The sequence below is a fragment of the Corvus moneduloides genome, chromosome 3, assembly GCF_009650955.1.
Source record: "Corvus moneduloides isolate bCorMon1 chromosome 3, bCorMon1.pri, whole genome shotgun sequence".
NCBI lineage: Eukaryota > Metazoa > Chordata > Aves > Passeriformes > Corvidae > Corvus > Corvus moneduloides.
The window spans coordinates 9,176,798-9,248,886 of NC_045478.1; the positions used below are offsets into that span (position 1 = coordinate 9,176,798).

Consider the following 72,089-nt stretch of genomic DNA (forward strand, 5'->3'; position numbering starts at 1 on the left):
AAGTGAGAAAACTTGTGGGTTGAGATAAACACAGTTCAATGGGGAAAGTTAAAAATAAAGGCAAAAAGAAGCAAAGAAAAACAAAATGAAGAAACAAAAAGCTATGCTAAAACTCCAGTCTCTCCCCTCCAGCAGACCAATGCCCAACCAGTTCCCATGCAGTAGCAGCCCTGACAAAATCCCCCCACGCTGTTTTTACTGCTGAGCATGATGTCACATGGTGTTTGGTCAGTTGGGGTCAGTTTTCCTGACTGTGTCCCCTCCCATCTTCTTGTGCACCCTCAGCTTCCTCACTGGGGGAGCAGTCAGAAGCAGAAAATGCCTTGGTGCTGTTCACTAACAACTAAAACATCCCTGTGTTATCAGCACTGTTTTCATCAGAAATTGAAAACATAGCACCATACAAGTTACAATGAAAAAAATTAACTCAATCTCAGCCAAAATCAGTACAGTGGTACAATCTGTGGTTGGCATGGTTTTCTCTGCTTTCCCTGAAAAACTATTTCATGGTCTATTCAAACTCATTGTAAGGATGTTTTCCCTTGATGTACTTTTCCACCAGCAATTCTATTGCCTTTGCAAAAAAAAAAAAAAAAAACAAAACCATTCTTTAAATTCTGGATGTCTTTCCATCCATAAGTGTATCACCTCTACTCCCACATAACCAAGACTTTATGTAGTTGGCACTTTTCTCTTCAATCACACTTCCTGTGGCCCCACAACTATTTTGTTTCTTTTGTCAGAAACATTTTTTACTGTGATATTCCTGGTGAATATGAACTTGTCATTACACCTGACCTGGTCATGTTTTCTACAGCACTTTCAGCTACCCAGTCATTTTACACCTACCTGTTTCTATGGGTAGGCAGTCTGTGATTTATCTGAGAGAAACTGTCTCATGCCTTTCTAGCACAGGATGTTATGGCTCTGTGATATTAATGAACCAATCCACGACAATGCTCTCAATGCCCACACTAGAAATGCTCCCTTGCTCTCCAACACATTTAAACTGCCAACAAGGAATTCTCCACGGCACAAGTTCACTCCAAAGCATGCCTAGGAATATCCTGGAAGAGCACTGGTTAGCTCAGGCCAGAGTCATGCCAAGAATCCTTGTACCATACAATAGCATAGACAGCCAAATTACAATCCCTGGTCCTTTGACCTTGATTTGTTCAAGCACTTGGACAGACAAACCATAAATACCAGAGTTCAAAATTAGTTCTTCAGAGTGAAAAGGTGTCTCCTCATTTCTGCTTTCAGGGATCTCAAAAATTACAGACTTTCACAAAGAAAAAAAGTGTATCAGGAAATGTTTATTCACACAAGATGTACCTGAACAAGGAATAGTGATCATGAGAATCAGAGTTAGCAGGCATTGGTTTTCTTCACACAAAATTAGAGAAGGTCATATTTAGAATCACATTACCACACCAGGGCGTGGAAAGGAAATTTTTTAGAAAACTTTTGCAATACACAACACTAAACTCCCCAAATCCTGTGTAAAAGGAAATAATTTAAATCACCTATGTTCCTCAGACCATGGTGAACTCAAGTCTACACTTAAAAAAGGTCTGTCAAAATCATTCAGTTATGATCATAAGAGTTGCTATATTAGATGAAGGCAATGGTCCCTGTGGTTCAATAAACAGATGCCAGCAAAGATTAGCTTTAAAAATATATAAGAAAGCACAAAAGAAGACAATCATGACATACTTTCTCTTTTGAAATAGTGTAACCTCCTTGGGCTATGCTTTGAAATGCATCTTCTAGATCACTTTAATCACTGGTGTACTGAATGCTCTCATTATCCATTTCCCTGTCCAGTCTGTGTCTGAATCAAACTAAATTTTAGGATTTATTTAATACTAAATACAGATAATTACAGGTTTAAAGAAAAAAAGAAAACAAACAGTGAAATATATGTTTCTCTAGAAACATACATGAATAGTAATTTTTCAGTTAAAGTATTGCTTTTTAAACAAAACTAAAATATTTTCTTTTCTTTTGAACAGTAATATTTCATTCTGTCCTTACTATCATTTTTGAGTTTTTATTTCTCATTCATTCTTTTTGAAGTAAAACAAAGATATTAACAAAATAAGTTTTGGTGAATACTTTGGGGAAAAAAAGTTATTTATTGCTGTTTGATAAAAGGAATGGAAATTTTTCAATTCCTATCTTTTAGTGCCTTCCTTTATTGTTATATTTCTTTACAATTATTTGAGATGTGTCTTGCTCAGTAAATTTTTAAAGACTTCGTACATTATTGGCACACTGTGATTTTTTTTTTTATGGGAACAGATTGCTATTTAGGGAAAAGAAATGTTTAAGAGAGCAGGAACCTTCACAGAAGAAATATTAAAGGGAACTAAAATTTCAGTACAGTTCTAAGAAAAGTTTTGCCTGATTTTTAGCAGGAACATGGGACAGGAAGGGATCACCTGTGCTACTGAATGCAGCTTATGACATGAGTGTTGCTATCAACACCCTACAGCACCACTGTTATTTAGCATTTATTAAATAAAGATTTACTGTGACTCAGGCTCAGCCCTCTCTGTTTACCTGCCTTCGTATTAACTCATTTTGTGTAAGCTCAAATGAACCACATAAACTGAGAAAGCCGACCACATCCTACAGTGGGGAAGAGTGGGTCAAAATTAGTACCTGCCAGCCTGAGCTGTTGCAGGCTCTTGAACATATAATGGCTCCAGAAAAACTGGAGGTGGCTATTTCTTTTTTTGCACAACAATCAGGGGAAGGCAACTCTCCCCACACAGTCTCCACTAGTCCTCTTTGGATCAGCAGGGAAAAATCCACCCTCCTCCTGCAAGCAACCCCCAGCCCAGAAAGGTCATTAATATACTGAGTGATCAAGTGCCTCTCGTTGCAGAGTCAAGCGTCCCAGGACTTGTTCATCCACAACAGCCTTATACTCCCCTGTTTTAACATGCAACCCCTCTCAGTAGCTTACCAAACACCATCTTAAAATCATTCCAGTAATTGAGCCTTTTTTCTTTTTTTTTTTACCCTACACTTCATGGACCAAATTTAATTTTTTTTAATTTCAGAACTTTTTTCCTGTTTGATATTTGTCCTCCAAAAGTATGTGCAGAAAGTTATACCTTTTGACACTCGGTTAGGTTAAAAAGGCAAAATCTTTTAATCTGTCAACTAAGGTTTAACTAACACTCTTCACAATGGAAAACACCTGAAGCCAAGTAAATTCCTTTGCTGCTCATAGCCATTTTCCATCTAAGGAATGATCTTTTTTGTTTTCCAATTTAGAAATCCTCTATTTATAGAAAAAAAAAATACTATTGGTTTTTGAGTGCCTGGTATTGTAATTTGAAACTCTCAAGTTTCATCTCATGCTTTTTCATTTCAGCCAGCTGAGTCATCTGATCCACCCTGCCTTCTTTTAATGGATGATTCCCTCCCCAGCCCTTTGTTTCAGCCTTACATCCCAGCTTTATGACCAGTTCTGAATTTCAGAATGCCATATTTAGTTCCTATATTTAATTAACAAATACATTAAACAGGATCTGTCACAGATTGATCCCTTGAGGATACTAACAGTAGCCTTTCTTTGTCCCAGTATCCCCTTCTGCACATTCTCCCCTTCTAACAGCTCTTCAATCCACCCCACATTCTCCATTAAATGCCATCATCTCCACCTGCAGAACCAGCTTTCTACACAGGATTGTAGAAAGTGTTTTTTCTAAACACTGAAGGGATAAAGCCACTGTATCGCCTTACACAAAAACCTAAACTAAACTAAACGAAAGATAATAGGCTGATCCAACAAAAAGAAAATTACCTTTGATAACAGGTGACGTCATATAAAGAGTATATTCCTTCAAAATATTTCTTAATACTTTAATTAGTAGCAGGACTGGTTTCAAGCATAATCTTGGGAGGCAGCTGCCAGGGGCAGCTTTGATGCCTGCTTTCTTTGTCCCTACTTTCTCTTGTCTCTCCTTCTCTGACAACTTCCCTGACTGGGAGCAGGAGCTCAGAGAAAGGAGAAGAAAAACATGTCACTTCCAGCCCTTTCCTTCATCGTCTGACCAGCTCCTGCTCTCAAATCCCAGTTGATGGGTGGAGGTACAGGAAAGAACACAGGAGAATGGGAAGACTGGAAACTGTGAAACCTGTGAGGGATCCAGTGTGGAGACTGGTGCAGATCCTCCTCCTGACATGATGGAAAGAACAAGAAGGTGATTTCGAGGCAATGTAGGAGAGTCTGTCCTTTGCTGTTATGGACTGGAGAATGGGGAACTGAGCCAGAAGAAGGACATCCTATGGAAATAAATCTTATGAGGAAGGAAGGAAGGAAGGAAGGAAGGAATTCGGAAGGAAGGAATTTGGAAGGAAGGAAGGAATTATGTATGTAGGAAGGAAGGAATTATGGATGGAAGGAAGGTAGGAAGGAATGAAGGAAGGTAGGAAGGAAGGAAGGAAGGAAGGAAGGAAGGAATTCGGAAGGAAGGAATTCGGAAGGAAGGAAGGAAGGAAGGAAGGAAGGAAGGAAGGAATTCGGAAGGAAGGAAGGAAGGAAGGAAGGAATTCGGAAGGAAGGAATTCGGAAGGAAGGAAGGAATTCGGAAGGAAGGAAGGAAGGAATTCGGAAGGAAGGAATTCGGAAGGAAGGAAGGAAGGAATTCGGAAGGAATTCGGAAGGAATTCGGAAGGAATTCAGAAGGAAGGAAGGAATTCGGAAGGAAGGAATTCGGAAGGAAGGAAGGAAGGAAGGAAGGAATTCGGAAGGAAGGAATTCGGAAGGAAGGAATTCAGAAGGAATTCGGAAGGAATTCGGAAGGAAGGAAGGAAGGAATTCGGAAGGAAGGAATTCGGAAGGAAGGAAGGAAGGAATTCGGAAGGAAGGAAGGAAGGAAGGAAGGAAGGAAGGAAGGAAGGAAGGAAGGAAGGAGGGAAGGAATTCGGAAGGAATTCGGAAGGAAGGAAGGAAGGAAGGAAGGAAGGAAGGAAGGAAGGAGGGAGGGAGGGAGGGAGGGAGGGAGGGAGGAAATTGTAGAGACACAGAAATTAATTTTTTACGAATGGGCTCTGTGGGAAAAAAAAAGAAGAAGCCCTGGGGAGCTGAGAAGCCTGGGAACTACAGTCCTTACTTCCCATATCCAGCAAGGTAGGATCTATGTCCTGAGCACATGGCCCATCCTTTCTGTGGGGTGAAGGCTGTCTCTGGAAGAGACCAGAGATTTAGCTGGCAGGGTAGGGACAGGGGAAAGCTCCTCAGGCCAGTCTTTCTCATTTGCCTCTACTTCACTAGAACTTTAAAAATTTCTTCAAGCCCCTTATTGTCTACTCTGTCCTCGCAAAATCCTTCTTTGCTCCATGACAAAACTGAAATGTCACCTGAAACAATAAGAACTAAATAAATGTCCCTGATGCTCACCCAGCCAGAGGCAAAATTTCATTTAAGAAGCCCTGTGTCGGCCCCGGCGAGAAGCAAGATACCAGAGGCTTTGCGGGAGGGAGGCAAATTCTAAATTGTTGCTGTTTTTGATACTCTAATCATACAATCCTTTAAAGTCCTTTTCCTGCACCAGATTCCTTCAGCAGTCTAGAATGGAGATTATCTGGATTTTGTCACGCTTAGCAATCTAAGCTTTGCTTCTTAGAGCTCTGTTCTGCTGCTCCTGCATTGCTTAGAGCTACTGCGTGTAGAGCAGTTACAATGATTTATAATTGTGTCAGAGATCATGCACAATGTGCAAAACAAAGGGTTAACTCTCTAATCTTCTGGCGTTCAAACAGAAACACCCCAGTGGAGCCAGTCACTGAGATAATGAAATTATAGCTCAACAGGAAGATCCTGAGAAAGGAGTGTAATGTTTTAATAAAATAAGAATTGCTAAAGTTGGGAAGAGAGGCTTTCTGGAGGCTTAATTATTCAAAACAGCTAGCAAACACCTAAGCAACCAATAAATAATACAAATAATTGTTCTTTATGTGAATACTTTACCAAGCCAGGATATAACTTCCTAATTTAGCTGTGGAATGATATAGAGAGTGAAGAATGCAGAAAATATCCATAGGTTCATAAAATCATAGGCATGTTTTAAATAATTTTTAAAAATTATTACTCTGTTGATTGTCTGGGAAATGTGGTTAGGGAAGCAGAGCCGATCATCTGAAAAGAGATGTCTGTTGTTATCATTTTCCTGTAAGGGACTGTACAGTAAGAAATCCTATCTGGAGGTTGCATCCAAGGTACTTTATAAAAGCTGGGACAGCATCTCAGATGGCATCTTTTCTTTCAAGTTTAATAATATGTGATTGTTCTATCCTGCAGGAGGAAGGAGTCACTCAGACAAATACCTGGTTCAGAGCAGCATTTCTTACATGTACCCATGTGATCTCTATGAGAAATGCATCACTCTAACAACACTTTTTATGACATCCTGGCATCAGCAGTACCAGCTGTCGAGGCTAATGGAAGTACACAATCTTCCTGATGATTTCTGGAATAATCCAAAGGAGAAGATGATGACAATTACCTTTGAGACACCTGCCTCTAAAATAGCACATGCTCATTTTAAACAGCCTGTAATCTCACCTTGACTGACTGCCAGGCTTCATTTGGATCCTTCATGTTTAATATATTATTTAGATTGCATGGGTTTAGGCCTGAAAGGAAGCAATTTAGATTAAAATTAGCAATAGAGTGTGGAATTATACTGACAGTCAGTGGAAGTTAAGATAGTTGTTTCAAAAATATCACTCTGTGCTCTACATGTGCTTCTACGCTACTAAAAATGTTTAGATAACATTAAGACATCACAGTTAAATGTTCAAAAATTACAGTTCTTAAGTTAAGGTGTCAGGCTGTGGTTTTGCTCCTTTCTTTGTTTCCCAGTGCATGACCAAGATGAGAACATCACACCCACACCACTGGCTGTTGATCAAACTGGGAGAAATGCAGGGAAGGCTGATCAAGGAAAGGAGAATGGACTTTATCAAAGGTAAATGAAGGAGGGCTGGTTGGTTTGTCTGCTCTGGTCAAATAAAATGTGAGTGGAAGCTGATTAGAAATATATCCAAGATGATACAACAAAAAGAAAGGAATAACTATTCCTATCTGAAGAATAATGTTGGTATGAGAACAACATAGAAATCTGTCACAAATAATTAGAGGCTGAAGACTGGAAGACACATCCTGTTACAACAGGGAAAAAAAAGTAATGGAAAAAAAAACTTGCTATACTTTCTAATTGTAGTAGTCTTAACTCTGCAAAACACTGACTGGCTTCTCATTTTAGATCGCATGAAATGCAGCCCTATGTCCTTTAAGTCTTGACAAGGGAGGAGCTGTGATGATTATCTCCTTTTTATCTTTTGCCTGCAGACAAATGGGTGAGGGAACTTTCAGCCAAACTGGCAAAAGTTTCTGAAAGTGGAAGGTAATCAGGTGCACTTTGACACCCAGAAATAAATCTGCTAATGGTGTTCCCTATGTGTCATGATATATGGAATTGCCATTCATCTTAAACAGCAGGCAGTTATTCAGGGGAACTACAATTTGCAGACACTGACAAGCTCTCATGCGTGAGTTCCAGCTTCATTTCTTTTACTTGCTGGGGACCACATACCAAAACCAGACCCCTATAAATCAGTCACGTTAGTGTAATCTTGAGGTGACACTACCATGGACATGCGTGGTGAGACTTGGATGAAAAGAAGCAGGCAGACTTGTCAACACTGGGGTTAGTTGCTTTTCTTACTCTAACAATATTGTTTCATCAAAATGTAGCCAAATAGTGTTTATCATTTAACTGACCATCCATGCTTCTTAGAATGGTGTTTACATTATTATCTATGCACTAATGTTAGTTATAGCTCCCATCTGCAGCTTTATATTTCATAGTTAAGTTCTACAGATACTGGAGACAAGAATTTACTTACCAACATCTTGCAATATTTTTTCTACTTTTTTTTTTTTTTTTACATACAGCAGCTTCAACTGCTTTTTTATTTTAGACACCATATCTTTTCTTTTCAATCCAGCCAGCCTTCAGTGGCAGTGTATATTTTTAGGGAGCTGTACAGCCATCTGGAAAGGTTTTATTTTTTTGTTATGTTTACCCTTTGCACTTTTCAGATTTCTGTCAACGTCCATGGTAACAGCTGCTATAATACTTTCCATTCTTGTGTGGTTTGAGAGCTGCACAGTCCAATGTGGTTTGCAGTCTAGACTTCAATCAACCACCATTTGCGCGACCAATAGTTGGGGGGGGTGACTTTGGAGAGTATAATAAGCTGCCATAAGTGTCATTTCTCTGTCCTTTTTGCTCATGTTTTATTTCAGGAGTGGTTGATCAGAAGACTGTGCATTCATTTTTCATACTCATGTGTGCATATGTATATATTTATATATATAAAAAATCCTGAAAATCTTGACTTTTGAATTACAGGTTTTGTGTTTGGTTTGTGGTTTGGGGTTTTTTTGTTGTTGGTTTTGGTTTTGGGTTTTTAAAATTTATTTTATTATTCTCTATACTCCTATCATCCATCCTGTAAACTAAATTATTTTCCTTGCTTGGGAGAGCATAAACTCTGAAGTGTTCAGTTCATGTATGGTTCTATCTTATTTTTCATGAACAGTAGTAACTTGCATAGGTATAACATCATTCAACTCACAGAATTAAAAAAGGTGGCATCACCTGCAGGTAAAAACATAACTGTTTCAACAACAAAAAAAACGCTGTAAAAACAACTGTAAAAGCAGTAAATAAATCTTTTTTTTTAAAAAAAGTAACTAAACCTGAAAGAAATGTTTGTGAAGATGAAATCTGAGCTGAAATCTGAGTTGCCCTGAGTGTTAAAAGTAAAAAGGGAAAAAAATTACCTAATGATTGCAAAATATTTTGAAACAAGTTCCCCAAACATTTGTGGAAATTACTGGAAAGAAAAATATTCCAACAATTTCCTATCTTGAATTCAGAAACCTTATGGTATGTGATCTACATTGAATTACTTGCCAGACTTTTAGGTGCTTACAGCCCAGAGAGCATCAGCAGCTGTGCCAAGGATGTGTGCTGAGCGCAGAGCTCCCTGAACAACCAACAGCAAACAGGTGGGAGTGGTGCCTGAGAATGTGCCTTCTAGGGGCTAAGGTGTTTAGATCTAAATTAACTCATGCATCTTCAGAGCCATGCAAGGCAGGTGCCTGTTCTAATCTGGAAGCTCATGCTCGCTTTGTAGCCAGTGGAGAATACGCAGGGAGTGATTCATCCCACCCTAAGACCTGAACAACCATTCAAGTTAAAAATCTGTATATTTAGGATCACAGAATTGTTAAGGTTGGAAGAGCCTTCTAAGATCATTGAGTCCAACCATTAACACAGCACCACTGTGTTCACTACTAAACCATGTCCCCAGGTGCCACATCCACAGGCCTTTTGAACACTTCCAGGGATGGTGATTCCAACACTTCCCTGGGCAGCCTGTTGCAAGGCCTGGGGTATTAAAAATTTTAATTACTGTGTACTTGCAATTCAGCATTTCATTTGAATCTCCTAAAATTCAATTTTTGCACAAAGGTCTATGGCCTCTAGTCTCAGAGCACTATCTGTACAGCAAGGATACAAACATGTCTCCTTCTTTCACATAGCAAGTTTAGGAGAAAAGTATATTTCTGTGAGTTATTCAGATTTTGCAGCAACGGGCCATGTAGGTACCTAAGCGAGGTCTTTACATCAAAGGAAAATTGAGAGTCTCTAATTGGAACCTGCCTTCCAGCTAACAAGCTCTTCAGTTCACCAGTGTGAGCTTTACTCTTCCCTTACACAACCTAAACAGAAAAACCAAACAGCAGCCAGCAAATTCTCATGATCTTATTCTACCTCTTTATCACAAGGTCATGGTGGTGCCTCTGAAAAATCACATGGATCTATGAAGCCGAATCCTCTTTAAAACATTTAACTTTATGCAAAGTTTGACTGGTCTTAAGGAACAGCAGAGGGGAAAAAAAGCCCCATGAATTTATACCCAGTACAGTGTGTTGAACTGTAGGCCCAGAAATGGCAGCATATCAAGGAAAACAGCTCTAGGGAATTCTTCAACATCATGGAGCAGAGAAAGAATTTGTACATGATGTAAATACTGGACTGCCTGTCTTTCTATATTGTTATTGCTAAGCTCTTTACTGTTTAAGCTGTGTGGTACAGTACTTGTCAGTCTCTGTTGTACCTGAAAGTTCCTATAAACAAACAGCATTATGATAAATCTCTTGAGTTTCCCTGAGGCATTTTTGCTGCTGCTGGAAACCTGAGGTCAGTGTGCAGTCAGTCCTGCAAACATCCCCCTTGACTATCAACTAGGACAGCATGAGTCTGGATGCTGTGACACTGGAATGCTTTAATAAAAAACTCACAATACAGAGCTCTGGGAATCAGCATCTTTAGGAAGTCTGAAAAATCTTTTTGTTTCTTCTAAGGATCAGGAAAAAAATAATGTCTGTCAAACCACCAAATGTGCAGAAGAAATTGTCCCTGAGCATACTCTGTTAGTGCACAGACAGATCTGGCAGTGAAAGTCCTGCTGCTTCATCGTGATCCACTGACAATTCGCACAAAAGTTCCTGCCTCCTTCGAGGCTCTAGCTACAAGGCAACTAATTTCCAGTTTGGATTAAATAGATAAATGAATAAAATTTGACTTTTTTTTTTTCACTATAGTGGCTGAAGGTCAGAGTCAAACAACCTAAAGCAATCTAACACCTAAAAATGACATGCCAACATTTAGTGTTATGGTTCAGAACATCTGAGTTAGTCATCTTAGGCTCTTAATGCAGAGCTGCTTCTCATGGGAACCCCTCGTAGCCTGCACTCTGTGGAGCCCTATGGAGCTGGACAGCAAGTGTCTAATTGTCCTGCCTAACTCAGAGCAGTATGCCAGATATAGGATACAACCACCCTAACATTAGGCATCTAAGGAAGTTTTCTGTCTCTAAATTACCTCTGTGGTCCACACAGAAAAGCAAGATGGTTAAAGCACCTCCCAGGACATCTACTTCAGGAGAGGAAGTATTTCCCTAGATGTGTTTATTTGTCTCCACTGGCTGAGGCTTACACATAAGATAACATACAGATAACTTTTCAATGTGCTTATTTTAGGGAGGTGAAAGTCATCATAGCTGGCTTAGCCCATTTCCCATCAAGTTGTGTAAGTGTATATAGAAACAAAGTACTGTAAGAAAGATGACACTTTTTTGCACTGACTGGACCATTACAGGTATTACTAAAGTAATTTGCCTATAAACTTATCTGTGTCTGGTTATTTATTTTTTTAATGTGAACCAAAAGAAACAACCTGTGGTTTGCTCAGTTGTCAATTAAGTTCTTCTGTATTTCTCAAAGTATGTCACCCTAATTCTGGCATTCCTGAGATCACAACTCATGAGGGTTTTCTGACATGAACAGGAAACAAGTAAGTATTTTCCTGTGTGAATGACCTTATTGCAGTAGCCAGTTTTAATCAACACCTGAATGGCTATGCTGTGGCTCTGTTCCCTTTTTCCCCTCCACCACACCCAAATCAAGATCTCTTCTGGAAGTCAGAACACTGCCTTGCACCTTAGTTTTCAAAATTATCTTATGTCATAGAATGACTCACCTCACATGTGTATGACAAGTAATATTATACCACACATGATTACATGTATGAAAGCATGAGTATGTTCTACTTACAAATCTTAACCATGAAAAATGAAACCACCATTACCTCAGTTTTCATTTATGAGACTGGCAATAGAGAAAACCTTATTCCATGTGGACTACTTGGATTTGTGCATAAAGAAAATATTATTGTTTTACTTGCACAAAAACCCTGAAAAGCTTCCAAGGACTTTAAAAACAGTCTTGCTTTCAGTTACATTAGATCCTATAGGATCAGAAAGAAGAGAAGACTTTTCTTGTTCCATTGTGAGTACATCAGCAAGATCAGTGCAAAACTGTTCCCATTTCTCTGGATTACTTAGAAGACCTGGAAGATTAATTTGATAACCCAGGAAGACTCATTCAGTCCATGTTTGCAGGCTAGCCTGGCACAGAATGAAATACGGACTCTCCTCTGAAACTAAAATCTCCCAGAGTAAATCTGTGAGGATTTGTAACCCTCCACTGCCCATCCACCTCTGTGTCCTTGCCCCCATCAGTAAGGCCTCCTCAGGCAACTACCTGGGAAGCGATGTTGGAGCCTACACAGACTGGTTATACAGCCAATATTTTTATTACATCTGCTAGTAAAACCTCCCACAGACCCAAGCTCTTCTCCATGACTGCAGACCACGTCAGCCAAGGATGGTGCAGTCAAGCACCTCTCTCCAGGTGTCTTACAGCCAGTGAAGAAGAGAAGACTCATCATACACAGTACACCCTCTGCATATATAGATGCTGTTGTTTGTGTCTCCTGCCTAATAACAGGTGTATCTTGTTCTTCATGATCCAAGAAGAAAAAAAAATGCATACAAATGAAGACTATAGATGTATCTTTTTAAATATATATCAGAATATCCTTTATGTGTGAGTCAGGTTTTTTCCCGTAACATAGGAAATAAGAGCTTTCCCAGGAAATGGTGTCATGCAGATTTCTAATACTTATTATCCTGAGTGAGAGGATGAAGCTACTTTTGTTCTCCACACACAAGCGGGTGCAGTGAAAATTGTGTGTGAGTTGCCAGCACATTTGTATTTTGAAGGGTTATTGATGTGAATAGCAGGTGAAGTGTAAAGAAAAGGCTCCAGCTGTTTCTTGTTTTGAATTCTTCCTTGGTGCAAGCACCAAGAGTAAGTACTGAAATGGGAAGTTAAACTCATAAGTGTCCCAGTTACAGTCAAAAAGAAAAGAATTAAAACCCTTTTCTGTTGGTGTGCTATGCGGTTCTGCAACACTGATTTTATTCACACATAGTGCCCAGCTGTTTATTGAGTCTGACCCTTGAGGGGGAGCTGAAGAAACACTGGAAATGAAACCACTCAGAGAAAGACAGTTTTCCTTTCCTGTTTACTTGATAGATGTCTCATATCTAAAAAAAAAAAAAGCAGAAAAAGCAGGAAGCATTTTTTATACAGCAGTGACATGCAAATCATTGTTTTGAATATTAGCATAATTATTTCAATAGTTCTGATGTTTCTCCCATCTTATTCTCCAGAACATTTGCTTTCACTAAAAATGAAAATAGTAGAGAAGCTACTGTTTTTATTGTTCAGGAGACTATAAAATAAAACTAAGCAATGTTGTTCTTTATTAGAGTGATTTAGTAACCAGACCAACTCACTTTTTTAATACCGCCTTAAATGCTACTATAACCAGCCTTAAATATGTCATTCCCATTCTGTTTGATTGTTTTGTCAGAATAAGAAATATAAAATACATAATGGATTCAAATAAACAGAGACTGAAATGAGGTGAGCACATCAAATCCCTGCAGATCCAATTTCGTGGGTAGGGAGGATGACTGGAAAGTTGCCACCTGAGTACTTTTTTCTAGACTCCTGCAGAACTTTCTTTACTTAATACAATTCTTCTTGAATTGAGCAGTAGCATTATTTGAATACAAGAAAATACTTTTTAAAAGTGAGCCATTGTTTTGGAACTGAAACTTTTCTTTAAATTAACAATACTGAAGACAATAAATGTACAAAAAATTATTCCTTCAATCCCCCTTTCTCCGTAGGTGCTTCTAACCATCCAGTGGCAAGACCTGAACAGCAGAAACTTATCTCCACAGCCATCAATTCTGTATTCAGCACTGGGCAATTCATCACAACCAGGTAAAGCTAAATTCTATCCTCTTGAAACGATGTATGTCTATGCTTTGAGACTTTTAGGGGGATTCAGATTTAAGAATTCCTTTCCTTTATATTGCTATAGACTCAGCTCTAGTATATACGTCAAAAACTGAAATTCTAAATGCTCTTCTCCTGAAGGACAGCGTCATAATATCATAAACTACTGTGAGGATGCTACCAGCAAAACGAGTGTTTGAACCTCAGGAAGGTTTAAAAAGCCAGGTCAAGGGGACATGACAGAACACAGGATCCAAGATACAACCAGAGACAGAGCTGTCAAGTGCTCTGAAGACAGTTTAGACTCAGTGCTGCTTACAGAAAACAGCCAGTGGAGGATCTGAACGATGAAACAATTGATATATCAGAAAAGCAGATTTCGAGATATTTCGATGAGGAATGCTGAATAAATGCAACATTAGTACTTTCCAACAGGACGGTAGGCTGGCCATCACAGGATTGGAATGAGAAATGGAGATTTTAATTTAAAAAAAAACCCTGCACATCCAGTTCAGAGTTAGTGAGAAATATTTCCCAATGTGTTAATTTTCAGATTACTGCACCAGGACAAATGGGTACAAGTTTTTCTTCCTCCTTTTTAAGCCATCTAAGCTGGAGGTCAAATGTTTGGATAAAAGTAAGCCCGTGCAAATTTTCCTTTTGTTGTATGTAGACTATCTTTTCCTATTATATTACTTCTGAGTTTTATGTTAAAGTTATAATGCTCTTAATCTTCTCTTCTGTGATATCTACAGGAACAAGGACAATAGTGAAAACCTTCAGCGTGAATAGTTCAGAAGCTTAGGCCAGCACATGCATTGATCAAATGCAAATAATGTCCATGACAGTCTATGTTAGTCTGATTTATTTCAACAAATCTCAAAGCTGTATTAAAAAAAATCTCAATATGGGGCTTAAAATATTTATTTTGCTGCAATTAATGCTCTTCTTTGGCTTATGCACACGGGCCAATCATTAAAAAGCTCTACCAACCTCACTGCCCTTTAAAGCAGCTGCTGAAAGTCTTTTGCTCTGAAATACACAGAAGAAAATAGTATAAATTTTAAAAGAAAGGAAAGATTAAGGGACACATTTAAACCTGCAGATTATGTAAAACCTGCAGATTATGTAACAGTCCCCTTTTATAAATCAAATCTCAGTAATACAATCAAAATCTCACCTTGAAGAACTGTGGATTGCACCATCACAGAAGATCTAATGAGAATAAATCTTACAGATGTGAGCACAAGCTTTCCCTCACTTAGTACTTCACACTAACAGTGGCACCAAATAAACTGCCTTTCACAAATGAGGGACATCAAGCAGTTTTCAGATTTTAAGTGCTAGATTCTCCTCCTTCTAACCACATGTAACTGTGTGTCCACATGGAACAAATGGTCCACTCCAGGAGAACCTGCCCTCAGAGTGCCACACATCCCTCATGTATAAACAGCATCAAAGCACAGTTTTATCATTAATTACAGGGCTCTTGTGTTAGTCTTTGTGAATCATTTTTCTAACGACTGATGATGAACTTCCTAGAAAGCCAAACTGAGGAGCACCAAACACCACCAACATCTGGAAGATAAAAAAGGCAAATTTGTAATAAAACTAAAGATCCACATTTCTAATGGCAAATGGTCAATTAGACATGGTGAATGAATTCATTTGATGACTTCAAATTAAGATGAAACACCTATCCAAAATTTGTTCTCTACCTCAAGAAAACATCAGTAGATAGATGTGAAAAAAAAAAAAATAATAGCCCTTAGTCCTCTACTGAAAACTGAAAGCCCATCCAGACCAGCTGGCCTAAGGCACCCTGGATCTTTTCCACAACACACAAGGGATGAGTGTGGCCTAGAAGCACATTTAGATACAGCAGTAACCCCAGCGGAACTCACTGGGTACCCTCACAGCTTTTTAAGTAACTGCAGGTTTCATACCAAATCCAGAACAAATCAAAATCTGTAGAAAATTCCTCAACTGTCCAACTCCCATGCACTACTTGATCCTAAAAGTCCTTTGGCATCTTTGAAACTTTTTCTCTAGTGTTTATTTAACTTTCATTTTCCTCTTTTTTAAACAGTCACCATTTTTCTACCAGAGCATCTCTTTCCATTCCATGACTCCCTCTCACTGCTACAGATAAATATTGTGTTTATCCCCAGGCCCAAAGCGGATGCCACCAGCCCTGGCTTAGCCTTTAATTCCATTTGTTCTTTCTTTCAAACAAGCATTTTCCATATGTATCTGCTGATGGGATATGCCAAAAGCAGCAATAGGGTTGGCATCCCTTCTTTTGTCCAAAGGTCTTCCAGATGAAAACCAGGAAATAAACTATGCATACTAAAGTGCAGAGGAGCAGAATAGTGCTGGAATCCCTGAGACCCCTCGGCTCCTTATTCCCATCACCTGCCACCAGCCTCATTCCTCACCTGCCTGCAGCTTTCATTGCTCTGTCACTCAATACTGTCGCATGCACCCTTTTAAACCACATCTGTATGGATTTTTTTTACCTATCCAAGATCAACTCTTCCTCTTTTTTTTTTTTTTGGTCACAACCCTGAAGAAAATCATCTGATTCATGGTATCAGCCTTTTATTTCCTGTATTCACTCACAACTCAGCCCCCAGATGTACTCATGTATCCCCTTTTGCAACTAGTCTGTAGCTGAAAAATGCTATTATTGCTGATCAGAAAGAAAGAATGCTTTATGTTCCTGCCCCATTACTGAAACTCTGAAGACAGATTAGTCACAGGACAATGGGTCTTCACCTCCTTCTGAAGCCTCTTCATTGTATAAAAATGCAAAGAAATATGGTGGAGCTCCAATTTAATATTACTCTCCTCCGTATTAATAAATAGCTAGCCTGGAAAACCAATTTCCTCCATAAATTTGCAGATTGTTATAGATGACACTGTCTATTAGTATTTGCATTTAGGGACTTCCGCTTACAGAAAAGCATGCAATTATGTCTTTGCTATTAACTATCCTACACAAAGATAAATGTTATTTAAACCCGCTGCAAATTCTAAAGGCCAGAGAGTTTTTATAACTAGGTCATTTTTATTGACAATAATTTGAGATTGGTCAATTCCCTGCCACTTAAAAAGAAGAATCAAGCAGATAGAACATATTTAACTTTAGCAAATTCCATTATTTCATGGAACAATTCAGCAATATATTGCTAAGTCTTATACTCTATGCTTCTCTTTTTTTTTTCAAAGAATTAAGGCTTAACCTCCTCAGATCAGCTTGGGAAAATTTTCATTGCAAGAATTATCTACAAGAAGACCTGGAAAATAAATGGGATTATTTTATTTTTGTGCAAATGGCTTCTTAGGCTGGTATCTTCCAGCTTTGGTTTAGAAAAAGTTAATGCAAAGTCTCCACCTGGTGGCCAGACGTATTTTAATGAAATAGAAACATTTTGCTACCTGGTCAACATAATACTTTAATCTCTTTCCTACTCATTCAAGCCATTGCTTTAAATTAGTCTGCTACCATTAAACAGTAGCAAAATAGCAACGCAAAAACTGTGTTTTAGAAACAATATCCCTAATATAGTGAGTATATAACGCTATTCATCGGTACGTCCCAGGTTTGTAATTTTGCACAGATTAGCACCCCATTTTCATCAGTGTCTTGTTATGATCACACAGTTTTAATACACACAAACCCTAAGGAGCCCAAGCAAGTAGATAAAAAAGTGGAGAAGGGTTTAACAGGGTAGTGTACAATTTAAACTGAAAAATTGCGAGTATCTTCTGTCAGAAATGGAAAATTTCATAGTAGATTTTAATATAATGAATGGGACAACCTCTGAGCTAAAACAAATATTAAAAGAAAATGGTAATTAGAAGAAGAAGAGAGTTGGTCAAATAAAGCTCAGTGTGGTGGGTTGACTCTGGTGGCATACCAGGTGCCCACCAAAGCCCCTCTGTCACTGTCCTCCTCAGCTGGGCATGGGAGAGGAATTACAATGACAGACTCATGGGTTGAGATAAGAACAAGGAGATCCCTCAGCAGCGACCATCATGGGCAAAACAGACTTGACTTGGGGAAACTAATTGAATTTATTTACCAATCAAATCAGAGGACGATAATGAGCAATGAAACCAAGTTCCCTTTACTCCTCCATTAACCTCTTTCACAGGAGGATGGGGAGTGGGGGCTGGGGTCACTTCATCCCACGTTGTCTCTGCTGCTCCTTCTCCTCAGGCGGGACGACTCCTCACAGTCTTCCCCTGCTCCAGTGCGGGGTCCCTCCCACAGAATAGAGTCCTCTAGGGACTTCTCCAACATGAGTCCTTCCCATGGGCTACAGTTCTGCACAAACTGTTCCAGCATGGGTCCCCCCCTCCATGGGATGCAGTCCTTTAGGGACAGGCTGCTCCAGCATGGGTCCCCCACAGAGTCAAGGGTCCTGTCAGCAAACTTGGTCTGGTGTGGGCTCCTCTCTCCATGGGGCCACAGGTCCTGCCAGGGGCCTGCTCCAGCACGGGCTTCCCATGGGATCAGACCCTCCTTTGGGCATCCTCCTGCTGTATTGTGGGATCCTCCACAGGCTGCAAGTGGATCTCTGCTCCTCCATGGGCTGCAGGGGCACAGCTGCACCAGCGGCTGCACCAGCGGCTGCACCAGGGGCTGCAAGGGAATCTCAGCTCCAGAGCCTGGAACAGCTCCTGCCCCTCCTTCTGCACTCACTAACCTTGGGGTCTGCAGGGTTGTTGCGCTCAAACATTCCCACTCCTCTCTCCTGGCTCCTGTGCAATAACTTCTTTCCCCTTAACTCTGTCAGAGGCTCTGCCATAACCCCTGACTGGCCCAGCCTTGGCCAGCAGCGAGTCTTTCTTGGAGCTGGCTGACATTGGCTCTGCCAGACATGGGGGAATTTCTGGAAGCTTCTCACAGAAGCCACCCTTCTAGTCCACTCACTACCAAAACCTTGCCATGCAAACTCAGAAAGTTCATCTAGCAGTATCACTGGAAGTCGTGAGATTTAATCACAATTTTAAGGAAACCTGTTTGTGTGCTTGTCATGCATGATGATTGCCGTGGATGACAATATAGTCTCTAGTGATGAAGATAATTTTGTATTACAGGAACTGAACTTGCATAACTATTGGCCATAGAAAATCATTCCAAATTAAAAAAAAAAAAAAAAAAATAATCGATGAATTGTTTAAATGTACTATAAAATATGGGGTTTTTTTCTTTATGAAAGTATTGCAATTACATTGTAACATTAATGCAAATGCTACATAAATATATTTCAAATGAAAACTTAATTTCCCCTTGACACATTCTGTGCATGGTCCAGCTCTTCATAATTGATCTTGTTTTGAGCATCTCTGGTCAGCTAAGCCAATCACTAGTACAACTGTTCATTGGTTTTGACAGGGACAAAAATAATAGCATGCCATAACCACCAGGACTGCTTTGGATATAATGATCCAAAATTTAATGAATGTCTACACTCCCTTTGGCATCGGCTATCAAATCATAACTTGTTGGAGCTGCAGAGATACTGCAGATTCACACAGTAGAATTGTAGATTTATAGGCTATTGGTCCTTTAGTTATTTTGAGGGTTTCCACCATGCTTGAGTACTTGCCAAAAAATCAAATAGAATACTATAAAGACCAGTATATTCTCTTACTTAGGAAAAAATCTTTTCTAAAGCCACTCTAGAAGAAACTATCTCCTTTTGTGTAAGTAGAAAGTACAAATAAGGAAGATCAGATCGTATACAATTTATGAGTTTATAATGGAGACTAAGTTAGCAATTTAAAAAAAAAAAAAAAAGTTGAATTTCCATGTGTATAGGACAGAGAATGTCTTTGAAATTGTACACTTCTGCTCTTTCCAGATAACCACTCACTAATGCCTATGTGGCCATTCTTCCACATTCTTTCACCCTGGGGCTATTCCACTCGGTATGGAATAGCTATACAGACACAGATATAGAGAATGATAAAACAGATATATCTGGGCTTTTCCAGAGCAGCTTCACAGTAGCCTCCGTCACGTACCCATGGGAACTGTGGCTGAGCCCTGGCGACAGGCTGAGATCACCCCCAGAACACAAAACACACACTGGGCTCACCAGGGGCTGCATCCCAGTGGACAGCAGAAAGCATCACAATCACAACAACCTTCAGACCACCCACGGATATGTAGAGTCAAGGTTATAAAGACAACCACCTTAAAACCAAATTTCTAACTCTAAAACCAAAAAGAAAAATGAAGGTGTGGGTATTTCTACCTTTGTCAAGTTATTCTTGATGTTGTATTTAAAAAAATTACTGTTTTTACTCACAGTCAGTGTGATAGGTATCAATACAAAGACCTATAAACTCCTATAACAGGAAAAGAAGGTTCATTTTTAAAATCACACGGAAGTATTGTAGAAAGAGGAGTACCTACAGAACACCCCCATATAAGAATGTACAAGACTTACCAAGACCACATCACAGAATAAAATATTTCAGAAGGAAAAAATACTTCTGAGGTAATCTCCTTCAGCCTTACAAGAAACAGCCCAAGCCTGCTCCCTTCAGGCACTTCATCTAATCTAGTTTTAAATAAGCCATATAATGAGCCTTCTACAGCTTCCCCTGGGAACTTATTCTACAGTCTAATAGAACTCGTTTTCAGGAAGTTTAAATTATTTTTAATTTCCTTCCATTACTTCTAGTTATATATATCATATTATTCTTCATACCGTAAAACCTTTTTGAAATACAGTAAACAGTAATTTTTCTTTGTAAAAATCTAACCCTTACCATCATTAATAAGCTTACTAACTTCAACAAGGTTTTCTTTTTCAAATTAATTAAGTTCTCTTGAAAGGTTACAAAGTGAAAAATGACTAAAAATATTTCACTGTTTTTACATATATATATCAAGTATAATAATGTTGTAAGGTATCCTACAAACATGACCCATTCAAAAATTAGGGTTATTAGTAGTAAGGAGATACATTAGGTGAGTGTCCATTGCCCTAAATTGAAAACCTCTTTGTTGAAAAATACTTGGAGCGTAAGAGTAACAGAGAAGGGGAAAAAACCCAATGTAAATTTTTACTGTCTGGATGGAACAGTCATTGTCAACATAAGCTCCTTGTTTATTTATAAACCCTTTTAGCTCAGACTTGTTTACACTCTTAATCATATAAATCTATAGAAGGCATGTGCTGGGAAAAAGCAATTACTCTGGAAGATGTGCAAATTTGAAAGAAATAAGCTAGGAAAAGGGCTTTTTGGTACCGTAGTATATTGTCTGACATTGTTCAATCACACAATGAATGATATTGATAGTTCTGGTAAAGGATGTTTGCTCCTGGAGGTAACTGGGTATGTCTGTACTACCTGTGTACTGTATCACTGTGTATGGATGTGTTGCTGTGAAGCACCTGGCCTGAATATGACATAAAGTCTAGTACTGATGACTAATCAAGTTGCTCAAATGGGACCAAGCTTAGTTACCACAGAGAAACCATCTGTTCCCAAACGGAATCACCTAAAACTAGTTCAGGTATGTGCACAAGACACTGCGCATAAACCAAGAAAATAACAGTTATCAAAAAGTAACCAAGGCTGGACTGGACCTCTAAAGGCCATCTGAGCCTCCTGCTCAAAGTGCCAGGGTAACCTGTGACAGCAACTTGTGCTCAAAGCAGGGGCAACTTCAAAGCCAGGACAGGCTGTCCAAGGCCACATTCGGTCAAGGGTTTGCATCTCCAAGGAATGGAAAAGCTACAGCCTCTCCAGGCAAACTGTGCCACTGCTTACCTAGTCTCATTGGGAATAATGTTTTTCTTGCATCTGTCTAAAATTTCCCTTGCTCCAAATTGTCCATTGTTCTTCTACTGCACACCCCTGAGAAGAGTCTGTTTTCTCTGTACTTTCAGTTTAGGCAGCTGAAGACTGATTAAACCCAGCCCAGTCTGGGGGCAGACATTCTCACCACACAGGCACAGGCATATATTCAACCCATCATCTATCAGAAACACAAGCATCATCTTGGAAACACCTTCCTTTTTGCTGCAAAGCTGCTTTCCAGCCAGCCAGTTCCCAGCTTGGACTGTTGTATGGGGTTGGGTTGTTCTACTCCAGGTGTCCCTTCCTTGGACTCGTGTTTCTCCAGGTTGCTCAAAAGTGGTCTCTAGCTCAATCTTCCTAATCCATCCTCAGATATGAGAAAGTATCAATTTTTGTTGGAAAAAAATCCCACCACCAATAAGTTTTGTTTAAAAAATACATTAAAATATTTCTGAAAACTATCTGCATGAATTAGGTTGCATGGACTAAATGTAATAAAATCTTAGAGCAAGCATTAAGCAGAATCATATTGTCCAGGTTCAAACTTATTATTTAACTTGTTATCACAACTTGTTCAACAGCTGGTGTACCTGCAGGCACCTGCAATTACAAGCTGCCTCCCTATTGGATTTCTCAATTCCCCAAGCACTGGGAACTATACTCCCAAGCATGCCCTGAACGACTTCAGTCTCAGCACCTCAGTGCACCCACATACACTCAGCTGGAATCCAAGCATGGGCTTTTTTCAACTGAGATCCTTTAGGGGCCAGGCACCCAAAAAGCAGATGTTCTTACTTTCTGCCCCTCAGGGCTCCCCAGTTATGAAAAGGCAACTCTGAGAGACCACTTTGCATAAAACATGGGCTAGTGCTCCTAGTTTTTTTTCTTAAGAGTTGACAGAGAAGAGGGTAGCAAACACTTACTAATCAGCAGTCTTAACAGTTAAATCATTCAGCTAGAAAACAATGGATATTTTCAGCTTGACAGTGTCCAAAAACATACCTTCCATCGCCAAGCTATAAAAGCCTAAGTAACCTTTTCACTCACTCCTCTTGAAACTGTTCTACTGTAGACAAAGTAGTGAACAGGTCACAGAAGGAAGCATTTAGAGCACATACCTTATCCCTCTAATTCTGTACCCTAGCAGCTAGGCTACCAAATCCTACCCTTTCCTCTTTTGCACAGGACGCCTTCCCGCACTGCTGCACAACTTCAGAAAGGGAAACTGTTCTTTCTCAAAGGGTCAGTCTGTAGGCACTTTCCTTGGGTTGTGGCTATGGGTTTAGTAGGAACTTGTTCTTGGAACTCATAATAGATGAGGAAGTGATGTAAACAGCACGCACTGTATGAAAAATGAGCATTATCTTCTTAACTGATGGATGTGTTTAATGAACAACTGCTCACTGTGTTGCATGAGCTACTTTCAGATGTGCAGGTCAGGGAAAGACTGCACAGACATATCCCCACTTACACTCTACACAAAGCACCTTGTCCTGGAAGGGTGCAAAACTTAAAATATGTTCTCATCCTCATGTTTTTCCATGACCAATATGTAGATTGTTTTAACCCCCACATGGAGAGGTCAGACTTTTCCCCATACAGACTACAGGAAGCCTTCATATTCCCTAAAGGTTTCTGTGCCTGGGACACAAAACCCAAATGTTAGATATTGAACAAGCCCTTTGCTGGATCTAGTGCCATAAACTTTTTTAAGGCATTACATCTCATTAGGCACAAAATAAGGCCTAGTAAGTTTCACTGAACTTTTCCATCTGGCTATCAGAGCAGACTCCACAGCCCATGGCACAGGGCAGATGTTTTGGGATATGCTCTTAATGACTCATGAGCCCCAAGGGAGAAACACTTAAATCAGCCAAACAGAAACACTGCCTAGAGGCACCTGAGAGGTCACCCTTCTTTAGCCAACTTACGCTGCAGGGCAGTTCTTCTGTCCACTCATTCACAACCATATAGATCCTCATAAAACTAAAGCTTAATTTGCCTCATACTCTACTATGCTTTATCCTTTAAAACACAAAATGAGGATATACTCTAACATGAAGTAGGCTGGTGCAGTCAATCCAAGTGAAGAAAATGCAAAGTTAATTCTCTGTTTCAGACCAATATTGGTATTTCCCTTCTCTTATTTTTGTTTTTAATTTCTTTCAGGTGTGTGCTTTAATCCAAGAGCTATCAGTCATTTGATCTCTCTTGCTTAACATGTCCTACTTTGCAGAAAAGGATCCAAGATTAATTAGGGGAAATAAAGGGTGCAGAATGCAGTGAACATGACTGGATTATTAAACTCCTAATATCTGCTCCCAGAGTTGTTTCATCAATGAGTTTTTCATATAAAAATACTTAAGAATTCCTTTGAGGAGAAACTGGAGCATAGGTTTTCCCCTGCTCAAGAAATTGTCTAGTTACTAGGCTTGACTCCTGTGGTGAAAGAGACATATCACAGCTCTTTAATACTTTCTAGTACAGTACAACAGCTTCAAGGGGGTGAGTACCAAGCTTTTAGCTTGAAGGTGGGAAATGAGAGATGAAGGCTTGAACCCTTGGAGACAGAAGGGGGAATACTGGCTTAATGCAAAAGTAAGTGAAATTCCATGTTATATGGAATGTCAGATTAGAGGAGATCAATGGCTCCATGGCTTAAAAGAAAATGAACATAATTAAAGGGCTTGATCATATTATGTGTTAAGTTCAAACTCCTACAAAATCAAGGTGATTAAACACTAAAGAATTAATCAGAATCAAAGTCTGTCAAATAGTGTTTTCCCTCTTAACACCTTGGTATTCCTTTAAAGTACAAAAATAAAAAGAATATGAAACCCATTTAAACCCCACTTTTATTCCATTTCTTTATATTCGCAGGAAAATAATTTCACAGAACTAGGCCTAATTATATTTCAGGGTCACCCAGTAGGATTCCTAATGTTTACTGATCACTAAAAATTATGCCGCATTCACTGTTTTAATTCCTTCATTATGCAGATCTAGACACAGTAGCCCTAAAAATTTTCTCATTAAATCGGCAGGAATCAAGATAGCTGTCCCTAAAGTCAGTTCAGAGCTGAATAAATATTTTCATGATTTTGTTTTCACAATGTTTATTTTTATGGAAAATAATTGATTCTTGAAAAGAAATTAAAAAAAAAAGAAATTTTAAAATGGCTGTAAACAATCCAGAAATAGAAATTTAGTGGGCATTAAAGGAAATGTGCATTTTTAGGTGCTTTTGAATACCCAGTCTTAAAGTACAGCATCTATTTCTCTGCAGATACCAGGAATTTGCCACCAAACAGTTTCTTATATCAGGTGTCCCCTAAAAGAACATCGCCAACCTTTTTCTCCCACTTTGCCTAATCATCATGAGACCTTTTAAGGCTCATCTAGTCTGATCCCCATGAAGGGACATCTCCAACTAGATCAGGTTGTTCAGAGCCATGCCCAACCTGCTCTTAAATGTTTCCAGGGATGGGGCACCTACCACCTCTCTGAGCAACCTGTGCCAGTGCTCCACCACCCCCACTGCAATAAATCATCTTTTAGTTTAAAACTTGTCCTATTGTAACAGGCCCTGCTAAAATGTTTGTCCCCAACTTCCTCCCTTTTACCCTTTAGGTACTGGAAGGCTGCTATAAAGTTCCCATTTAGCCTTTCCTTATCCAAATTGAACCTCAGCTCTCTCAGCCTGTCTCCATAGGACAGGTGTTAGAGCCCTCTGAGCATCTTCATGGCCTCCTCTGGACCTGCTCCAACAGGCCCACGTCTTTCCTGTGCTGAGGAGTGGAGAGCTGGACAGCCTACTCCAGGTTTCACCTTTTCTCAGAACAAAAGCAGACAGATCTTCACTTACAGGACATTTAAGGCCGGGGTGACCCCAGCAGGTACCACCAGGAGCGATCCCTGCATGCAGAGGGCCAGAGGTGCCAGTGCAGCTTCCACGATCCATCAGAACAACCAATCGACCTCCCACATGCAGGCAGGAGCAGGAGCACATCCCTGTGTGCCTTTAAGGGGCACTGCCACCATACATACAGCTCCTGGGGCAATCAGGAGAGCAGTCAAGCTGGTATCACAAACTACTCTCATGTCAAGTGTTTCCTGCTGCCCTGCACATACCGAATGCTAAAAGTTATTCCCAGCTGTAACTGGAGCAGCTTTCCTAGTCTCTGCTATTCCCACTCTCAAATCTCAAATCCCACTCTCAAGCCAGTAAAGCTTTTTACCTTACTTGAGTTGGGTTTTTTGGGAATCCCTGTTCCCCAGGACTACCAGGAAGGGATCACAATACTCCTTCCCTGGCAGATTGTGTTGTCTCCCACTTACAGACAACTCCTGTATATATGCAGAGTGTATATGCTACATGGAGGTAAAGGAGGGCAGAAGACAGTTCTTTCTCAGAAAGTCAAGGAGTTGTCTGTAACTGGGAGGCAACACAATCTGCCAGGAAAAAAGTACCTTGATCCCTTCTGAGTAGTCAAAGCAAGGCTTTGGATTTTCCTAAGGTACGAAGAGTAGCTGCAGCAGTAACAGGGAAATTCAAGTGAAGAGGTACATCTACAGTTCTTTTAGTTAACCTCCTGCTCTGAAGTGGTCAGCTATGTGGTCAGAACTGGTTTCTCAGAACTTTATCCAGTTGGGTGTTGGAAACTACCAAGGATGGAGACTGTTATCTCTCTGGACAACCTTCTGCAACACTTGACTGTCCTCATTCTAAAAAGATCATGCTTTCCAGCCTAAACCTTTCATTTTATGGCCAGTTGTTCCTGTTACATTTCATTGTGTTTCTACTGACCTGTTTCTCCAGCCTCTCCCTCTGGATTGCTGTCTGTGGTCTTTCAAGTGTATCAGCTAGTTCTTACAACTTGGCACAATGTGCAAATACTTCACTGCCTCCTCATCACAGAGTGATGCACTTCACTCGTAATAGAGAAGCAGCAAAATGTTTAGTGATCTAAAACATTTGATAATTTGAGAGTGGTTTAACAAAATTTGATGGCAAAACAGACTTGATTATTTACTGCATAGAGGTCAGGGTCAGACAAAATTGACAGGGAAATGCTCCTGTATAGTCATGAGGCTCAGTAAGGACCTTCCCTGCTTTCCTAACTCTCTCTCAGAAAGGAGTTTACCTGCAGCTGGATCCAGCCTTAATCTCAGCCCTGATCAACGGTTTATGTCTACAGGACTGCATATGCACAATCAACCCTTTGTATCACATAGCTAAGATTTCAAAGTTTAACATGCTATTATTCACTTACCAAGAATCTGCTGCAGGAAGGAATCTCTCAGCCTCAAGGTGTAACCACGAAAGGTGTCCCTGCTCAAGGAGACATCCTGGCATACAGCCTCAGCGGGCTTTCCACCGTTTACGGAGTGAGATAATTGACTCATAGTCAGATCTGCGTAGCAATGACAGCAGTAAGTTTTTTCCAAACCTGGTTTGAGTCCAGCCTTGACCAGCACTATGGCTGGGGGGAGGTGTTGCTCAGATTAGCCCTTTGCTATTGTGTTGTTGCCTCTGTACCCTGAGTCCACTGATTCGGATGCAGCCATCATGGCCAGATGCATCCACTACTTTTGGGACGGGCTGTTTATCTGGGAGGAGTGTGGGCAAAGATAAGGCACAGGGGTAGCAAAAAAGCAAGGTCAGGAAGTACAGTTGTCTGTGACAGTGTGAAACTTGTCCCCAGACTTTGGTCTGCAGCTAACACAACACCCTCAGGCACGCACACACAATCCTCTGCAGACATTACAGGTAATTAAAAGCACTGTCAAAGGCTCTTTTCCATCCTTGAATTTGCCTTTATGAAATAGATAATTTGTTTCTAGAAGCTCTTCTTCATACTCTACCCTCCCACTTAATCTGCTATCTTTTTATTGCAAACTCTAAAAATCTTCATACACTAGTTTAGCACTGAAGCCTAATTTCTGCCTGCAAGCAAAAACTTCTATGCTGCCTGACCCATACAAACATTCAGTAACTAGTCAGCCCTTCCAAAGCATCTGAACCACCCATCTCCTACCTCCAGTGAAGCCTTTTCCTTATCTGCCTCTCTTCCTACATGAATCCTTAATGATTCTGTCTCTTTCTCTCAGGCCCACAACTTCTGGTGGCTCAAGTCTGACCACATTTCCTCTACAGTTAGTGCAAAGTTACTCCTAAATCAGCCAAAATGTTCAGCAAGATTAGCAAGAGGTACTTCCTCTTTTAAGTCCCATGCAGAACATACTGATGTAGCTTCAGATATTTTCCAATGCATTCACCAACAGCAAAGGTCACAGAAAACTTCAAAATGTCTTTGGCAAGGCAAGTTACACACAGGAGATAAGCATTTTATGTATTATTTTTAGTATTTATTTTATTCATGACAAAAAGGCAGTATACATATTAACATTCTGAATACCAAACAAACGAAACTGGTTCTCCATCACTTTCATGGACTAAAAATAAAAATAACTACAGTAATCAATGACACATTATAAATAAATACAAAAATACAAAAAAAATACAAAATTACTTTCAAATTAAATTTTAGCAAAAAAATTTACTACTACACAAAGTACTGCATTTGTTCAGCATCATGCTTGTTCTAAAACAAATAGGAAAATACACCTAAACTTCTACACACTAAATAATTGACAACTTCTTTCAACTAGATTCTGAGCATAGCTTCTCCTTCTTACAAGAAAAATGCTGTTACAGCTGAGGTTGGCAACAGCAGCGGTACACACCAGAGAAAGAGAACTGGGCATAAAATACACAGCCAGACCTCCCAGGAACTTAATCTAACAATCATAACACATCCTTGTAATGCACTTCTGAGAATCTTCATCAACAGTGGCAACAAGACATTCTTTATATTTACAGACGCAGTATAATCCTGAAATACTCTCAATTATCTAATCTTTACTTGAAGCAGTTTGAGTATCAGACCTTCAGAAAAGGAATTACTATCATGAGTTAGTCTCATTATGAGTTGAAAACAAAACACACGTTTTTGCAAATAAATCTAGCATTTGCAATTTGCAGGACATAAAAATAGTACACACAGCTGTTTTTTTTCTTATTCATACATCATTTCTAGGCTCCATTTTGTAACATTAGAGAAGCAATATTCTACAACTACATACAAGTTAAAGCACAATACACGTTAGCAAAAAACACATCTAACTTAAAACATGCAAGTATTACTGTACACAACATGTCTGCATTTAGGGTATCCAAATGATTTCTAAAAACAAGAGATGCCCAAGATCCTACTTTTCCAACTGAAAGACAGCCAGAAGTCAGAATCACTGTTAATTAACACTGAAGTGTCAGTGTCTCTACATGGCACTACAATGAACCAGCACAGCAAGTGTAAAGTCATCGCTCAACTGAGTATGTTGCACAATACAACCTTTGTGTTTTATACCAACAGCCAGCAGTATGTCTAATTATTGACAAAGAATGTGCCAGGTAAGCTTACAATTTTAAGCAGGAAAAACATGACATTTTGAAATATAAAGAAACAGTGCAATATAAAGAAAATAATTAATCACAAATGGCTACGAGCCCCCTCTTTTTAATCAATATATTAACATAACACTACTGATATTTTAAATAGTATTTATTTGAGAAATTCTATCTTACACATTTTCTGATTTGTTAGAAATGGGCATTTTTCACTTGTAGACTGAAAATATTATAAGCTCCAAGAACAATTCACCAGCAGAGTGAGCCTTGTAAAGATCAGCTGGCATTGTCTCACCCCTTATTTATTTGACTTTCTCAGACATGTCTCTCTTACTGAAAAAAAATTTAAAAATCTGTTTTCCAGATAAAGCTTTCAGGTTTTTTCATATGAATTAAATATATTGGCGGGGGGGGGGGGGGGGGAAGGGGAAGGGATGTGTGTTTTTAGGTCTTCTTTTCTTCTACAGATGCATTAGATTTGCTGTCTATCATTAGTGTTGTATTCATTTTCTCAGAAATTCAAACAATGACAGAATATACAAAGAAAACCCCTCACACTTCAGGACTCTTCATACTTTATCTTTGTCCAAACAACTCAGGAAGGAGGTGAGGGGAAAAAATAAAATAAATAAATTAGTAAATCAGAAGAACAGCTGACGAATTCATACCATTTCAAACTAGATACTGAAAAAAACCACCCTTCTAAGATACACAGTATTACCATCACTTCTCAATTCTGAAATCTCCTCCTCCCACAAAGGAGAAATAAAGAAAAGGTTCTGTATGTTTCCCTTTAAGACACAATATTTTGACTTGATAGTATATTGACAGAACACCTGGAGATAACTCCCTCTCTTCATTCTGATAGATGGGGAGGAAGACGCAGGAGAGAGATCAGTGGACCACACACACCTGGCAGAGTGAAAAACCCCAAAATGAAGCAACTGAGATACCAAGAGAACTTCAGAAGGGACAATGGCATCTGTACATCAACAGCTAATTGAAAACAACTTAATGCACGTCTCTCTCATAAATGGGGATCCAGATTTTTGGCTTAATAGTAGTAAACATTCTCCTAACAAGAAAAACTGTTCTCCCATGGAAACTCTGGAATCAGAAACAAAGAAAAGAATATGGCTGGCATCTTTGTTTTCTGAACACCCAAAACATGGATACATCAACACTGTAATCCAGATGTTACTGCACAAGAAGTTTTATATATATATATATATATAAACTTTGAAAGCATTCCAACAAAAAGGTTGTTTGGTTCATTTTGATTTGAAGTAGTGCTTTTCTAACTGCAGCCTACTGATTATTCAACTAATTCTTTTGACAGTAACTTCACACACTGTCTTTCCAGACTGTAGAACATCTAAATCACAAGTCTCAGCCAGTAGCAGATTTACTCTGTATTATGACAACTTTTACTTTTCTTGTCATCATAATGCTTAAAAAATCCCAACATCTTCACAGTATTGTCCATCTTTTGTAGGTTTTCTTTTCTTTTAGTGTTGTGTAAACTCAGATCCTTTGTTAATGATATTCCAGCAGCCACTTTACCAGACTTTCCTCTTTGAAACTTTTTTATAGCTAATAGTGTGCTTCAAACGGCTTTTTTGTTTCTCTTTTTTGCCTGACTTCTGTCAGCAAAATCAGAATTTTCATCATAATTATGTTCTGGTTCACAAACAAAAGCATAGTAACTAGAATCTGGCCACTTCACTTGCAATTCTTTTTTCTGATTAGAGTCTGTCAACCGGAATGGGACAGCACCTACTGTGAGAGCAGACTGCATGGCCTGCAGCAATTAAGGCATCAGATAGATTGCTATCCTCACACAGAATATCCACCTCTAACTTCATTTCAGAGCTATAGTGGATAAAATGAAATATGAGACCCGGTTTATGAAGAAGCTTCTGAAACAGAAGTATAGCTTCCTCACTCCAGTGTTCCCCCTTGCCAGGAACTGTATCATGCAAAGAGCAAGAGTGTGCCAAGCGTGGCAAGTATAACAGACTTTCTGGAACAACTTTAAGTTTATGGATATCAGAGTAAGGGATGCTTCTCAGAAAGCCATAATCAATAAATGTAAGAGCAACAGACTGACTTGTTACTTCACTAATTTCTGCCCTGTACCACTGTGCTTCCTGCCCAAACTCAATCAAGCAGCTAGCACCAGGCGTCACATGTTCTTCTGACAGAGCTGGCAAGTTGTCAGGAAGGTCAGAGAGCAGCGATGACAAGTTTCGCATGCAATCAAAGAAGACTTCAAACTGGACGCTGAAGTTTGAAGGATCAGTAACTGCAGCTGCACACCCAGGATATGTTCTGCCACTACGCAGCAGCATCCACATGACTGAATTTATCTTGAATGATGTATCAAACTCCTTACAGTGTGTATTACCACATTTTTCTGGTCCAACAACTGTCCAACAACGACTTAATAGTTGGTTCAAATACTCCTGAAGTGTAACTTCTCCTATTAAAATATTTACCTCCCAGACATCAAAGGATTTCAAGTATCTCAAAAACAAGATCCTTATTTCACAATCCAGGAGTGCACTTGCTATGCGGCCTAAGTGAATTTTCTTCAGGTTTTTAAAACAAATCCACCTACAAAAAACAGCTTGTTTAGGAATACTTTTAATCTCATCACTGAGCATCTTTGCATTATTTAAGGACACCATCTCATATGTGCCATAATCCATGAAAAAAACTAGCATTAACTTTTCCCTGACAAACTTCTTTATCACTTTTGATCGATACCACTTTAAGTTCCTTTCAGATTGTGTAATGCATTCCAGTCCTTGTTCAATGTCATCCACTTTAAGTAAACCACTTCTTTGTGCTTCTTTGTCAAGCATTACATTTAACTCATGTAGTATTTGCACATTTTTAAGTAACTGCACATAAAATTCTCCACTCTTCAAAATATTAACCACTTCTGCTGCTTCTACTTGTCCAGAATTTAAAACTCGATGAAGGAGACTTAAGGATTTTACAGAAATATTTTTCATCCTAGTAGCCTTAGTTTTATTTTGACCACCTAAACTATTCTTAGACTCTTGAGGACTACCATTTTGTTTAGGTTTATTTTCCAAAGCAAATACCGATCTGCTTTTCCACCTTGTGCTGTCTATTTCCTGCAAAAGGCTGTTAGACAAAGACTCTCCATCACAAATTACATCTATTTCCCATTTTTCTCCATGTTGCTGTAAGAACTTGCAAGCTACTGGCTTGTCGCTTACTGTTCTTGCAAAATAAGCAGCACTTTCCTTAGTCCAGCTTTCACCAGGAACACTTTTTACACTGCTAAGGAAACAGTGAACACTAAACCTTGGCAGAGTTAAGAACTTTTCTGGAATCCTGCAGATTTTTGATGAACTTACAACTGCAGCATTACCATAGTCAATAAATTCTACCTCATAGGAGTTTCCTGGTTTCAGAGTTTTAATAACTGCTCTATAGTAAAAACAATCAGCATCGTGCTCTGCTACAATGAGATCCCCTACCACGAGCTCATCTAAGCGGTTTTCACGACCTCTATTCTCCAAGCTTTCGTTTAAATCATCTGCTAGTTTTATTATTAAGTTTTCATCCTCTGCAAAGTGAACATAGAAACTTGATGGACTATTCATATGAGAAATATAACCTGCTACTTCGGTATTCACCTGGATATCACGTTGAGGAAGACTGATTAATGTAGGTATATTTTTATTACTCCTTTTCTGCTGACCTGTACAATTTAGTCTTTCATTATGAGATTCAGAGAGAGCATTTACAGTTATTTCCTTTGAATTTAAAGCACAGTAAGAGAGTGAGTGAGAAGCAGGTTGTTCACTCCAAGGTTCCTCTCCGTTCTCCAGAACGGCACTGAAAGTATTTCTAAAACCTTGCTCTTTTCTGTCCTGTAAAGTTTGCTGTTTTGAGAATCCACTACACAACTTTGGTGAGCTACAAGCAGTTTGCTCTTCATCTCCAAAATTCTCACCAGTATCTGCCCGGTAATACTCATCATAGACTTGGCATTTCACTTCAGTTTTCAATTTAAGTATTTCAGGATCTTTAACACTTACTTTATTAATTTCTTTGTCATCTTTCATGTGATGTATCTCTCCTTCATTACTTCTAAATTGTTCCATACGGCTTTCCTGTGCCAACTCTTCCAATACCTTTTCTTTAATTTTCTGACTTACTTTGAGCTGTCCATCATACAACTCCACAACAATCTTTCCATCTGATTCTCTGGATAAGATTACAGCCTTCAGCAGTTTACCACGGAATGTTTTCACAAACCATGTAGTAATTCTTGCTGGAAATTCTGTCCCCCTAAGATCTGATAGACAGAATTGAATAGCTTGCATGGGTGTGAATAGTAGGTCAGTGGCAGAATCTGGAATAGGCATCAAGTGGTCTCTCTCCACCATACTCTTATTTCCAAAATCCACATAGTCAACCCAGAGAAAGGATGTCGATTCCACAGGAAAAGCCAAAGCTCTGTAAAAGAGACCATCTTCCACATATCTGGCTATACACAGTCGTGTATTGCCAGTATGATAATTTGCATTATTTGACATTTTACTAAGGTCACTAACCTTCTTCATCAATGCCCCAAGAGTTTCAGTGTTTCGATTAAGATGACAATAGAATTTTGAAGGACTATTTATGTGAGTTATATAAACCTCCTCCTCGCTTCCAATTTTTATATTAAAAGATGAATAGCAAAAACTGTACAGAGAACCCAATGATGAAAGGTTTCTCAGTCCAACATAATCAGATTGGGTGAGACCACGTTCTCTGAGGAATTCCTCTACACTAGTAAGTGGAGTCTGTAAGTCAACTACATTGCATAAACAGTTGGGGCTCACAAGAACAAGAGCATAAATGGTGCAAGTCAGTGGTCCTCTACAAGAAGAAATGAAGTCTTCAAATTGTCTATGCACTTCTTCAGACCAGTTAATTGAGTTAGTCTGTAAGACTACATCTTTAAGTCCACATCGAAATGCTTGACTTTCTAGAGTTAGGAAATCTGGAAGAACACCCTGAAGATCTTTAAGTGAAACTCTTTCCCGATAACCATAGTCTACAAAAACCACATCAACTTCATTTGTGGATACCTGCTGCACAACAGCTGCTCTGTACCACTTCCCATCCTTGGGACACTTAACAACACAGGCAACCTGTCCAGTTTTGTAGGGACTGGTATGATCTTTATAGTAAGTCTGAATTTGTCCCATTAAGTTATCTAGCTCTGGCAGGTTGCTTTGCAGCTGACATGAAAAATCTGATGGGGAAAAAATGCAAGAACATACCACTTCATATACAGCTCCTGGTTTAAACACAAGCTCTTTATAAACTAATTTTTCCTCACATACTGATTTATGCATTTTAGAGACAGCACCTTCTCCAAAACAAGATGGCACAACAGATTCTCTAGGCACTGGCAGCACACTTAATGATTTTTCCTTCTGAAGTATGTCTCCATTTCCAGTTACCTTATTTTTGCAAATATTACTGGTGTTCTCTGCATTGATTTTTTCTTTTTTACATTTGAGGTGATTCCTGTTGTGCCGCTTTTTTGCTGCCCTCAGAACAGAATTTGGGGGCTTCAGCTGATACTCAGCATAACCAGCTTGAACCATACATGCGGCAACATTTCCTTGCAGGAAATCAGTATGACACTGCACATTAACAATGTACTTGTTGTTTTCCTTTCCAATGACATGAAGCAGCAGTGGTTTGTTCAACACCACATTTTTGAAGAAATCAGTTTCTTTTCTAACCCACACACCATCAACAGGAAATGTGTGAGCAAGGGAACAACACATAGCCAAAGCTGGTAAATCAGAAAACTCAGGAAGCAGTGTTTTCACATTGTGACAAGGTATTGTATCTGTATTTCCAAAATCCAAAAAATAAACCACAATGCTAACACGAAACACTTTTGTGACAACAGCCCGGTAATAACACCCATCCCTGCTATACCGGGCACAGCACAGCAACCCAGGTTCTGGCTTTTTAAGGACCATCTCATCATCTCTACATTGACTGTATGTGCAAGCAATGTTTTTCATCAAAGCCTGAAACTCATTATGGTATCTACATGTTTGAATCCAAAAGTCAGATGGACTTATGACATATACTACAAAAGCTCCATAAAAAGAGTTCATTTGCATCTCGTCACTCTTGCAGTGGCTGAAGAAAGAAACATCCCATTCAGGTAAGCAGGTTTTTGTATCTTTGTTTCCAGAGTAATTCTTAGGTGAATTGTTTCTCTCAGGACTTAGTTTGTCGTTTGGTGCAATACTTCTGGTTTTTGTTTCTAAAAGCGAGACACACAGTGCAGCTTTCTCATTCCGGTTTTCTGGACACTCAGCATTAATTCCAAGATTTTGTTTTTGCAGAGTTATGTAATACAAGTGTTCAGTGTTATTGTATAAATCAACATGGACACACACAGAAGTTTGTCCCATTAAAGCCTGTGTAAGTTCCTTGAGCTGAAATTGTATTACTGTTTCATCCTGACTACCAAAACAAGACAGCGTACACAGAAATGAAATCATTGGTAATGTCAAAAACTCAGCTTTAAGTTTCCGAATACAACTAGGTGGCACAGCTTCAATAATGCCAAAATCCATAAACCAGACCTCCATATGGTCAGAGAGAAGTTGTTTTATCACTCCTCTATGCCACTGTCCATTTCGCCTCTTGGCAGCACAGAGTAGCCCTAAACTATCACAAGATGTAGTATTTTCTCCAACGAGAGCTTCATAGTACAAATGCATAGCTCCTGTCAAATTTTCCAACTCTTTCTGCCATTTCTGTATCTGACAATAAAATTTATTTGGGCTTACTGCACCAGTTATTTTTACATCTTCCTCACTGCCAACAGGTAGACATGGGAAGAGATGATCTGGACCATGCCAAAAATCTGCTGGTTTCTCAGAATTATTTAAGGTAAGCAACTCCCTGAATGGATACTTCTGCTTCAACAGTTGCGGCATTCCCTTACCAAGCATTCCTTGTGGCAATGCTCCTAAAGTTTCTACAACAAGACAAAATGAATCTCCATCAATAAATTTACCTAGCTGCAGTTCAAGAACATCAGTAATAATCTTAGGCACTTCTAGAATAAACAGCTGATATGGTGTAACAGCCTTCACATGACCTGTGATCTGTAATCCCACCAGAGATGAAAAATAGTTAATGGCTTTTGGACCCCATCTTTCTCCAAGAGGAAGTATGCTTGCAAAAACACCCAAAACCACCTTCGGAGGCAGCTGAAACAATTCATCACAAGCAGCAGCAAGATGTGTTTCCTCAACAGCCAACACATGTCCAGTGTCTATAAGAAAAGCCTCATAGATATTCCCTTTCTTTCTCAGAACTCTTCCTCTATGCCATTCTCCATCTGTGTCTTCCACCAAGCAAGATCCACCAACACAGACATCATCTTTTACTTTGAACACACGCTGTATTTCATTTTGTAGTATGTAATAATCAAGCTCACATCCTGCATTGTATTGAGCCTGGAACACTATAACCAAGGACTCAGGATGGCATTCTACATGAGTTATCTTCAATTTCTTATCTATTGAGTCTGGTGGAGGAGTCAGAGATTCCATCCTGTCTGCAAAGAAAAGGAGTATGATCATCTTGATAATTTTCTGTATTTTTTTTTTGCAATTAATTCATTACATGACATTTGTTTTCAAAATGGTTTAACAGCACATTATTAAAATTCTGGTATAAATGTATACTAAAGATCTAAGAATGTCATGTTTTAGGCAACTAGGATATACTCCACACATTTCTCTTAGTAAAGACATGCTCAGATAACATGAAAAAAAGTACCTCTGGATTCACTCACATGGCTACAGACTAGTTTTATCATTTGAGACTAATTTTTAACCAAAATGTTGCTCCCACAGTAACACCGAGCTATTCCAGTCTGTTTCTTTTTCCTTTTAATATGTAAAAGACCAAGGACTCATCCCCTACTCACCATGCTTTTTCTGTCTAAATCACTTCTTCAAATCACTGACAATTTATAGCTCCGTGCTTTACTGTTTACTCTGGCCGTCTGTACACTACCAGTTGTACCAATAGCATATTTAAGGTTCTCATAATTGCAAGGACATACTGAACCTATCATATATGTGCAACATTTCTGCACTGCTCATCAAACAGCAACTGTGCCAGCTGTGTTTTGTACTGTCTCAACGCTCCAATTCTACAGTTTAAGTATCTTCAAAACATTCAGGTACTTTTCTGATCTATAATCCAGTCTTCAAGCTTAGCGTCCAGTTCAATTCATATGTCAGTGATTCAGTGAATCTGTGACTTCACATTGTTTAAAAAGGATGTGCATGACCATAATTTAATCAAGCAATTCCATTAAATAAACTGCTGTTCTAACAACGTAATTTGAGGAAGACAACATCAAATGCAAAGACAGTGGATAAACACTCAAGGATAGTCTGGACAAAGATAATCTTGATTTATTCATTTTTTTCTAAATCTGGAACTTAAACTTTCAGTTTCAACTACAAGTTATCAGGGCAAGATCCTCCTTAGCCTGCAAAAAATCTTCAGTGAAACTGTCATGATAGTTTTCATCACAAGCATATATGAAGTAGCTAGTGAACACACAACCTGTCTTCAGAAAAAATATTGATCTCTATCATTCTAGATCACAAAAAAAATAGAAAAATAAAAAAACCCAAACAACTCAAATACATAAATGAGCACCCCTACTGTAAAGCAGTAGGGCAGAAGGATGAAGGACGTACATCTCCTAAAACCAACCAAAAAAAACCCCAATAACTAAACAAAACCAAACCAAACCAAACAAACAAAAAACCACCAAAACCACCAGCAACCAAAAAAAAAACCCTCCCAGTAAAAGCAGTACCAAACCCAGAACTAACAAATTCCTGCTTCAGCAAGGCCCCTTTTTTCCATTTTCCCCTGTAAGAGAAAGTGAAAATCTGGGTACTTTTAATGAAAGAAAACAGCCTTAAGGAATTGGTTCTGTCTGCCTGGAAGAAACATTTCATCACTACAGAGACTTAAACTTTTGAAGGGGCCTGACTGAAGTTCTGCTCCCTTTTTTTCCCCCCCTTCACTATGCCCTATTTGCACTAACACATAACATATTAAAACAATTTGTGCATTAACATTTGCTTGCCGGTTATCACAGCCTCAGTAACAGCATCACACTGATACAGCCACATTTCTACAGTTTACAGAATTGCCTTTTGCTGTTTACTCACCTTTCCACCTCATACAGCTTATTCATTCGTAACACACCTTCTAAAGGAAACACAGCCTGGTAATTAACAACTCTGTATCTCTCTACAAGGAAAGAGAATAGAAAAATCATTAGAAAAATAGACATAAACTAAATTATTGTACTACTTCTCTTACCAAGAGCAGCCGTGCTGGTATGTCTTTGGGGTGTTTGTTGACAAGAAGCTCAACATGAGCCAGCACCGTGTGCCTGCAGCCCAGAAAGCCAAACACAACCTGGGCTGCATCAAAAGCAGTGTGGGCAGCAGGTCCAGGGAGGGGATTCTGCCATTCTGCCCTGCCCTACTGAGACCCCACCTGCAGTGCTGCATCCAGCCCTGGGGTCCCAGTACAGGAAGGACATGGACCTGCTGGAGTCCATCCAGAAGAGGCCACAAAAATGACAAGAGGGCTGGAGAACCTCTCCTATGGAGACAGGCTACAGGATCTGGGTTCTTCAGCCTGAAAAACGGATGGTTCCATAGAGATCTTACAGCACCTTCCAATATCTAAAGGGGCTGGAAAGGGACCTTTTACAACGGTACAGAGCGACAGTAAATGGAGGAATGTCTTTAAACTGAAAGGGAGTAGGTTTGGATTAGATATTACAAAGAAATATTGTACTGTAAGGGTGGTGAAGCACTGGAATAGGTTGCGCAGGGAAGCTCTGGGTGCCCTATCTCTGGAAGTGTTCAAGGCCAGGCTGGATGGGGCTCTGAGCAACCGGGTCCAGGGGAAGGTGTCCCTGCCTGTGGCAGGGGGGTTGGAACTGGATGAACTTTAAGGTCCCTTCTGACATAAACTATTCTGTGATTCTCTAAATCCTCCTCCTGCTGAACTACACTCTTAAGATTACGAAAAACAAATTACAAAACTAAATCCACCTCCCTAAAAGCATGGTCTGGCTATTCTTTCTTCACTGATGCTCAAAAAAACACACCGGTCAGAGGAACATCACACAGGCACCTACCACCTACCTTCTAAACAGGAGTGCTCACACACTTGTATTTGCTTGCAACTCTTCAGCCATCAAAATGCACACTTCTATCATGCACCACTAACTTACAGACAACTCATGACATAACAAAAGGACTTTTAAATGCAACCAAATGCAAGACACAAGACACAGGTTGAGCTGCCTGTGCTCCAAAGCAGCCGCTCTGACCGGAGCTGTCTGACGGCGCACCCACCTGAGATGAGCCGGCCACGGGCAGCCCGGCAGAGGCTGTGGCCGCCAAGGGGGATCCACGAGCAGAGCCCAGCGCCCTCCAGCAGCTGCCGCAGCAGCCTCAGCGCCGCGGGCGGCACCACCGAGCGGCACCACCGAGCGGCACCGACCGCGCCGCACCCCCAAAATGGCGGCGCGAAGCGCGGCCGGAACGTGCTGCCCGGGAACGCGCGTGCGCAGCGGCACCGGCCGAGACTCGCGCCCCTTGCGTGGGGCTTAGGAGGGTCCGGGCTGAAGCTGTGGGAGCGCTGGTTCGAGTCCCGGTCCCGCCTTCCCGCGGGGCACTGCGGTCTGGTTCGCTTTCTTTCTAGGTTGTAATTTGTTTGTTCGCGTGCTTGCTTGTTTGTTCCCCCTCCCCCCCCCCCCCCCCCCCCCCCTTCGCGTTTGCATGTTGCAGGTGTCGTATGTTTAAGATGTCACGTGAGCTTTGGAAAGAAGGGCCCGTGGGTCGCAGAAGTTCCTGGAGCTGCCTAAAGACGGCTCGAGAGCTTTTATTCTTTCCCGTTAGCACAAAGAAATTCTCTAGGCTGAGAAAAGCCTAGAACATCCTCATCCTAACAGGGTTCTAAGTGCTGCCCCACTTGTTTTTGTATGTACGTCAGGTTTTGGTTTGTTTTTTTTTTTTTTTCCTAGGGGGTTGAAGGCGGTGTTGCTTTTCTATTTTGTTAGGGGTTTTTTTACAGAGTATAAGCTGAAGTGTCAAGAAAACTTGATATCAAGTATACTCCTGTAACACGGTATGTCTGTAACTGATTGCACTCTAGATGTTGAACTGTGTATAATAATTTTTAAGGGTTTATCTTCAATTTTTGCCCTTTGTTTTCCCCAAAATGTCAGGATTGCTGCACCATAGTTACACTTTGCAAAGTTAAGAGAGAGAAAAGCTGGGTTTGCAATACTTAGAGATGTAGTAATCTTGAAATGCGGCTATCATATTAAAGTATTTATTGTATGATACTGTATAATGTATGTTTAAAGTGGTATTGTAGCTACTTGGATTAGCCCTGAAATTTACAGGAGTTCTTAATTTGATTTTGCAGGTAAACCATCATATTTATCGGGGTCAAGTATTTGTAAGAGCTTCTCAGAATAAAGGCTATACAGGTCTATCACTGATAGAACTTCAATTTCATGTTTCTGGATAAAACGTCGAGTTTATCTTTGTAGTTTTGCTTGGTGTCAGTTTTCCCAGTGTTGTGTACTATGAAAATAATACAGCTAGCTCTGAGTTTTCATCTTTTCCACTTTCTTGAACCTTACAAATTTTGTATTGTTATTACCAATGTTTCCTTCCATCACTATTGTGAGGAACTCATTAAATATTTTTTCTCTTTTATCCAGTGTGGAAGGTTAACAAACTCTAGTAAGTCATTTTTCTATTTCATTGACAAAAATAAAATACAGTTGAAAAATAATTTTATCATGTGAGGCTTTACTTTCTTAACAAATCTTGACTAATACAAAACCCCAAAGTGAACCTCAGGTTGTTCTTTGTCTATATCAAACTACTGAACAAGACCTATTCCAGAATATGTCTGTGTCCACTCGGAAATGTCTTACCAGGAAAATTCTGCTGTGACTCTTTATATGCTTTAAAATACTTAATGAAAGCCTAAAATTAAAAAAGTCTCTGTGCTTATGAGAGGATGAAGTGTACTGTAAAGAAAGTAAAAGTTTTCTTCAAAATATCATAAATGAAGCTCTGCTGCCAGCTGCCTGCCAGGAGGTAGAACACGGTGCTGTGTGAGTGAGCACCTTGATGAATTTAGATAATGTCTAATCCAGGTCTAGCTAACTTCCAACAACTAGGAAAACCAGTTTTGAGGGGGGGGGAGCATAAGGCAAAGTTATCCTTTATTGTAAAAACTGAGCGGCATACTGAAAAATAGTACCCAAAGGGTAGGTTTTGGATAATATAGAAATTCATCACCCAGTCTAAACACAAGTAGAGTGGTGCTGCAGAGTTCTTAAGTTGTTCTTGGCAGGTGGTAAATATGTATTTGCTTTGATATGAGCAGTAGAAAAATGACAGGGAAAGGTTGCAATCTCTAGGATACCATATAAAAGAAGGAGAGGAATTATCAGCATCTTCTCTTCTGTTTGAGTTTTGTTCGAAAGTGAGTCTTATTGAATTCCTTGTGGGGGGGGAAATACCCAAAATCAGATAACCATGTATCTCGTAGGAAGGCAAGAGGCACAGACTGCAAAAGGATGAGAGTATCTCCCCAGTGTAGAAATAGAGAAGGGTTTAAGTCTTAGTCTTCTCCTTAATGGTTCCTTCTGGGGTGACTAAATAGCTGAACATTCATGGAGCTGGTTCTTTGTGCTGACTGGAATGAATCCCATTTGCAGCACCTGACCTTCACAAAGAATTATGTAATGGTCATAACTGCTTTCATTCCACATGGGGAAGGATGAATTAAGCAACACATATCCTGCTTTTAAGCCCAACAGCTATTCTGGGATCTGTCCTTAGTTTTGCTAAGATTGTTTCTGAATATTAATATCATAAAACTGTTTCTAAAATAGATAACTTATTTTTCATTCTTAGGAAGGGCAGTCTGTCATAACAAAGTACTTTGAAACTGTCTCCTGTGGGATTGAGTTAGTTCATGACGTGCTGAAGTGTATGACAAGAGGAAATACTCCGTGCCTTAGTTCCATCCCTCTCAGCTTGATTCTTGTGCAAACCTACAAATACATCGGTGATTTCTGATTACCAGAAACATTTTTTATGGTATGTCATTATTTGCTTTTCTAAAAGGTACTGCAGCATTCCTTGTCATAGCATTTATGTTTGTCTTTTAAGTAAATAGCTGTGAAAGGGAAGATGTAGGTAACACGGAGGGCTGAGTGAGTGGTGACAGCGGAAATACAGGACATTTCGGGGTTCTCAAAATGAAGAGTGAAGGCACCTCTGCCTAAGATAAATCTCACAGTAAGTGAATCATTTTATCCAGATCACCCCAGGTTACTTGTTTAAACAATGGCATTTACAATTAGTAATTGGGGATTTAAAAATAATCATATCATTCTATTATGTTTTCCTGGGAAAATCAGGGTCTCTTCTGAAACATTCATATAACAAGATCCATATAATACTTTTTTTCCCCGAAGTCTGAAAGTTTCGCTGTTTTTTTGTAGTATTCAACAAACTTGATAAAAGAAGTGGACTTAAAACAGTCATCTCAAAACAAAAGTTTGTGCCCGTTTTCCTACTTTGTGTTTGAATGTGTATCCTTGATGTGTTCTTAGTTTGTGTTTCTGTTAAGCTGGGCGATTGCCACGAGGTGGCAGGAACAGCCACAAGTTCAGCGGGATGCTTGGAAATACACTTGTGTTTGTTCCACAGAAGGAAGGAGCACAGGAGTGATCAATTCAGCGTGTTCTACCATGAAGTATGAGGGTGCATGTGCTGGACAGTTTCACCAGAAGGGTCATCACATTTATCACACGGTCTGAAGCTACTTTCAGTGTTTCCAGGTAACCTCTTGAAATATTTTCAGTCTATTTACAGCACCTGTTTATTCAATACACAGTCAAAATTTCATTTCAGATAGTTTATTAAATCACAGGTCATGTTAAACCACATCTTTTAAACTATGTTAATATCATCACTTATATGGAATTGGTCAGTAATTCAGCAGCTTACATATAAGAAATCAGAGGGTAGAAACAGCTTTTACAAAATACTTTCAGTAGCAGATAACTGAATCATAGAATGGTTTGGGTTGGAAGGGAACTTAATCATCACCATCCTGTCATGGGCAGGGACACCTTCCACTAGTTATTGTTGCTTCTTAAAATACACATTGCATGTTTCAGTGACAATAGGTGTCAGAGCAGAGAGGTTTGCCCTTTGTGTCAGAAGATTTGTCCATTTTACAGATGAGAGAACACACTGAGAGTTGCTAAATAGTGGGACAAAGCAAAAGGTAGAATTTCTGTTAGTAGGTGCCTCCCAAAATAGATGAGTTTTGCCGTACAGATTACACCACACCAGTACAGCTGTAAAGATACAGACCCATATTAGTGATGAGATTGAGTTTCTCTGCTGTGCAATTTGTATGGATGGGGCTGTGGGGTAATTTCACATCACTCTGTAGCCTAAAGCATCATTTCGCCCCACAGTGCAGAGGTGTGCTTGAGAAAACCCTCCACTACAGTTTTCCCTGGTACCTGTACCTGCTGTGCAGGAAGAGAGACTCCTCTAAATCAACAATTCCTGTGGCACAATCAGAGCAGATCTGCAAAGTTAAATGAGTGGTGCTGGTGACCCAATATTGAAGTCAACAGGTTTGAAGGGAGGGAGGATTATTTAAGACTAGCTCTAGTGTAGTCACATGGCCTGGATGTCTGCTAGCATTTGAGATCATTTCATTCCAAAGAATTTGTGTGCTGCAGAATAGCAGTGCTGACCAAAGCAGGTGTCTTGGGGTGGTATGGTAGGGAGATTCACTTCGTGTTCTAAACTAAAACTAATATAAAAGCACCTCAGAGGAAAGCTTAGAGTTAGGCACTCCATGGGTAAATTCCCATTTCTTCAGCTTGGCAGTGCAGGCGTAGGGCTAATAGAGCAATAGAATGACCATACAGGAAAAGCACTACCATCTTCAGAGTAGAACTGTAGTAATTTCAGTTTTTTAAATCCATATAGTTCCATTTTGTATAGCAAATACTATATTTCTGAATATCTATAGATCCAAAAGTTTGGTTGTTTAGTAGGAGCTGAGAGATGGAAACAAAGCCTGTTAAATCATCTAGTTGTCTCTGAAGAGACAAACTGAACAATCTTACTGGTTTTTAACATGATTCCTTTCTATGGTTCATATCAGTTAAATAAGTTCTGGCCCCAACCCTACAAGCTATATATGAAGAAAAAGCCACAGCCTCTTGCAGACTTTAGTGAACTGTGGGTGTCTGTGTAGCTACACATTTTTGATTATGCAGATCTGACAGCACTTGAGAGTCTCAATTCATACTCCCTTAAAATCTTATTAAATCCATTTGTGAATTTTAGACATTCAAGTAAAAATCAAACTTCCCACCCTCTCAAGAAAAGAATATTTTTTTGCCCAGGACATTGTCTATGCATCTTTGCACTGGACACATAGTGTGTAAGGAATGTAGTCTTACCTGGAATCTCTATGCAGTTTTCATTTAAACATAAAAACATACATCAAAAAAGAAAAAGGTTCTGGTATCTAAAGTTTTTCCATCTCATAGTGCAGGTCTATAATCTGTAAAAGGCCTTTCTGTTTAGGAGTGCTGAACATCTCCATTTCCTACTGTAACGGGTCAGAATCTTTTATAAGCTGATGTCTATGGTTTAAGCTAGTCCAGTATTTGCTTTTTGTCAAAAGCCTTACAATGTTAGACTGCAATGTTAATCATTATATCCAACTTGTTAAATATTTTACATCTTGTCTCTGTTTACAAACACAATGAGTTCTCTAAAACTCTTTTCTGACTTTTTCATTGGCCGTTAGTGTGAAATCTGAAATCATAGTGCAAACAATAGTATCATGGAATGGTTTGTGTTAGAAGCGACCTTAAATATCACAGAATCATAGCAGAGTTTGGGTTGGAAGGGACCTTTAGAGGTCAACTAGTCCAACCCCCTTGCAATGAATAGGGACATCTTCAGCTAGATCAGGTTGCTCAGAGGGCTGTCCATTATGACCTTGATTGTTTACAGGGGTAGGGCATCCACAACTTATCTGGGCAACCTGTTCCAGTGCCTCACCACCCTCATAGTAATTAGTTTCTTCTTTATATCTAATCTAAACTTTCTGTCTTTCAGTTTAAAGCTGTTAACCCTTGTTCTGTCACAACAAGCCCTGCTGAAAAGTTTGTCCTCCTCATTCTCATAGGCCATGTTCAAGTACTGGAAGGCTACAATAAGGTTTCCCCAGTGCTTTCTCTTCTCCAAAGTGAATAACCTCAATTCTCCCAGCCTGTCTCCATAGCAGAGATTCTCCATCCCTGTGATCATCTTTGTGGCCTCATCTGGTCTCACTCCAACAGTTGCACATCCTTCTTATGTTGAAGGCACCAGAACTAAATGCAGGACTCCAGGTGGGGTCTGATGAGAGTGGATCAGATCCCTGAAGAGGCCAAAGTCTGCTCTCCTAAAATCCAGGGTACTGAGTTTGGTGAGCACTCTCTTCACTGCTCTAAGAGGCTTGAATTCCACCATTTCTTGGTCACTGCGGCTCTGCTGCCCTTGAGCTTCACATTCCTCACCAGTCTCTCCTTGTTGGTGAGAGTGAGGTCTAGCACAGCACTTCTCCTTGTTGGCTCCTCTGTGACATGGAGAAGAAAGTTATCATCAATGAATTTCAGGAACCTTCTGGATTGCTTAAGCCCTGCTGGTTGTCCTTGCAATAAATATTTCAGTGCCTGAAGTCCTCCATGAGGACCAAGGTTTGTGAATGTGAAGCTGCTTCTGTCTGTAGAGTACCTTATCCCCTCACTCTTCCTGGTCAGGTGGCCTGTAGCAGACCCCCACTGCAATGTCACCTGTCCCTGCCTTCCCTTTAATCCTGACCCCCGAGTTCTTGGCTGGCTCCTCATCTGAGGCTCCTGACTGAGCTCTGTGCACTCCAACTGGTCACTGGCATAGGGGGTGAGAGTCCCTCCTCACATCCCCTGCCTGTCCTTCGTAAAGAGCCTGTATCCTTCCATTCCAGCGCTCCAGTCTCAGGAGCCATCCCACCATGTCTCCATGATGCCGACGAGATCACAGGCCTGCAGTTGTGCGTATATCTCTAACTCCTCCTGTTTATTCCCAGTCCTATGTGCATTTTCATAGAAGCCTTTAAACGGAGCCCCTGGTGAAGCAGATTTACTGGCTGGAGTGGCAGGAATTCCTTTGTGCTGCTCTTCAGCTGCTCTTCTGCTGACCTGTGATCCCTCTCCAGCCTCTTGGCATCTCTTGTTGGCACTGGCATTGACTGATAGGAATGGAATGGATTGAGGTTCCCTTTTCCCAGCAGATCTCAGCAATGGTCATGACAACATACACTTGCTTTTCATACTTCCAGCACAGCCTGCTCTTTTATATTAGCACATGAGATGTTCATATATGTGTGTGTGTGGACTTTAGCACTAGTTCTCTTTTTAATGAACAATCAAATCCTACCTCCAGATAGGCAGTGTGCTGTGTACTTAGATATCTGCATACATATTTTCATCCATTTAGAGGTTAGTTTATAAGTAGATTTTAAGTTAAAATACCTTAAAACTGGTTGGTTGGTTGGTTGGTTGTTTTTTCTGGTAAATTTTAGCTATTTATACAGAATAAAGCAAAAAATGTTTCTCCACTATGGTCTTTCAGACAATATACTGGATAAATATGATATAGTACAGAAATTTTAATTACTGTGGGGTGCTGATCCATCCTTGGAAATGAAGTACAGGATTTTGTCATCACATGTATTAAAGGGAAAAAGACAGGCTGAAAATCACACCAGCCCTGGGAGAAAATTTTGTCCTTATTGAAGTCCATGGCAAAATTCCCACTGAATTCATTGGGGCAAGGATTTAACTCCATATATTTAAACAACAAGAAAAGTATTACATGTGTTACTAATACTGCATGGATAGTAAAAAGCAGACAGATTTTCCGCGTCTATCTGGCTCTTCATTGTTTGTGCTGCAGATTGGTTTTGATTCTCAAGTCCCCAGAGCAAAAAAATTTTCACTTTGGGTATCTGCTTGCACAGTTAGACTTACAGAAGGGCATCCATGTGCCTGTCAGCAATTCATTGAAATTTTCAGCTGTGAATTTGTTTGTAGGATCAACACTCCAAAGAAGTTCGTGCCACAGTTGAAAGATAGAATGTATTCAGTAGCATGATTTTTCTTTGGAAACTCACTCCCTCTTGACCCAGGGCTTGGCCACATCCAAAAGATTATGTAAGTTGCACCTCCTGATCCAGGCTTTGTGCTAAGCTCTTTTCCCAGCATTCAGTCTACTCTTAAGTTTTCCCTTCCCTGTCATGTAAAGTAGTGCTTCTGGGCAGGTGGAGATTTCTGCTTCAAATACTTTACTTTTCTTTGCATTCTAAGCCTTGTAAAACACATTCAGACCTTGTACACAAGTTTCTGTTACCAGCTCAACTGCCTCAGTGCAAAACCAAGCCCCTTTATGTTCTACATAGATATGCTGCAAGGATTGCCTAAAAAAGGCTGAACAAATATGGTTCCAAATATTACCCCATGGATTTCCATATAAATTCTTATAAAAATACTTCTTTTTATATATATATAGATATAGATATTTCTTTATACAGTAACAGGGAATGTTCTAAACTAAGAAGCCGTAAGGAATTACTGGGTGTTGTTAATGAAGTGTTCCACTTGTAGGTTAAGAACAGATTCCAAGTACTGAGGCAGCCACTCATCTTCAAAATGAGTACAGTTCCAAGTAAAGTTATGCACATGTACAACCCCTGTGTGCACAAAATTCCCACATGCTGCTGAACATATCTATCAGCTGGAAATACTTCATGTGCTGAGACCAGTATTTAATATACCCAGTATGGTCTTGAGTAGTAAACGATGATCTGCTAAGATTGCTACTGCTGTATCTATAGCATGTGGAGGTAAATATGAACTCAGTAAAAGAAACCTCATCTAAAAACTGTATCTATACTCCATACAGCTTTTTCATTCTTCCTCTATGAAGAAAATAAAGTACTGGTAATGTATGCTTCTGAAATTAAAGGCATGGCATGGAAAGGAACCTCCTGATCTATCAAATCCAGTCTGTTGCTTTCACCAGCTGTCTTACACATGACTCAGTTCTTACTTGACAGGCTTCATATGAAATTTGTTTGGTTTGATGGGGTTTTTTTTCCTTCTATTGTTTTTCTTGAAATGTTCAGATACAAATGGTTTTTTGGTTTGAAATAAAATATCTTTACTCTGCTTGATAGTTGCATGTATGGAACAATTAAATTCTATTTTGTTTAAAACACAGCAAACAAAGTCAAATTAAATTTATCATTTCAATTATTTAATAATTAAAGGGAATTCACACTTTATATTACAAAACCTACCATTACACCATTACAAAACCTACCTCCATCAGAGAGAAAATTTTCATACACCTTTTCTGTCTGGATTTTAGGTGAGGTTTGTGAGAAGGAAGTTGTCCTTTCCTGTGTTTGATTGCAATATATCATCAGCTTTATTACGAGCTTTCAGTTAATAGAAACTACATTGTATTGTCCTCTTGATCAATGTATTAGTAAATTACCACACAAATTAATAGTATTAATCTGTGTAGGAAAAGCAGGTCTGTGTTTATTACAAGTGGAGATTTTCAGGTCTAGCTACTTCAAATTATTGTTGACGCCTGCTGTGTCATTTTCTGTCCCTGCGAATGCCTAGAGTAGTGCAGTGCTCTTATGCATACTTTAAGAACACGGATTACAAATATATTAAATGAGAATCTTATATGTATATCTTAATCAGTACAATAATCCTGATAATTATAAATAATGCTATTGTGAAACTCTAAAAACCTGCCTTCACTTCCACTGGAAATGGTACATAGTGATTTTTCTACATATTTCATCGGACAGACTACATTGTTACTTCCCTAATGTAAAAGGAGGATTATTGAAAGTAGGAATTACTCATTCTCCTTGCCATTTTCTTTGTTCCATGGGATAATGGAACTTGAAAAGGTAGGAGGAGCTTGAGGGTTGCATTCATTCAAATGGTCATAGCAGTTCATGGAAGTGAATCGTTTTCTTTCATGTGGCCTGTGTCAGGGTGATCTTTCAGCTGAACAGGTCAGTGTGGTCTGAAATTGAGCATTATCTGTTGATCTGAGCCCTGCAGTGTTTGCTTTACCTAATTCTTATCATTCTCCATGTGTGTCCATCTCCGCCCTCCTCCGCTGAAAGAACTGCACAATGTGCAAAACCCCCAAAGGTGTTATCAGGAGGAATCTTCCATAAAAAAATAGTTAAGTAAGGCAGAAAAATAAGTAATTGACAAAATACAGCATTATCGAATAACTATATGCTGCTAGGAGCACATATCCAGCAAAATAAAAGTCAGAATATAAATATATATTGAATATAAGAAAGTTTATAAGCACAGTAGCTTTGAGCTGGCTGCCATGGGTAAGCAGGAAAGACGTGATTGCACAGTCTTCACTATGGATTGTGCTGCTGCATGGGACACCTTACACACATGCTTCAGTTCCTCCTCTACTCTGACATCATCTTCTAGTAATGTATTTTGTGCTTCCTTAGACCATTCTCCCCCACAGTCACACCTTCAGTTGCAGTGTCAACAGACACAGAGAAAAGCTGCTATGAATTCTCAAAAAATAGCTAAGCTGAAAGTCAAGCTATGTACCAGTTCCTTTCAGTATTCAAAAAAAATGTGAGAAAAGAAAAAAAAAATTGGAACCAGGTTGTTTCAGTGAGAAATATTCTTCTGAAGATGTATGTTTTTCTCAACAGTCTTGGCACTTTGGGGACTTCCCCACCCCCCAGAAAAAGAAACAAAACAAAACATAAATTGGAGCAATTTGGGAGCAAGTAATATATTAAATTAATTAATGTATTAAATCTGAAAATCAAACACAAGTATAAAAATAGTTTTTCTTTAAAATCTAGAAACTTTCCAGGAACTTCAAAAGTCTGGAGATATTTTGTGCTAAATAAAATAAAAATATCTGTAATAGGATTTTTGTTCCAGCTTTAATTTTCAATGAATAGTAATTAATAGCTATGAACTTCTGAGACTCTTTCAGAACTCTGTCCTGATCTGGCTTTGTCCTTGGCTTTGATGCTTAAAGTGAGACACAGAAATTTTTGGGCCGAAATAACCATAATGTAGGTAATACACTCATATGGGTTTTGAAGCCGCATAAAACTTCACATCTTAATGGGTTTTGAGGTTGCACAGACTTTCCAGATTTCACCCTTAAGCAAATAAATCCTGCCTATTTTGCACTTTACATGCCCACCTGTCTTTATGATATCTTTTTTCAGTTCTTGTTAAGCAGACTGATGTTTGGTCGCTTTACTGGTACCGCATCAAACTCAACATTTATTTATCAAATTATTTGCCTTAAAATAAGAACATTCACATAGATGTCATTGAAATCACAGAGCTGGAGACAGCCTAGTTCTGATAAATTTATTTTCAATCTCACTTAATTGCTCAGTAAGGAGTAGGTCAGCACTGTGATACCAATGGTTCTCTAAGTTCATCTCACAAGGCTTCCACCTTCGTGAACTGACTTGAAATTGTGTCTCGAAACCTTTATTTCCCCCTAAATAGAAAAAAAATCCTATAGCACTAAAAGCAAGTGATACTTAGCACCATGTAAAGCAGTGCCTGTCATTTTCTATCAAACTAAAATAATTTTGGGATGAGCAGATCCAATTTCTATGTCTTTGTTTCCAGATACTTCAGAATTGAGGAAGACTTGATAATGGGCATCTCTTAAGTATGCCTGCTCTAGGAAAGTCTTACTGTATAAGAAATTCATAGCTGCTTGTGAAGTACAAATTTATTTGATCATTTTATTCTTCCCTCATAGGAGATGGTGCTGATGTATGCCACTTAAGTGTGTTTGCCCAGATGGACTGAGGCCACATTTCAAGAGTGTTCTAAAAACCAGTAAAACAGTGGTTTGAGAAAAGGGTCCTTGCAAACAAATGAATGGTAAAGATGTATTGGTAATTTTCAAGGGGAAAAACCACAAACTTTTGCAGGCAAGCTTCACCAACAGGACTACACAAAATAGACTAAAGAGTAATAGTGCTAATCCATGTGACTTCTGACATCAAGCTTTCCTTGGAGTCAATGAAATAAGTCACAGTCATGGTAACTGCAGGAAGTAAATCACTGAAGATAAGCAGTATAACTGATCCAATGGTAAAGCAGTACAAATGAAGATAGCTCAATCTGCAAAACAGCACCTTAAAACTTGAGAGATTGTCCCTTGAATGTGGTAAACACGCTGTAACCATTTGCTAAGTCATACTAGAAATTGTGCATATCTAGAAATTTAAAATCCTGGATTTGTCTTGAAGATTGCTGTGCTGCTAATGATTGTACATTATTACCACTCAATGCTGTTAATTGCATTCATTACCTTCTGGGCCTTTTTATCCACTGACTTAACTTTTTCTTTTCTGGTCCAGGCATATAGATACTGTCTTTTATCATTACTTTAATTTGATGATAGTTTTTTGCTTTGCTTACACAGAGTGCTGGTCCATGTCTGCTAAAGAATTTCAATTAATTACAATATTTCTCTTTTGTTACAATTGGGTATTATGGAGCTAAAAACATATACGTTACCCTATAAAATTTACACATCGATATCATGACCCTGACCTTATATATGTGGGCACTCTTTGTTCACACAATTTATTCTACAAATACTAGATTTCTTGGTCTATATTAATTCCAGGAGTCAGACTAATGAAAATAACTGAATTTAATCACAACATCAGATCTAGGGAAGTTATTATTCCTTTTTATGGAGCATTCTTCAAACTAAATCTGAGATACGCTGTCCAGTCCTGAGGCTCTGAAGGAGAAGAGAGGAACTGACAAACTGAAGAGAGTCTGGAAACAGGGTTGGGACTGTGGAGTATGTGACATGTGACGTGGGACAGCTGCATTTGTCCAGCCTTAGAAAAAGAAAACTCTAGAGTGGTCTTGTTGCTGCCTCCAACTACCTTGGATCCATCTTTGAGAAAGTGGAGCTGCACATTCCCAAGGGGTGAACAGTGGAAGACCGGGAGAGATAAAGTGCAGCAAAGGAAATTCCACTTGCATGCAGAAAAGAAAGTTCATTGGGAGCATGATCATATGGAAGCCCAGGTTTCCCAGAGATTGTGAGATCTCCGTCCTTAGAGATTATTCAAAAGTCAGCTGGATGTGGCCCTAAGGAGCCTGATCTGACTTTGAATTCACCTGTGTTTTGAGACCAGATGGCATCCTGAGTTCTCTGCCAGCCTAATTTCCTGTGCAGTTCTATGATCAAACTAGTAAAGGGGATCAACCTTTCAGTGCTTACCCCCCATAATTTATGAACTTTCCTGTACAAAGTTTGGATTATTGTTACTACCACAAATGAAGACAAAAGATACATAATATAGCCATAATTGTTAAACTAATTTACTTTCTGTGTAAAAAAATAGGAAAACTAAAGATTCAGCTGCGTAAATAGCACAGAATCCCTCAAATTTTAAAGGATATGTAAGGTAATGGTACAAATTTACATAACGTTTGATCTAAGTTGATATCAAATATAAGAAAGACATGTATTTTGGGTGGTCCAGATTCAAAAGATGCAGCTTTTGAAAACATTCTTCAGCTGTGTCAATTGGATGCTTTTAAATCTCTATAATGCTGCAGAAATATCTCTGTACTCTGAAACCATTTTTAAAACATTTCCTGCCAGAACACAGGGATACAGTTCAGACTTGAAAATACCTTCTAACCTTAAATAGCAGTAACTCCAATATTGCTAACAGCATTGTCATTCATGTTGGTGCTTTTTACCAAAATATCCAGTGTAGCATATTTATAGTGTATCTACTAAAATCCTAAATCCTTAAGGGATTAAATGCTCTTAACTGCCAGATCTATGTCGTCATGATAAGTAACTGACTGCCATAGGAATGGATTCTGGAAGAGGAGATAATTTTCTTTTGGCCTTTTCCAGTTGCCTGACCTTTTGGAAGAGTGTAGCCAAGGTGTTGTTACTCTCTTTTTATTTCCTTCCCACCTGAGATGAAAGGAATGAACATGCACTGAACCTACCTGTGTGTAATGCTAAGAAATTGTCACTGAGAAAGAAACAAGACTGAAATCCAGTTAGGCCTGTCATGGTCTTACACATCAGCATGTATCTGAGCCATAAAACAGGACTGGGCAGAGCCACCACTGTGTCTCCAGCTGTCACAAGAAATTAAAGGGAACCTGTTCTTTGGAAGTAGAAAGACTTGAGCACGAGTTTATATAGAGTATGGTGGTCTTGCAGTTAATTACCAGCCATCACAGTGGCAGCTCTGACAACTGAGAAATGGGCACCATAATAATGAGATTTTAATAAATTTGTACTGTTTCCTGGTGACACTAAGACCATTATCTGGGAGTGGAACATGAGTTCTTTTCTGTACTTAGTCAGGAGTGCATTTAAACAGCTGACATATACCTGATACCTGTTGATGACTGTGTACTTGCTCACTTGTTTATCTCACTTTTCTGGCTAGAGTTTATCATTCCCACTGGGATTTCCTCCCCCACCCCCTTCTTTGTTTTATCATCCAGTGGAGAATGAGGTGAGATAAGTAGTTGTGATGTCTGTTTCATAGTAGACAATGGAACTGTCCTGGATATAATGGTTCAGATCCAGTTTTATTGAAAACACTCCCAGGGCTATCTCCTGGTACTTCCTCTCTCTTATATGGATGTGGAGGTGCTCAGGCAGGGTAGGCTCAGGTATGCTGCAAGTGCTGCATAGTAGGTTTTTAGCTGAAAATAACTTTGACAAATAGCTTTGTGGTTTTTCTCAGCTGCAAGGCCCGTGAAATATTTGTGCAGGGAGTGCGAGCCTTATCAATAGTGCTGACTCTACTGCCGTTTATCAGTATTGCGCATGTAGGTTAAAACTGGTGTCCATGAGTGAACGAACTCAAGCCTGAAACCAGTGACTGCCTGTACCTCCTGTTTACCCCAGTCCTTATCAGAGAAGTTATAAAGAAGCTGTTCTACCTGAACTCATTCAGATTATAAAGAAGCAGCAAGAAATACCACTTACCTTTAATTGCTAAGATGCCAGATACCTGGACTTTGCACATAGCAAATCTCTTTTGGCTGCAACCTTTGCACGGCTCAATAAATATGTCTGCTGCATGGCACTGAGCTCATGGAGTTAGTTACAGAAAAACAAATAAATTACTTGAAGTTAATCATGTAAAATTAGCAGAAGGAAACACTGCTCTCCAGCAAATGTATGCTCTAATTTGTTGAATAAAGAAATTACTTTAAAAAAGGAAAACAGTCTTTGTCTTTCAGTACTGTTAATTAATAGCAGCTTTATATAGCAATGTTTGAATTTTACTCAGACATGAAAATAAGATATAAATAAACAAAAAAAAGTAGCTTTTGGATAGAAAAAAAATTTAATACATGCCAATGTAATGCCAGATGCACACTGATACACTTTTTGTAAAATTAAAGCCAGATAAGTAATTCAAATTGTATTGTATTTGTTTTTCACCTGAACTTTTTTTAATTTTTTTTTTTCTGGGAAGAGCAAAGAAAATTCATGTGATATTTCAATAAATGTCACCTTTGCATTTTTCAATCAAGTAAACAGACCTATTGTTACAGTTTTAATAGTTGGAATTTTAAAGAGACTTGCTCCTGGAAGAGAATTCCTTAAGGCATCCAGGCAGCGTAGTACAAGTGACATAAATGGGATTGCTTGAAGTAGCAGCATAAGTGAAAAACATAAACTGATATTTCCATCAGGTGCCTTTATGTATCACAAGATTCTTGAATGCTTTTGTAAACTGGCTGTAGCCATTATTCTCGTTTCTTTGGGTTTAATTGTTTTAGATTAGAAAAACAATGCAAGCTATTAGCAAATCACTATTCTTAAAAAAAAAAAAAAATCCAGTTGTAAATTTCAGAAATAAAATCCAGGTGTAAATTTCATTATTAATTCCCAGTGTTCAAACTTACCTGGTTATTTTTAACATTCATGTTTTACAGGGAGATCATGTAGAATACTGTTGATGGAAGTGCTCTGGATTAGCCCAAAGCCAGAATTTCATCAATTTACTTTCAAAGGGCAAGGAAAAAAAACACCTTTGGGTGCATGATATTGAATGCAGTTAGGATTTTAAGCGACTGAGCTCATTAGAGCTTAAAAAGAGCTCTATTAGAGCTATAAATCTTATCTGGACACTTACGGTTTTGTGGGTGCTTGTTATTTTAGTGAAAAACTTAATTTAGTGCCAAAATGTTTTATGTTCCCTGAAGCATCACTGTCTTGGCTTCTCAGTGCTGCTGTCTCCCTTCAGGCTGTTTATGATTTACAAACAAGGCATTTCAGCCTCAGCTCTTCAGGGAGGTCAGTTCAACCAGTGGTCTCTCGGCACCTCTAACACACATGGACAGCATTTATTTCAGCGCAAAGTACAGCAGTCACAGACAGTTTCATCCAAGAGTACAGCTGGAGGAAGCATCAGACTTGTGTATAACAGTCTAGAGAGTTAAACTGACTGTCCAGGAAATGGAAGTTAGGATTTCCAGACTCTCCTCAGTCCATACATGTTCTATTTGACTTTCCTCAGCTTCCAGGTGACTGCTCAGCCCCTTATCTGATAGGCAAAGATGTAATGCAAACCAGTCACCACTCCTCTTACTCAATAATTTAGAAAATGAATTTGAAGAACATTTTATTTTTACTTTTATTCATATATTAGGTCTGTGTTGCATAGCCCCGCATTGCATGCTGTGTCAAGATTCCTACCTAGATAAGGAGTCCTGGGCAAGCACAGAATACAAGGCTGAGCTTTGTTTCTTACAAAGGTAGAATTGGCAAAAGAAGGCTAACACCATCTTTTCAATTCCTGGGGAGATGGCAATAATAGTGATAATATACTGATGCCTTGAATTAACCCTAGCTTAAAACATCACTTTCTGATAAGTGATTCTTAATCTAACTTGTTCTTTAGTGGAAGAGACACTGTAGCCCTTTTACTTTCCTAAGTACACAAAATAAAAGCAAAGAAATTAAAAAGAAGCAACCAAAAGAAACAGAAAAAAAAAGGAAAAACAAAATTGCCATACCACAAATAGCTAAAGATCCCCCGTGACAGCTGGCAGTGTTTCAGGGGTAAAGGGAGACACAAGACACTCCTTTTGGTTATTATTCTGCCTATCTCTATTACGAAGAAGAGACAGGGGAGTGAGAAGTGGATTGTGATGCAGGTAGGTACTTTAAAAAGAAGTAAATTACTTCAGATGATCTGAAGATGCAACTACATTCACTTTTTAATCTGGAGCAGTACGTGCTCCTAAAGAAAACCTCCCCTTTATTCTGCTTTGGTTCACATCACAGAGCTGTATTGCAGTGCACAAACTGTATTCCTTTGAAATGAGATTAAAGCAGGAGTGCACCTTAAGATCTCCAGTCCTTGCACTGTTTGTGGGACCAGATCAAAACCAGTCTGGAGTCTGCAAAACGTGCCTGCTATGGCTACTGGGTCCTCAGCATGGGGAGTTCTGCTCCACATGTTCACTCCTTTGGATATGCAGCACTTGCAGGTGAAGGAGTAGAATGATAAATACCCAGGAAGAAAGTACATCTTTCTAATGTCTATAGGTGAATCTCAAAAGATTAGCCAGATCAGTGCCCAAGAACAGGAGGCTGAATAAGAACAGTGAATCTCGCAGGGTTTTTCCTCATTTGTGTTAGGCACTGTATAAGCCTGCACCTCCTTATTGTCAATGTGTGGCAGAGCAAAGCTTTAGTTCCAAAAGAGTACCATTTGTAAGATTAATATGAAATTCTTCTTTCTTCACCATTTGTTGTTCCCTCACATCATTGTTTTTCCTGGTAGGAATGTGTTGACTATTTGTTACTGCTTATGCAGCTTTTAGGAGGAGTAGATGTAAAGTTCAGATAGATCACAAGGATTGTAGTCAAATTGTGGTCCACTTCAGAAATCCATGACCAAAATACTGTATTTATTAAAATAAACCCACTAAATATTAGTGTTCATCTTCTAGCTCAGATAAAGACTCAATATATTCTGGCTTCAGAAGTTATTTCATGTCTGCTAAGCTGATCTAGCTGTTGGCATACATATGCTTAACCCTATGGAGATGTGAACTTAGCCTGACACTGAGTTGCGTTTACTGCAAGCTGGGAGTGAGCACATGGAGAATTACTCTGGTAAGTTGGCTTTTCAACTAAACCTTCATTCTATTCCTAGTGGATAAGCATTCAGTCATATGAAAAAACCCTACAGCCATGTACCTTACATATTATTTCTTTTCTTTGAGGTAATAGGGATTTATATGCTTTATGATTCACTATAGAGCAGTGGGAATGGTTCATGACCTAAACTATATTAAGCTGCAAACTCCAAGATTTAGAACCATGAAAACTAGTTCTGCAATTTATGTTTAACAGACAATACTTCCTTACACCTCTTTGTAGATGGAATGGTGTGGCACTCACTGGCACTCAGAGAAACAAATGGTTAATGATGAGGATAGCAAAATAAGCTTTGTAGAAACAGTGGTCACCAAATAAATGTTTAACTAAAATAAATTTGCCCTAGATTTCTTTGGCAAAATAACGTGGACACTGAAAAACACACAGAAGTTTTCCCAGCACTTTTCATTCCCTTTTCATGGAAAACAGTGGTTTAAAATTAAAAAAAAAAGGCTCTGGTCTCAATACACTTTGCTTTCTAGTAGTATTTTTTCATGAGAAATTCTTCTTAAATCTGTAGAGGGTTTTCTAGGAAGAATCTTCTGTCTTTAGAAAGTATTTAAAACCTCATAAAAAAACATGGTGAATCTCAATTTAAACATTGATTTGCTTTGGGTTTTTGGGTAGGGGTTTTTTGTTTCAATTTGATTTTGCATTTTTGCTTTTATAATGCATCTTTAACTATAAATATTTGTGGCTTCTGCATAGTGTTGTAAGGGAGCAGAAATGCAAACCTACCGCTGGGAGGGTCCATGGCAACATGGCACATAACTGCTTTTATCCAGAGGATTCTAGGAGAGCTGTAATCTCAAAAGACCCTGACTGTAACTTTGGGCCAAAGACTTTGTATTTCAGTCGCTTTTACCTGCTGTCACCTGTTTGGTTTGAGAGCCTCAATCTGAGCATGTTCTGTGCCAACCCTTGTCCAAGTCAGAGATCTATGAGTGTGCTGATAACACAAAGACAGAGCAACTGGGATTTTTTGGCTTAATCTCTTCCCTTAGCAGATTTTTTTAATGGATAAGTAATGAAGTCTTACAGGCCTGAAAGGTTCTTGAAGGCCCTTCCTAAGGCGAGCTCTATTGCTCTCTGTGAACAAAAACTAAAGGATGAAATCCTGGCTCTCTTGTAGCTGATGGCAAAACTCCCATTGACTTCAATGGGGATAGGATTTCTTCCAAAGTGCACAGAGTATTCCCAAGTCAAAATGTAAGCACGCCGGCTTATTAATAAATGCACAATAACACAGCAAGCCAAAGGCAGTATAAATACTTACACAGAGTGTGACTCAGTTTAAATGCCAGTAACAGACTTACTTTTGGAATCAGTGAAGGATCCAGATGCCACAGCTAAGATCTCTCACGTTCAAACATCTGGATTCACTGATTGCTATTCAAAAGGAAATAATTAATAAAGAAAAAGTGGCAGAGTGGTGCTATATATCTAATGGCACAGGACTTTATAGTGATTATGAGCTATTTTCTAATGTTTAAGTGAGAGCTGGATTCTTTTTCTACAGTCCTTATTCTACCTTTTCCCAAGAGAAAGTGAAAAATAACAGCTGGGGTTAACAGAGTGCAAATGAAAATGTCAGGAAGTTTTAAAATTGCAGTTTAAAAATATGAGGCAATATGAGCATTTTAATTAATACGTTTTCCATTGTATAGCTATCTCTACAAATTAGTTGGCACTTATGTCTATGTTTGGGTTAGAGATGAGTATCCCACTATTTACTTCTTTCTGCAAAAAAAACCCCAAATCATACATGTTCTGGAAACAACTTTCCTGTATGGAGTTAACTGGACTTAGTGCAGTGGTCTGTTCATTTTCTCTCTGCTTCAAAGGAACACATCTGCAAATTACCTTGATGCAAATGAGAAAATTGTCTTATACAGGTGTTGAATTTTTATGTTAATTCTCAATGTCTCTTATCAAAGAGGAGTCTTGAAATCAGTCTTCCTGCCTGTAAGGGCCACAGAAAACATATTTCGTGCCTTAGAGAGAGAGAGGGAGAGGGAGAACACTTCTACATAAGGTGGTTTTTCTGGATTTTTTTAAGCATGTCTTTGGAGGACTGGTGACCCTAACCAGGGGCTGCAGCAAGAATCTTTAACAGTGGTCTGATAAGAGTGTGAAGTAATCAACTTTTGTCTAATCATTTCCACTGCCATCCTATAATGAAAGCATTTGCAAGTCAGCTACTCAATAAAACAATTTTCTTTGCACTCATTGCCACATGATTTTTAGTTTAGGAAAACTATTTTTACCAGCTTGTACAAACATATGAAATGTATCATACTTAGACTGCACTTGAAATTTCCCACGTGTTCTTGTGAGACAGAGCTTCAAGCAGTGCTCATTTTTATACTGCACATATCAAACATGAGAAAATGCTGACTTCCTCTCATTTGTAATTAATGTTGAGTGGGGAGCATCACACATGAACTCTATAGTTGTTTACAGTGAATTTTATATTTAGTTTCTTCTTTTTAAATGCCTTTGTTATCTGTTAGGTTAACAAGTTTATGCTGAGTGTCTTTACTTTGATCTTTTTTCATTTTATCCCGTGTACTTTGCTCCTTGACCCCTTCCTCAGACTGAGCTCAGCTTGGCATGTATCTGTGTAGCAATGGCTGCAGAGCATGGAGGTGATCTTGAACTCAGTAATTGTGGTTCTGTTCTCAGGCAGAGCCAGCACGGGTCAGAGCTCAGAGCACCTTTGGTGCCAGTCAGTCACCCAACTTCTAAGGTGGGCTTTGCTGCTTTGTTGTCGTGACTGATAACAATCTAAAATTGCCCCTCCCTCTATTTTACTGTTAAAAGCCAGAATTGATACTTGGATTGTAGCAAGACACAAGGAAATTAATATCTTATCAGATTTACTGATGCAGAAATAATTGATGCTGTGTATTTCTTTAATGTCTGTAATTGCAGAAATACATTGAGCTAAATTGAATGCAGATTCAAAACCAAAGTATTTTTGATGACACTGCTTGCTTTCTCAGAGATATTCCATGGAAGCAGCTGCTGCTCTGGCCAAGAAGCAATTGTTCTAAGCCTGTGCCTCTCTCCAGGGTTTCACATGAATTCCCAGTCAATACTCAACACACATTTCAGATGCAATGAGTATGTCAGGAGTAAGCAAATAACATTTAAGCAATTTTAGATACTTGAGAAATTTTCACTGTTATGGCTAAGAACTCTGAAAACTATCTTATTCCACAGTTTTTCAAATACATTAGTGAACAAAAAACATCTCACTAGTGCCTTTTAAAACGCACCCCAAAAATGAATGAAAGGTACCACTGGACATCAGTAAGTCATTTTTAAAAATCTTTTTGTTTGTTGTTTTTTTTAATTTTTAAAATACTTTCAAAAATTAGGCTCCCAAGTCTGTATTTAGTAGTGGAAACTGATTTTCAGTCAACTTTTTAACCAATTTTTAAAATGTAATGGAGTCTACTTGAGTTTGAAAAAAGTCTCTCTGGTGCTTATTTTAATTGGTTAACGATGCACTCATATTTAGTGCACTTAGCAGCCTCATTTTAGTTATTGTCATTTTTCAAAATCCTTTCCATCATTAACTTTTATGAGTTTATCTATATCTATAGCAAATATATAACTTAAGAATGTCTGTCTTTCCGCTATTTTCACAACATAATGAGTTTTTCACAGTTGAATTTATTCCTCTGCTAGTGAAGCACAATATACAAGTTTTCCCCCCACATCACCTGACTATCATTCCTTGTTTGATATAAGCAGCCAGCTATATGCCAATGGAAAATAAATCTTTACAATATTAATAGGAATTATCATGAGTAATGACAGCATAATAGAGTAATAAACACACACACACACAACCCTAAAAATGTGAGAGTAGTCACTACTTTCTACCAGTAAAGTGCCAACATTCATTTACAACATTTAGTGCTTTATTAAGTTGTTTGCAGGGCCATCACATTTCCCAAATTATACCAGAAAGACAAATTAAAGTTTAGAGATTTTTTTGAATTCTGCCGTCATTGAATAGTTCATTGAAGTGCCTTCTATTCCTTACAATTCTTTTCTTGCCACAAAACGGTATAAATTGTCACATATATTCTAATAAGCAGCAATCTAGAAAGTTGGTTTTCTCAATAAAATTTCTTAATAAAAATAACCACTGAAGGGGAAAAAAAATTATGAGCATTCTGGGAGAAAAGCCAGGAAAGGGCAAAATGGAATGTAGCAAGGTGACTGACAGTAGAGGTGGTTAACCCTCCTGCTGAAGGGAGCTGGGATAATCCATGGGAATGAATCTCCTTGAATCTTGTCCACCACTTGCTCCAGATCTTATTAAATAGTTCAGAAGATATTTTTAACATTATTCTGCTACATTAATTAATAATATGAAATGTTTAATAAATGCAGTGTCTTATGCAGGCAGAGTTTTTGGGAGCAGGCTGACTGACTTGGATTTATCAGATAGTTTAGAAGAAGAAGATCATCACATTAAACTAGATACCTCATTGAAAACTGCTGTTTTCTACCAATTCCAGTCATTGTAGCATAACAGGTCTGTTATAATATTGTTTTGCATTATGAAAGCATTTCTTTTTGCTGGAGGTGCAATGAAGCCAGTTTCTGTAGTCAAGGCAAAATTTGACTAAAGATTTTAAGGGAAAGAATTTCTCAGAGAAAAAAAAGATATCCAGTTGTAGAGCAGTTGCTCTGACAGAAGTCCCAGATTTATTGCTATGATTGCATGGATTTTTTCTATATAAATGGTAGCCCTATGTACGTCATTAATTGCAGAAATTATGAAATCTATATGCAAAAGGGGAATAGCATTTAGTCACCCCTTCCATTGATTACTGGTTCTTGGTGCATTTGAAAATCTTTCTTCTTGTCTTCCTCTGTCTTTAGGAATGCCTCTGCATTCCCTGACATAATTATGCATCTAATAATGAAACATAAAAAGTGCAATGGACCAGAATATTTTAATGTCATGGGACTTTAATACTGTGTGTTTTTCTGCATAGTTGTCAGCTATAGACATAGTTTTTATTTTAGAAACATTCATTAAATCTTTGATATAGGTGGTTAGTAGGATTTTTTTCTTTTTGTTTTTCTAAAAACCCATTAGCGTTTGAGGAAAAATACCATCTGATGTTGCAATGAGTGGCTTCACCTTTCAGGGTAATGTTTAACCTTAGGTGTAAATGTATGCAAACAAAAAGTTTTTCTGTAAGAACTCTGTATCTTTGGTCTAAGAAGCAGAGAATGCATATTTTCATCATTCTCTTAATTATTTCTGCTTAGCTAAGTTCTGCAGCATTTCTGAAGCAAAAAAAATGGAAAGGACTATCAAAATCCTTAGGATCATAGGAATACCTCCTATCATGAGCAACTGTTTTCTGATGCTGGTCATAAATGTATTAAACTAGGCTCTAAAAATATTTAGGTTTGGTTCCTTAAATGCCACTGTTTTTCTGCAAAGGCTCATAGACTAATGCATAATTTCCAGTCTTCAGCCTTAATGTACCATTGTCTGCTTTATTTTGTGCCTGTAACAACACCATCCTTAAGCTTATATGGCTCTTCTGTCTTTCCGTGGATTTGCAGGGATCAGTAATCACCCTCTCAGACTTTTCTAGATAGAAGTGTCAGGCTGCTTTCTCTCTTCTTGAAAAGACTTTTTGCTTCCATATTGATTTGGATAGTCCTTCCATTCCCATCTAGTCTGAATTCATGTTTGCTGAATATAAAGAACAAGAAGTGCTTGAATTGTTCTACATGAAATCCCAGCAGTACCAGTGAAAATAAACAGTAATTACTGTTATATTCTAGTGCATAGTAGTACCACCAGTACAATACTTTCAGTTCCTCCTATCTGTTCCTAAATGAATGAACTTTCCCTTTGTACTACAGAAATTTATGTTGTTCCTAATATTTGAATTCTTAAGATAATTTAATCCCTTTCTGGGTCACTTTCTGATCTTTTCCATGTTGACTATAGCCTAGATCCACATAGAGGTATGATAGGATCCAGTCTAATTTTTAGGTTTGCTGTTTGTGCTGGGTTGCTCCGCATCTCTGATGGCAGTGTCATTGTGAAGTACCTCTCTTTATCACTAGAAAGCATCACAGCAATTCTGCTACTGTGTGCCCCAAGCTTTGATAGAGAATTGAGTTTGATGCCAATTTAATTTTCAAACCAAGCTTAACAGTATCTTTCTGTCTACTACTTTCTTCTTACACTTCCTTTGCTTTGTTTTTTTTCTTGCAGCATTCATACGTTCCCTCTGGAGTTTTGACAGGTCTCCCTCAACCTTCCAAGATATAAATTTTTCCTGCTTCTTTTCTTAGTCATTGTTAATATTCTGTTTATTTTAGTAGTATTTTCTGACATGCTGATTTATTCAGTTAGGCTGGGAGTTCTTCATTTCAAGTTTTGTCCACTTGTTTAATATGGAAATTTTGAAGCAGTATTGCTCTAAAGAAGTTACATTCTTCTTCCATGTGCTGCAGATCAGTCTCTTAATCTTTTTTCCCCTGAAAATGTTCTCTTTTCATAAATGCTTATTTTTGGCTGAACATTTCTCTGATTTATTAATCAGTAATCTACCTGTTTTCCTTCTCTTGTGAAGTCTTCATTCTTCTCCTTTGAAATTAAAAGTCTCTTTAATTGCACTAGGAGAATCAATGGAAATAACACTCTCTTGACTGTTTTCCCTAAACTAAACTAAATAGACCTACTTTAGTATGAAACCAGCAGAATCATTTCTTTCCACTTCCTCACCTAAAAATTAATAGAAAGTTTTCCAGGTTTTCTCAGATTTGTATCTCATATCCTTACTGTTGTCTCGCATTGCATACTTCTGTTCACTGCCCACACTTTGGGGACAAAATATGGTGACTTTGATGGCTAATTGAATAATTCTAGGTAAGGTGCTTCCCAGGTTTTTAGGTCTGACCTCTCTTGGATTTGAGAGGAATCCCAGCATTTTTCCTCCTTGCTTTTCTTTGGTCCTGAGGTCATGGCATTCCACTGCAGGTCTCTGTGTATTATCTTCATGTCTCCTTGGACTCTACTCTCCCAGGCTACACCTGCTCTAGGAAACTAAACAGAACTATGGCAATTGAGCCTTACTTTTTCTCACAGTTAAATAGCAGAGTCAATAGCAGGGTTTAGTGCCCAGCCACCATTTCAGACTTCTCTCCAGTCAGGAATCATTCCCAGTACACATTTTGCATGTGAGCACCTCATGTCAATAAGAGGGTTTAACTTGATGGACATGGACTATGCTATGACACTTCGACTCTGACCCGGAAAATTATCCTTGGCCCGTTTTATGTGTGAGCCCATTTTTAAGTACAAACAAACCCAATTGTTCTCATCACCCTTTTCCCCTGGAAAAAGTTTAATTTCTGTTCTTTGCCAGACATTTTCTGTTTGTGTCTTTCATATTCTCCACTGCAGCAAATCTGTTTGTCAGAGCAGTCTTTCTGTAGCAAGGGGTGTCTGAATTTCTCTTCATGAAAGTTCCTAACTATCTGCATTTCTGGGCATCTTTAGGAGTGTGAATATTTGAGCATCACATTCACTCTCCTAAATTCTCTGTTCCATCCCTATCTGAACACCATCTTTCCACTCCCCAGACATTTTTTCCCCTTATATTCTACTTTTTCAAATACATAGTTTCATCCAGGTAGTCATCCAAAGATAATACACATTCTAGCTTTCTGGACCTTCTCTCTCCTAACCATCATCACCTTCTCTCTGTGGACCCTAACTTTAACGAAAGAGGGGGGAAATCCAATCCAAAGTGACCTGTTTGTAGACTATTTGACTGCTGACCATTTGGTCTTTCAATCTAATCCTACTTCTGTGCTTTGACTGAGTTGGATGTCTATCAGCAGTGATTAAAGGCTGAAAATTTCCAGCACCAGTTGGGCTAAGAACTGGTAAGCCCATGTGTAACTTCGCTTCAGAATAATTTTTTACCGAAGTGTAAAGTCATGGGAAAATTTCAAACACTTTCCCAACATAAATCTCAAGTAGCTGAAATTCAACATTAGGCTTTATATGAATCCCATGAAACTGAATAATAAAAATGCTAACTGGAAATTCTAAGCAGAACTTCCATTTCAAAGACTTGGAGATGTTTTACATTCTCATATATACCTCTTTAAAACTCTACTATCTGTCAACAAGTAACTTCATTCTACCCTCCACATCCTCTCTCAATCTACATTCTACACTTTTGGGTGCATCAAGAATTATTCCACATAAGGTAGAAAAAAGAGATGTCTATCTATGTAAGCCTGTTGAGAGAAAATTCTCTGTGAGAACATACTTGAGTCTTTTAAATTTATTTTCCAGCCCCACTAGAATCAGGCCTTATGAATTAGTATATAGACTGAAAGATGAATTTTTATAGAATATAAATTGAGTTACAGAAACAGCTACACTCTTTCCCTACCAATGTCAGGTGATTCAGAGAGATATGCTGGTAACTATCAAGAGGAGCTATAGAATTATCTTGCTCTGAAGGGAAATTCTTAGTTCACATGCTTAAGCATGACAATTTGGACCATTTCAAAACTATTATCGGTAATGTAGGTGTCTGCAGGTAAACTAAATGTCTATATTTGCATTATACTCTGTGGAGATGGAAATATTTAATCAGATGAGTGCCTAGTGCTATCTGAATTTCCTTGTGTTCCTCAGGTAATGGCAGCTATCTTATCAACAAGTGGTTGTTAACCTTTTGATGTGGCAGCTGGAAACAAGACAAGATCCTCTAGGATATGAAATTACTTAAGATGTTCAAGTTTGCAAATACATAAATTGTATCCTTTCTGTATTCTTGTATTGTTGTATCTGACTGCTTCAGTATCTTTAGGTTGTGTTCAGATCACCAGCTCAGTCAAGGAAAGAAGTCTTTTTTTATGTCTTTATAAAACACTACTTCACAGTCCAACCAGAATAGGACTTCCAGGAGATAAACAAAACCAGAAGGTACATAAATAAATAGATTTAAACCAGAGATCTAAAAATCTACCTGTGAGTCATATTTATTCTTTGGTTTTGTTCAGTTAGATTAGGTTTTACATTCAGATATATTGCCAACTCTCAAGTTCACTGAATGCAAGATTAACTAGGCCTGTGCATCTAGTATAATTTCATCCATGGTGGATTGTCTTATTTGAGCATCAATTGCTAGCTGAGATGGCTGCAAATCTCCTGTAAAATCCATATATTATTTCCAGCCACAATACAAGTGTCCTAGATATCCAAGAAATTAAAAATACATTTGGCTGGCACTGTATCAGGAATGGATTTCACACACAGGCACCTTCCGAATGTCTTCTAGTAGTGCAAGAAGAGCAGACTCTCAGTGCTTTTCAGCCATTTCTAGTTGGTTTGTGTGCCTTTATCTTAGCTCTTCTTATCTCCTCTTCAAAGCACACAATTAGAGCCTCTTCAGTCTCTCTCAGATAAGAGATGGTGTAGCTCTGACCTGCGTTTCTCTGATCCTTCTTAGCTTCCACTACAGGTTCATTGAACTGGAGCAACAGGAACTGAATAATAGCCCTGTTTGCTTCTATTATTTTTATTGTTGCTTTTGAGAACATATCATTGATAGCATTACTACAGTACTGATAAAATATTTTAACACTGTTCTCCATTCTCTTCCTTCATTATGTTACTTCTTTGCTTTTTTGCCCACCTCTCCACATTGACCACAATCCTGATTTGCTCACAACTATGTGCAGGTTCTCTGCCCACCAAATCCTTACTGTTACAGTGGAATTCATCTTACCTGAATTTAATATCCAAACCCTGTAGGCCTGAAGTCTACACTAGACTAGGAAACAAGGCAAAAATGTTGCATCATGAGCTTAGGAAATGGGCAGAGGGATATTTCAGGAAGCCCCACAGCAAAACACTCTGAGGTTATGTGCATGGTTTAATGCCACAAAAGTGGGCAATTTAAGGAGCTGAAGTAGTGTATGATAAGAATCTGCTAGGTTGCCCTAGCAGAGGAATTCCAGAGAGGATAATGGATTACAAGGGCTTAGTGAACAGGAAAATGAGGAGATTTCAGCAGTATAGCACTAAAGCAAGACTTAGCAAAATGCTAACCATGAGGAAGAAGTAAAGATAACAGTGAGATAGTGTGGGATATGGGTGATGTGCTGAGGAAGAAGAAATGAAAGAACAACATTAGAAAATAAAATGCTTTAGGTGCAATTGTAGCAAAGAAAAATTAAACAGAGATACTGCATACAAGGGAAAAGAGGGCATAAGGTCAAGGAATAGAAAGCAAAATGTGGCGCACTCAACAGAGAAATAGCTGCTGAGAACATCAAATGAAAACAAAACGGCAGCTTCAGAATAGAGCCAAGTCCTCATATCAGGACAGGATAGATTAACATAACTTCATCACGGTCAACCAATTCATCCTAGTGTTACATGTCTCTAAGAAACCCTTCCTTTTTCATTAAAATATGCCATAATAGGCATCCTGATATGTTGGAAGTGTATGTCAATTCAGAAATCTTCATTCTTGCCAACTAAATAAATAGTTAGATGTTTTATTTGCTTTGATTAAGCATGTTTGCAAAGAACTTTAAAAAAAATTAACTTCTGAAAGTTTTCTTTCTGTTACTAAATAACATCTGAACTAAATACTATTTGAACAACAGGATGTTCCCTTTTTTTTTTCCTGAGCCCCAGCTGCTATTGAAAGATTAACCGTAACCTATTTTCACAGTTTATACCTTATCTTAGTGTTAAATGAGGTTTGGTTTCATTTGAGTGATCAGCGTAATGAATCACTACATTGTTGATAGCAGAGACAGTTGGACAGTCATGCACAAACATAAAACAAAATGCTCCATCTTCACTGAACTCTTTAAATAAAGGAGTTTTGGCTTAAGTGGCAACTGTCTGCAACTCATTATTGTCCAGAGAGGCATGTTTTCCATAGATGTCATGGACTGATTTTCAAACCCTCAGACCACAAAACAGAAGCTCTATAAAGAAGGAATTCTGTGCCCAATGTGAGACTATAACCACATAATTTGATACTTAAAATTGGAATCCTGTTACAATGTCAGTCTAGCCCCTGGGACATCATCAAATGTGTAGGCAGGGCCGGCAAAGGGTAGCGTGCTTATTTCCAGCACCATTCTTTCTGGCTGTGTGCTGGAGATTAAAAAGTAACAGATTTTACTAAGAAAGATGTAGTAATATTGGAAATAAGTTTTGACCAAAACTTCAGATTTGGAACCCCCTTGATTTTGTCAGAAGTCTGTATTAATCAATGCATGGAAGTGTGTATCTATAGACAAGTGAGGAAATAACCATTCCACATGTAAGATATTTACAGTAGAACTTGCATTTGCTGTGTGAAATAATAGAGAAAACTTAATATTCTGAATAAATTCTCACATGCTGATTTATATTCCATCAAGGTTATAATTCATCAAAACTGAACTTCATTTGCAAACCTATAACTCTTACTAATATGGATTTTAGGAGACACATTTCCTTCTTTGGCAATACAAAAAAAAGGTCTCATCCTAGTTAGAAGAGTGATTTTTTTTTTTTTAAATCCAAACTGATAGTGTCAGACTCATAGAAACAGAGAAACAAAGAAGTAAAACTTAATGAAATAAGTAAAAAATTAATGAAGTACAGCAAATGCTTTACTTGCAAAAATACATTAAAATACATTGAAAAGCTTTAGATTTGACCGCATATTTTAGATGACTTGTTCCTGTGATAGGGAAGTTTGTAGTATTTTTATGCACCACAATATTGTCCCATATATTGTCCGATATAAGTAAGGATACAAGTATTTCGTGCAATAATTATAATAACGTGATATTAAAATATGTTAAAAGATATTTAAAATATTAATTTCATTCCTCTTAGTTGTATGTTAATCTAGGCTCGAATATTGAGTTTAGAAAGGAACTCAGAAGATAAAAAGTCCTTTCTTCTCAGATGCCTTTTAAAAATGAAGAATTTTGCGTATCATCAGTAGAATTGTGCTGTTTAATCAGCAAAATACTCAGGTGTATGGGTAAGCTGAAGACATTTGGATGATACAATCCATGTTTAGAGATAAAAGGCAGAGGTTTTCTTCAAATCTCTGTGACTCTTGGTCTGTCCTAGAATTTAAAATCGCAACCACTACCGTAATGTTTCTAATTTTGAAAACATTTTTACCCAGGGAAGGGAATTGAACCCACTGCTCATTAAGGTTACATTTCCAAACGTGACCAGAAAGTGAAAAACCTTTGATGTCGGTACCAATAAGATGAAGAATATGTCCCTCTTCTTTCTAACTTTTCAGAGCCTCAAGCCCAACAGGTGCAGTTCATCATCCAGTAATGAGAATTATAACCTGGTCAATATAGAGTTTAAAGTTCAGTCCCCACCTGACAGTCATATCTACTGTCATCACTCTTGTGGCTTCATGCGTTTCGTTTTCGTTTCTGGTAACATCATGCAAAAGCACTGACTCATGGCTTTTCTGCCTCGTATAGTATCTGCACCTTAGTAAAGGGAAAAATTATGTGTAGGTATCTCTTTCTCCTCCTCAGATGAGACACTGGGTTAACCTATTTCCTTAACTGTCATGTGTGAGTTCAGTCCATGAGACTTCTTTGTGGCCTTCAAGCACCTGGTGTGTCACAGGGGGCATCTTCTGCAGTATTAATTATCTAACATTAGGAGAAAGCTGGTGGTGAGGGCTTCCTGTGCTCTGTAAGGCAAGTTAGTCCGATTGTGGTTTTATTCCCTATTACTAATATGAAGATGTATTTTTTTCCTTCTCCAAGGAGAACAGTGCCCTAAAAAGACTCAGGACTGATCTAGTAAAAGTCCATATAATATTCTGTAGAAATCTGTGTTGCACAATATCCATCAGTTAAAACTGATGGATCAAATTGATGGATCAGCTCAGAGAGAGTGAAACAAACCTGTCAGACTCTTTGACTTTGAATAATTATTGAACAGTTCTCAAAAGCAGAAAGAAAAATTAACTGCTCAGAGTGGTGGAAAAAATGAGCCTCCCAAAACAACTGGAAAATATTTAAACATTACTCCTCAGTGTATTTGTGAGCAGCAGAAGCCAGCAAAAAGAAAAACAGCAAGGCAGTATTACTATAAATGATAATTCTTACATTCAGAGCTTCCATTTAATTGAAGTGCAGAAGGCTCAGTATTTTACTATAGTGTGCTTCTTTGAGGAACATGGTGTTCTGTAGAAAATTGACATGTGGCAGATAAATATTTGAAAAGAAATAACAATAATCATTTTTTAAAAACCCCAGAACCTAAAGAAAGAAACTTTCTGTTTTGGTGGATTCAACCTTTGAGTCTGGAAAACAAATTGAGTCTCTGAGAATTGGCCAGATGAGGAGATGAGGAAAAGGATCATAGAAAGCACAGTGGTGGTGTGAAGTAATTTTGGGAAAGCAGTTAGAATTTTTCAGGCAGGTATGGCATCCTGTGTACATGAAAGCCTGTGGAGACAGCATGAGCTCCAGCAGTATGAAAATGATGGAGGATTGAAACCATGGGAGAGATGAATGAAAAGGTGCACAGAGTTTCAAGTTGGAGTTCTCCAAAACCATGGCTCACTGAACCACTTATGTCATGAGTACAATATTTTGGCAAGGCAGGCAATACTAAAACATTACAACCCGGACAGAAAGGATGACAAAATGCCACTGGTTCAATGGAACTTACTAGAACAGCAGCATGTAATTTTACTACAGGAAATCCCCAGATTGTCCTTGTGAGAGTAAATGGGTTATTTCTTAGTCTTACCTTTTTTGCAGATGCACTGAACATCTGTACCAGACGCAGTATTATTAATACTAATAGAGACAATACATGATTAGTCTTCCAGTGGTGAGCTTAAAAGCAAGCATTTGAATGGAAAGTATGGACAAATAAGAAAGAAATGGGGAAAAAATGCTGGTTTAGAAATACATCAAGCACTTCATGATGTCACCTTGTTGATGAGAGAGAATAAATTACAGGTGTGCAACGTCTTTGTAGGAATCTCTTGGCAAAATTCGAAACTGAATTTAGAGATCCCACCTACCACAGTTTTGGAAAGCAAATTTATTTGCCTAATGACAAAACAAAATGAAGGAACTGAGGAGGTTTAATACTTTGAAAGGAGAGTATGAATAAAATGTTCAAAGGATTCAGTACATTTTCTTGTTAGTGCTAAGAGAAGTCAGACCCTTTGCCCAAGAATATACTCAAAAGAACTAAATAAATTTGTAAAGAGGAGACATTTTCCACTACCTACAAGGAGAGAAATTCTGGAGGATATGGCTTATGGCAAATATTTTTCTACTCTTGATGCCTCAGCAGGCTTCTGGCAGCAGTTCTTAGACAAACAGAGAGTATGTTTATGCACCTCCA

At 38.7% G+C, this 72,089-nt stretch overlaps 1 protein-coding gene and 1 long non-coding RNA gene across 2 annotated transcripts; one reads left to right on the plus strand and one right to left on the minus strand.

The window, feature by feature from the left end:
* Positions 1 to 27,999: 27,999 nt before the first annotated feature.
* TDRD15 (tudor domain containing 15) lies at positions 28,000 to 39,756 on the minus strand. Its single transcript, XM_032104186.1, has 3 exons — positions 39,599 to 39,756; positions 38,393 to 38,474; positions 28,000 to 36,747 (listed from the first exon to the last, which is right to left on the minus strand). The coding sequence occupies exons 2-3, from the start codon at positions 38,403 to 38,405 to the stop codon at positions 30,860 to 30,862; spliced, it is 5,901 nt and encodes a 1,966-aa protein (XP_031960077.1). The 5' UTR covers positions 38,406 to 38,474; positions 39,599 to 39,756; the 3' UTR covers positions 28,000 to 30,859.
* Positions 39,757 to 39,862: 106 nt separating this feature from the next.
* LOC116441842 lies at positions 39,863 to 54,695 on the plus strand. The gene is made up of 4 exons (XR_004239259.1): positions 39,863 to 39,947; positions 42,188 to 42,373; positions 42,989 to 43,119; positions 51,212 to 54,695. It is a non-coding gene; the product is annotated as an uncharacterized LOC116441842 (long non-coding RNA).
* The last annotated feature ends 17,394 nt before the right edge of the window (positions 54,696 to 72,089 follow it).